Source organism: Vicia villosa, linkage group LG4, assembly GCF_029867415.1.
Source record: "Vicia villosa cultivar HV-30 ecotype Madison, WI linkage group LG4, Vvil1.0, whole genome shotgun sequence".
Classification (NCBI taxonomy): domain Eukaryota; kingdom Viridiplantae; phylum Streptophyta; class Magnoliopsida; order Fabales; family Fabaceae; genus Vicia; species Vicia villosa.
The window spans coordinates 190,081,051-190,153,139 of record NC_081183.1 but is presented as its reverse complement, the minus strand read 5'-3'; the positions used below and the strand labels follow the sequence as shown (position 1 = coordinate 190,153,139).

General features: G+C 33.8%; 6 protein-coding genes and 1 non-coding gene across 15 annotated transcripts; 5 read left to right on the top strand and 2 right to left on the bottom strand.

The window, feature by feature from the left end:
- The first annotated feature begins 20,546 nt into the window (after nucleotides 1-20,546).
- LOC131596472 (LIM domain-containing protein WLIM1) lies at nucleotides 20,547-22,169 on the top strand. The gene is made up of 5 exons (XM_058869127.1): nucleotides 20,547-20,796; nucleotides 20,966-21,062; nucleotides 21,156-21,199; nucleotides 21,291-21,380; nucleotides 21,602-22,169. The coding sequence occupies exons 1-5, from the start codon at nucleotides 20,662-20,664 to the stop codon at nucleotides 21,818-21,820; spliced, it is 585 nt and encodes a 194-aa protein (XP_058725110.1). The 5' UTR covers nucleotides 20,547-20,661; the 3' UTR covers nucleotides 21,821-22,169.
- A 791-nt stretch (nucleotides 22,170-22,960) lies between these two features.
- LOC131596471 (F-box protein At3g12350) lies at nucleotides 22,961-25,281 on the bottom strand. Its single transcript, XM_058869126.1, has 2 exons — nucleotides 24,200-25,281; nucleotides 22,961-23,774 (listed from the first exon to the last, which is right to left on the bottom strand). The coding sequence occupies exons 1-2, from the start codon at nucleotides 25,088-25,090 to the stop codon at nucleotides 23,259-23,261; spliced, it is 1,407 nt and encodes a 468-aa protein (XP_058725109.1). The 5' UTR covers nucleotides 25,091-25,281; the 3' UTR covers nucleotides 22,961-23,258.
- Nucleotides 25,282-28,485: 3,204 nt separating this feature from the next.
- Nucleotides 28,486-28,557, top strand: TRNAC-GCA (transfer RNA cysteine (anticodon GCA)). The gene has a single exon. It is a non-coding gene; the product is annotated as a tRNA-Cys (tRNA).
- Nucleotides 28,558-35,543: 6,986 nt separating this feature from the next.
- LOC131598573 (uncharacterized) lies at nucleotides 35,544-36,233 on the top strand. Its single transcript, XM_058871159.1, has one exon. The coding sequence runs from the start codon at nucleotides 35,544-35,546 to the stop codon at nucleotides 36,231-36,233; it is 690 nt and encodes a 229-aa protein (XP_058727142.1).
- Nucleotides 36,234-38,845: 2,612 nt separating this feature from the next.
- Nucleotides 38,846-40,784, top strand: LOC131594127 (uncharacterized). Its single transcript, XM_058866224.1, has one exon. The coding sequence runs from the start codon at nucleotides 39,416-39,418 to the stop codon at nucleotides 40,541-40,543; it is 1,128 nt and encodes a 375-aa protein (XP_058722207.1). The 5' UTR covers nucleotides 38,846-39,415; the 3' UTR covers nucleotides 40,544-40,784.
- Nucleotides 40,785-46,249: 5,465 nt separating this feature from the next.
- LOC131594126 (uncharacterized) lies at nucleotides 46,250-48,214 on the bottom strand. Of its 9 annotated transcripts, none has more exons than XM_058866221.1 (7): nucleotides 47,806-48,214; nucleotides 47,650-47,711; nucleotides 47,478-47,530; nucleotides 47,288-47,378; nucleotides 47,047-47,136; nucleotides 46,885-46,949; nucleotides 46,250-46,693 (listed from the first exon to the last, which is right to left on the bottom strand). In XM_058866221.1, exons 2-6 carry the CDS (start codon nucleotides 47,693-47,695, stop codon nucleotides 46,903-46,905), a joined length of 327 nt encoding a protein of 108 aa, XP_058722204.1. In that variant the 5' UTR covers nucleotides 47,696-47,711; nucleotides 47,806-48,214; the 3' UTR covers nucleotides 46,250-46,693; nucleotides 46,885-46,902. The 9 variants fall into 9 exon arrangements, 4 of the variants coding, with proteins under 4 accessions (XP_058722204.1, XP_058722205.1, XP_058722203.1 ...); XM_058866222.1 differs by having other exon boundaries at nucleotides 46,250-46,685; XM_058866220.1 differs by having other exon boundaries at nucleotides 46,250-46,949.
- A 2,877-nt stretch (nucleotides 48,215-51,091) lies between these two features.
- Nucleotides 51,092-54,113, top strand: LOC131594125 (exocyst complex component EXO70I). The gene is made up of 2 exons (XM_058866219.1): nucleotides 51,092-52,115; nucleotides 52,573-54,113. Exons 1-2 carry the CDS (start codon nucleotides 51,177-51,179, stop codon nucleotides 53,866-53,868), a joined length of 2,235 nt encoding a protein of 744 aa, XP_058722202.1. The 5' UTR covers nucleotides 51,092-51,176; the 3' UTR covers nucleotides 53,869-54,113.
- Nucleotides 54,114-72,089: the final 17,976 nt, after the last annotated feature.

Below are 72,089 nucleotides of genomic sequence, written 5' to 3'. Positions count from 1 at the left end.
CATTCGATTTTATCGGAGTAGTGCGTTGAATTAACGCATTACAACAAGAGCTCACCGTTACTACCTCCTGATCCAAGAATCTTCTCTTCTTAGTGATGATGTCTTTGATGAATTTTGCATACATCGGCATTTGCTCTAATGCTTCGGAAAAAGGAACATTAATTTGCAACTTGCTAAAAATATCCAAGAACCGAGCATAGTGCTTTGCATCTTCTTTCTTTGACGGACCGGGAGGGTAAGGTAATTTCTTCACTTGTATAGAATCATCCACCTTCTTCTTTCCCTTTTCACTCACACTCAATTTTTTTCTCTCTTTTTCTACAACTTTCTCAAGAGTTTCTTTTTCCACTAATTCTTTCTCTTTCTCATTTTCAACTAAATCACCCTCAACATTTTTTTCTACTTCAATCACCCTATCTTTTTCACTCTCAACAATTTCCTCCTCAACTATTTCTCCTACACCCATATCAATATTTCTACCGCTACGAGTTAGAATTGACTTACAATGCTCACGAGGATTTTCTTGTGTAGTAGCCGGAAAAGGACCTTTGTTTTGATCGGCAAGTTGCTTTGACAATTGCCCGACTTGAGTTTCAAGGTTCTTAATTGCGGCATCCGTACTCTTTTGGCTTGCAATTTGCAATTGCATGAATTGGCTAAGAGTGTCCTCGATAGAAAGCTTTGTTTGTTGAGGTTGTTGATTGTAACCGCCTTGGTAAGGATTTTGACGATTCGATGGGCCCGCTTCCGGCCTCCATCCTTGTTGATAACCTTGATTACCTCTTTGTTGGTAACCTTGGTTATTGTTGTAAGGTTGTTGTTGTTGTCTTCCACCATATCCTTGATTAGGATTAGACACATAATTCACCTCTTCACCCGGTGGAGGACAAAAACCTGTTTGATGGTCACCCCTACACAATTCACAACACATCACATGTTGATTTTTAGAAGGGCTCCCATTTATCTCTTTGATTTGTTGAGGGAGTTTTGACATTTGTTGAGTGAGCAATTCTACTTGTTGTGTCAATAACTTGTTTTGAGCAAGTATTGCATCACTAGTATTCAATTCAAGAACTCCCGGTTTTCTTTGCAATGCACTACGGTTGTGTTGCCCTTGATGATCATTCAAAGCCATTCTATCAATGATAGCAATCGCTTCTGCAGCAGTTTTTGACATCAACGAACCACCCACGGTAGCATCTAAAAGAGTTTTTGGTTGAGGTTGGAGTCCATTTCTAAAGATATGGATTTGAGACAACTCATCAAACCCATGACCTTTGCACTTTCTAACCATGGACTTGAACCTCTCCCATGCTTCATTGAGAGATTCATTCGACCCTTGAGAGAACACCGCAATAGAAGTTTTCGCTTCCATGAACCTATTGTGAGGAAAGAACCGATCCAAGAACTTCTCTTCTAACTCGTTCCAATTTGTCATGACATTATTAGGTTGATCAAGGTACCATTCCTTAGCTTTTCCAATTAAGGAATGAGGAAAAAGTCTCCTGAACACCTGTTCTTCTTGGTCTTCCGGAGCACCAATTGTTCCGGCGATCTCGTAGAACTTTGTTAGATGAGTAAATGGATCCTCGTGATCTGCCCCTGTGAAAGGATTCTGATAAAGTAATTGAAGTAACCCCGTTTTCATCTCGGAATTTCTTCCATTGGCTTGATCACGAGCAAATTGTGCATTGAGTCGAGGGCTATTAACACAAGGCCCTCGAGCTGGAACATTAGGAATCTCTCCTGCCATTTCTCCCTCAACTAAGTTTTCAACCGGAGTTGAAGAAGAAGATGCCTCTTGTTGTTGTCTTCTTTCCCTAGCTAGTTGTCTCCTCCTACGAGTTTTGCTATTCTCTCTACGAGCAGTCCTCTCAATCTCAGGATCAAAAAGGAGTTGATCTGCAGGTACACGTCCTCGCATAAACTGTAATCTGAAAAACTAACCAAGCAAATTAACAAACACAAGGAAAATAAATTTAGAAACAAGATATTAATTATAAGACTCAATACAAAACAAACTATTGCAATGCTTGCAATATCTAAACAACAATCCCCGGCAACGGCGCCATTTTGTTGAAAGAGTATTGTGGTGTACTTTTCGTTATTATCGTATCCACAGGGATTATTGCGATATCACCGCCGTTCTATAGCCTATTTTGTCTTGAGTTAATGTTACTTTAAATTTGGGTTTGCAAAAGGTCATTCAATTCTTTTAGTAGCAAAGAGTAAATTAATGAAAGTTCTAAGTTAAAGAAAATGTATCAAGATTCGATTTCATCGACCTAAATTTGTATGTCTCCTTATAAATATACGTATATGAACATGGTAACGATCAACATAATTACGTATCGACGCCTATATCGTCCGTGTCCGCAACGATATAGTTAGATTTACCGTATTGTTTAACCGACGATTTCTCCACCGTTTAAACAATACAAATAACGTTTTAAAACCGATACTAAGTAAACATCAAACGCTAAATCCATGTCTGCAATTTATAGTTTGATAGATGATAAAGTTAGATCTAGATACAAATATTGATGTCTCAAACACTTATACCAAAGAAAAGGCTTTAATAAACAAACTAAACCATCTATATTGATCATCACTTGTTCATACACATATATTCACAAGAAAAACCTACAAAAGGCTAGGAAGATTACATCTTATCTTGATACAAAAGAGATTTAGCTCTCCATGAAAATGGTAGCTTGCTCAAGAAGTAAAGGATGAAGATCAACAAGCATCAAAGGCGATTAATCGACGATCAAAGCTTCCAATCTTCGATTCTTTGTTTGCTACAGTGCACAAGTGTTCTTTAGCTCTCAAAATCAACCAACCAACATAAAATATCTGAAAACTCCTTTATATAGTATTTCTGAAATCTGTCCAGGGCGCGTCGCGCCCTCCAGCGCGCTTCGCGCCAATACACTTAAAATTATAAACCGCCCATGCGCGTGACGCGCGCAACTCTCTGTCTGGAAGCTCCAAAATATCTTGCCCAGGGCGCGACGCGCCCACATCCCAGCGCGACGCGCGCATACTTCTGCCAGGCACTCTCTTGCAAAGCTCAAAACAAGCTCCAAACTTCCCCAAAATTGGCTAAAACCTACAAAATCATAACTAAAACACATATTAACATAAAATGAAAGCTTAATATTATAAACCATAAATAATTATCTAAAACTTCAGGGAATTGTACGAATATCCGATAAAAACGGTCGAAAGGTGCCATTAATTAAACTAAATATAAACACAATTTGGCACCTAACAGTGCCTATTACTTGATGATCTCCCGGATGAGGGACTAAGTCCCAAACATCATTCCGTTTAAATTGGTTTAATTCTTCTTGCATGGCCATTAGCCAATGCTCATCAAGTAATGCATCCTTAGCGTTTTTCGGCTCAACTTGTGAAACAAAAGCAAAATGATGACAGAAGTTACTTATCTTTGAGCGTGTTGTAACGCCCCTTGAGATGTCTTCTATTATATTGTCAATTGGATGGTCTTTCACATTTGTCCAGGCCTTGGGAAGTTCTTCATTGTTTGAGATGCTTTCTTTTTCATTTTCATTGTGAGACTCATCTTTCTCTCTCTCAGCATCTTTCTTTACAATACTTTCATTCTCGTCTTCCTTATTCTTGACAATGTCTTCAGTGGACGGACCTGCACCATTAAATGAAAGACCTTTCTCGACATATTTTGCATAAGATTCATCAAAAGACACGTGTACTGACTCTTCTACTATAAGTAATCTCTTATTATATATCCGATATGCTTTGCTAGATTGTGAGTAACCAAGGAATATGCCCTCATCAGCTTTAGCATGTAGATGTTGTTTACTCTTAAGCCCTTAAACATAATGTCTCTTTTCTTAGTATGTTCTATTGTGCAGCCAGAATTTGTAAACATTACTTTAAAATCTTTGTCACACAATTAACTTATACTTAAAAGATTATGTTTAAGACCTTCTACTAGCAGCACATCAGTTATAGTAGTGGTAGAAGGGTTACCTACACTTCCTTTACCAAGTATGGCTCCCCGATTGTTATCTCCATAGGTGACATACCCCTTTTTCTTTGCTTGAAACTCAACGAAAAGAGATAGGTCTCCAGTCATGTGTCTTGAACATCCGCTATCAAGGAACCACAACCTTTCGGCAATGTCAAGACACTTTTCCTGCAAGATTAATTTAAAGAGGGAGGTCCCCAATTTTCATTGGGTCCTTGGTAGTGAGTACACAATTTGTTGCACTTAGGCAACCATTGAAATACTCCTTTAGGAACTAAAATTCTCCTAAATTTGCATTTTTCAATGGTATGTCCCTTTTTGCAACAATAATGACAGGTAATATGATGAGAATATGGAGTTTTGCTAGTTGATACTTTTGGTACAAAAGTGTATTTACTATATAAAGGAGTATACGATCTTTTGCCTTTGTCGGAATGTTTTGCTCCATTTTTCTTTAGATATTTGTTGTATCTTCGCACAAACAGTCCCATTTCCTCATCATCGGAGTCTTCGTCATCACTTGTGTCACTATCCTTTGGCTCTCGTTTTGAGGTCTTGGAGCTCGAAGCTTTTAGAGCTATTGACTTCTTCTCTACCTCTTTCTCCATGTTCTTTTCTTTCTTTGTCCTTTTCTCATGCATGTCAAGGCATTTAAGGTGTTGTTCATGTTCCTCTAGTTTACCAATTAGAGTTGTGATGTCTAAAGTGTTTAGATCATTTGCTTCCTTTATTGCTGTAACTTTGGGTTGCCATTCCCTGTTCAAACATCTTAAGATTCTGTTAGTAGCAACTGCATTGGAAACAGGTCTATCAAGAAAATTTAAACGATTTTTCAAGTGAACGAATCTCTTCTGCATGTTTTTGATGGATTCACCATCTTCCATGTGGAAGAGTTCGAATTCTTGAGTTAGCGTATTGATTCTAGCTAGTTTGACATCATCCGTTCCCTCGTGGGCAACTTGCAATGTGTCCCACATAGCTTTAGCGGATCTACAATGGGAAACGCGATAGTATTCATCAACTCCTAGAGCTGAGATTAGAATGTTTCTCGCTTTCCAATCGTATGCATATCTCTTTTCATCTTCAGCATCCCAAGTATTTTCTGGTTTTGGAACAACTGCACCAGCTGCATTTGTCATGGTGATCTGAAAGGGACCATTGACATTAGCTGTCCAGAAGTTCCTATCAATTGCATTGATGTGGACACACATACAATCCTTCCAATAGCCATAGTTTTCACCGTTGAAAACTGGAGCTCTATTATGAGCCCCTTTAGGTCCGGAAGCCATCTTTCCAATAAGTGTTTCACGTAGCACGGAATAAACCAGAGCTCTTGATGCCACTTGTTAGACGCTGGCCTTAGGATCTAGAGGGGGGGTGAATAGATCGTTCACAGTTTTACGGATTTAAACGACTTTTCAGCGGAAGTAATTCTGAATCGACTCGCGTCTATTCCGAACCACTATCGAAACGATTATATATGTGTTTAATACACCAGTCAAAGACTTGAAGTAAATGATAAGAGTATATGTTGCAGAATCAAAGCGTTTCTCTTATGAAAATCAGATTAACTTTTTGTATGATGGACAATGTTTGCAATGCAGTAAGAGTGATAGAAACAAATATACAAACACTTGGTGATAATGATCAAATTGAAGGTAATTCAATGTGTGATGGATTGTGATGTTTATGAACGAACTTAATTCACAATCTTAACACTCGAATCGTTGATCAATTTGCTATTATGACCAAATATGAACAGAATGTAAATGAAAAGGTAAAAGCGACAAGAACACGATATTTGTTTAGGCAGTTCGTCGATCGTCCTCGCTACGACTACGTCTGCCCCCAATTCCAAATTGAAATTGGGTAATCTTTCATTAATGTTGAAAGTAGTATATACAAAGAAGATAACAAAGCGATAAACGATAAACCAATTATGTCGATCCTTTGAATCTTCTTCCCCCTTAATCTTGACCAAGATCAAGGTTATCCAAGAGCTTCACTTTGATTCCCTTCTGCAGTGTCTTGATTCCTTGAACTCCCCGTTCCTCAATCGTTACACTCAGCCGAATCCTCAATGAACGCCTCTTGATAAAAACCCCCAAGAACCACCCGTCGTGGAGGACAAAACCCGCAGATTTTATTCACCAACAAACCCCACAAACCTTCACCCACTAGGAATCTTCAATTCCGTTCCATGGACGTTATCGAACTCATCACTAACCCGCAACGCAAGAATGATTATGTGTAATTGTGTTGGAGATGATGAAGAACGAAGATGAGAAGCATTTGTGTATCTTTCAGTCGTTGATGTTACTTGAATAATTAACATGGAATGATATATATAGTTGCTGGTATGTTGGAGCAGATAAAACACATAATTTGGGAAGTTTTCAGCAATTAGGTTGACCTACTTTAGTGCTTAGGTCGACCTAACAGAAGCAGAGTTGAAATTGTCCCAGTTAGGTTGACCTGTTAGGTTGGCCTAAAATCTGTTAGGTTGACCTGCTGAAGGTTTAGGTCGACCTAAAGCCAGTTAGGTTGACCTGTTGAAGGTTTAGGTCGACCTAAATGCAGTTGTTTCCAGTTAGGTCGACCTGTTGAAGGTTTAGGTCGACCTAAAGTCAGTTGAAATGCATTTTTGTGACTTTTCTTCAGTTTAGGTCGACCTAGGAGTGTGGGTAGGTCGACCTAACAGTGATATCTGTAAATCCCTTCAGTTTAGGTCGACCTAGGAGTGTGGGTAGGTCGACCTAACAGTGACCTTGTCAGTTTTGCTGAGTTTGCTCTAGTTTTGAGTCGACCTAGGGCTTTGCTTGGTCGACCTAACAGATGCAATACCATTTTCTGAGTGATTTGAGCTTCATAATCTTCCATTGTCTTGAGTCATTCATTTATGCTTTTGTATTTGGTTGCTTGTGATGTTTGCCATGAATCAAAAACTCATTTGTGAGTGTATGCTTGTTCTTACAGATTGTCCATTGGTTTTTACAGGTGGCAACATGAGATATGTTGTAAAGGTTGGAATAAATTGTTGTTTATGATAAGATAAATATATCCTTTTTGATGGGTAAATTTTAAAATAGGGAAGGGTATTTTAGGGAGTATGGTGGACTTTTCTAATAATGGCTAGATAGTTGAAGCACAAAGGTTAAAATGGTCTATTCATAATCAATCTATTTTTTTAACCTTCCCATCATTTCTCATGTTGCCACATGTAATAAACCAATGGACAATCCAATAATTCTCACAACATATATTTTCTTTTCACTAAAACCATAATACATCATTCTCCCATTTCAAACCACTTCCAATTCACTTCTAAATAGCGTTTATCTCTCTCTTCACTAAAATCACTTCATTAAAACCATTGTGGTTTGAATTTCACAATGAAAAAAAATTTCAAACATTAAAATTTCCTTTTTTTTCTTTCTTTATCTTACGAATTCTTTATTTTTATATAAGATTATTCAATACAACTGAATTTAAATCATTATTATTATTATTTATTTTACAATTAAATAATTTATTTTAAATTTATTTTTATATTTAAATAAATTTTACACTATATAAAATCATCTCTATTTATTTAATATTATTAAAAACATCAATTAATAAATTATTAAAATTTACACGAAATTTTTATTTTAAAATATTAAAATTTCTCTTTTCTCATGAACCATTATCAGTTGAATTTCTCTTTTTCTCACACCTATTTTATTTTAATTAACATTTGTCTTTATTTAAGATACAAAATTTATATTTTCAAATGTCAAATTATTTTCTTTTTTCCACGGGCCACTATCAACAAAATACATATTTTACAAAATTCTTATTATTAGAGATACAAAATTTTTATTTGTAATTTGCTGCTAAATATACATAAACACAACTCTCAATTTAAAGTATAATTTTACACTACTAAATAATTTTTACCCGTGCGGACGCACGAGTATATTACTAGTTTGTCTATAATACCAGCCACATGCAGCTCGACTCTGACCCACTAGGGGACATGGGTGACTTATTCCTCCAATATAAGAGACGTAGTTAGTCAACTCAGTGAGACAAGACTATTCGGTTATAATAGGCATATCCTTGTTGATTTTTGAGAATGTGATTGATGAGCTATTTCCTATAATATAAGGGGCTTGGCGAACTCGCCCTAACATCTAATATATATTCAACCTCGTCTAATCTCTTTTTAACTCGGGCTATAATGTTCAAATCAAACTTATGAAATATGAGAGGTGGATCTTGGTTTGAATGTAGTGGATTAGAACTTGACAAATATGCTAAGCTTGAATGTAGTAGAGTATAAGTTGTGAGAAAAAATTAAAAATTGTTGGAATAAAAGTAGACTCACAAGTTATGTTTTCAGTTTTCACATATTAACTTTGCTAAGATGAATGGAAATAAGAGGGAAAAACAAAGCGCGGATACTTAAATGAATGCATTTGGATTTCAACCTCTGTAAGGTTCATCCAGATTTTAAAGTTTATACTTTTTTTAAAACTTTGTTTTCCCTTTGTTCTGAGATGGTTTGGTGGTGGTGTGTCAGGATGCATCTGAATTCCAAAATTCAAACTTTTTTCAACCTAGCTAAGACTTGTTTCAGAGAGAACTTGTTGTGCATTTGGGGCATTCTAAGATTGAAATAATAATTCTAAAAATATTTTTAGAATTTTTCTGAGGGAGAGTAAGACATGAGGTGTAATAAGTAATACCCTAAAACAAAAAATTATTAGTTAACAGAAAATTTACCTTGTACCCCATCAGTTATCCCTCTACCCCTACAAATTATAAGTTAAGACCAAAATACCCTCGTATAAATACTTAGATTATAATTTTGTAATCACTTTTTCCCATTTCATTTTCTTGCACCGCTAGAGTAAAAAACCGGAGAACACAACAACTATTATTCTGAATCATCCAAATCTCAAACTGGAGAACAAGGAGAGGGGGCATCCGGTTAATAATTCACTCAAACCGAATAACTTATAAGTGAGTTATTCGGTTTTAAATTGTTCATTTTTACCAACTGGATAGCACAACAACATGTTTTCAGGTTTAAAAATACTCAAACTGGATGACTTATGGTGTTTTGTGGTTCTTTGTACGTGATGTCCATAATCAACACAATAGGAAACATATTCAACAACTTCACTGATTCTGGATGAGCCTAGAAAATATTTCTCACAACTTCGACTCATCATTTTTCTTCCTCCAGTAAACCTAATCTGAATCCTCTACCAGCTTAAACAAATGTTGCATTTCCGTTCTAGGACCCTTATGTCTTTCTATAACTAACTCTTATGTTTATATATTTGCATGATCCGAGTGACATTCTCTGAATCTCGCTCTTGCAGTGACAGTAGAATGTGTCTTGATGGAACATGGTGTTTTGTCAAATCAACAATATGCTATATTTCATCTGCATTTAGTCGACATACAACTACGTGATCTTCAAATCTATCAAGGAAACCATGGTTGCGAAGTCCATATTTTACATCAATCTTCCATCCAGAACCATCTTTTGATGGTGTTTGTAACACCCTCTAAACCTCACGACAAATATATTTGTCTTATCAGAATAAAATAGCATGCATATCAAATAGGACGTCACATGTATTTGAAATAACAACAAAACAAACATTTAATTATATTCATAACACACATTTAAATTCATGTTCCATATGCACATCACAACGGAATAATTTAAACATTTCAAAACGATACCAATCATATAGTCTCATAATATAAGGTTATGCATATAAACAAAGGCCAAATATCACATAATCTCGAATACACCAAAATATAAAGAGAGTATATCAAACATATCTAAAAACAACATGAATCAAACGTTCTCCATTGTTACATAACCAAAGCATGACTCACTACCTAGAAATGCGATAAACAAAGAAATAACTCCACGACTAAATCTGTGCAAGCAAGCACCTATACTCTTTGGTACCTAAGCGATGTCGTACAAACATCATTTCAACATAACGGCGAGAATTTATATCATTATAGAAATATATAATAATAAGCAATGCATAACAACATACATACATAGAATTCATCACACTTCATACATTCAAGTATTCAACACTTTTTCACATAATTGTCATGTTTACATATACAACATAGCTCATCGATTCAATATAACAAAGTTATCAAATCACAATTATCACATAAAAACACCAAATCACATTTCACATCGACACATGTGACTCCAATGCGACTCAATGCAATATGCATGTGGTACCAATTGTTATCCTTAGTGGTATCACCGCGTCCATCCTTCAGACAGATAACCACCAAAAAGCCCGTCCTCTAAGCTTTCAAACCAATCCTCTAGATTTGGGACAAGTCACTAGTTTCCACGAAACTAACAAACATCGCCTCTTTCCCATAGAATGGATACATGTACAAGTACCAATAATCATATGCAATTAAGACCATCTCCAAATCTTAATTATACAAGCATAAATCATACCATTCATCACATATGAATCACCTCACATTTGTACAAACATACATATATCATGTTATCAATCACAAATAAAACACATTCATAGCACTAATCAATTCAACACATCACAATTAACATGTAGCAAACAAAGCTCAACAAGTTAATCTCAACCAATTGCAATTCACAACATACATATTCTCAAAATTCAAGTATTATGTTCACACAAAGAATTGCCCCAAAAGCCACCCAAACATTTTCAGAAAATTCACCACAATTCATGATAAATCAATAGCATACATGATCTAGTTCAGTTTATAAAAATATAAAATTATGCATTGCAGACGATGCTAAGCGCCCCTGAATGCGTTAAGCCCCCCTGACTGCGCTAAGCCCGCTCACGAAAAACCAAAAAAAATCTGCTTCAGATAGTTATGTTCTCTCACGATTTTCACCCCAAAATCCATCCAAATAGTCAAAATTCATGAAATAGAGCATTCTAACATGTATTCATCATATAGCATCAATTACTAACATTAAAACACATTTCAATCATCAATTTCATGGATTTCAAGTCAAAACCTAGAAATGAAATTCCCAAATTCTACACATGTTACTACCCATTACTCATACATTATATAACCCATAATAAGATGAAACTCACCCTTACCTTAGATGAAACTTTAACATAGGGTTGCCTCTTCTCTTCTCTTCTCTTCTCTTCTCCCTTTCTCTTATTTCTCTTTTTTCCCCTCTTTTCTTCACTTCTCTCTCTAACTTTCTATTTTCTCTTGTTTTAGTTAAACTCTTACTACATAATTTTCTTGCTAATGGGCTTACTAACTCACACCCCACCTTTAATTTCCCTAACACACTATTAGGCCCAATTACTTAATTTTATCATTTCACAACCAATGACCCAAAACACATATATATCATATATATTTACAAAACACACAATTAATTAATTATTATATCACAAAATAATTAATAAAAACAAATGATTAATAAAATAAGCAATAAATAAAAATCGGGGTGTTACATTGTTGACCTAATTTTAAAAGGACAACCACATTTCTTACTAGCACTTTGTGTTTCATTATCTCCTTTGTATTTTCCACCTCTATCATAACCAAATATTACTTTGTCACTTCTTCCTCTCTTGCATGTTTTGGCATTTGAACGAATTATTATAAATGTCACTTTATACCTGATTCCAACCTTCCCGACTCACCTCGTCGCCTCTTCACGTGTAGCAAATCTCTATGTCATTGAAAATATTTCAGTGTTATCTACGTATGTGGTTTTTATCGCATATCATCGAAGAAATATCCTTATTTGTTAGATAGAAATAAAAAAATTAATAAATAAAGAAATTGCATACCGGAAAACTTGTATGAAATATTTTTCAGTTTATAGTATAACGAACCAAAAAAACATAAATACAAGTTATCCGGTTATAAGTTGTGAACCGAAATTCTTGAAGGCAACTTATCCGGTTGGTGCAATATGTGAATCAGAGTTAATTTATTAAAGTTATCCGATTTAGACACTTAACATACCCGATTTTGACTGTTTAAATGATTCAGATGTCAATTTTGGATGACTCAGATGAATAGTAAAAAAATAAAGATTCAATTGAAATTAAAAAAAGATAAATTTATAATATTTTGTAATTTGTAGAGGTAGGGAGATAAATGATGGGGAAGATAAAATTTTCTAGTTAATATGTTATTGGGCCAGATAAATTGGTACTAAAAAAAAAAAGACAATTCCTTTATAGACCCCATGTCTTCTTAGAAACCTGTGGTGAAAATTCTAAAATATTTTTATATTTCGGAAGTGCATCTCCAAAGGTATTTTTTTTGGGAAAAAAAGAGTTATTTCGAATGTGCATATTCGAAGACACTTTTTTTTTTTATAAAAAATGTGACTTTTGAAGTCATCTTTTTTTTGGGAAAGGGGGTGTCTTCAGAGATGCATATCCGAAATATTCCAATTTTTGATCTTGGAATTTTTCGGATATACATATCCGAAAGAACTCAATACTTATTAAAAAATTAAAATTAAGGTGAATTAATATAATTAATAATATTAATTAAAATATAATATTAAATGTATATCATTATAATCAAGATATAATAATAATATTAGCCTAATAAATATTTAAATCAACACCATATTTTTATATATAAAATTAATAATAATAATTAAAATAATTATTTACTATTTATTTATTATTTTTTATGAAACATGAAAAATCATTTCATAAACTGATTTTCAAAAACAATTTTATAGTTAAAAAAATTCATTTTATAAATAAAATTTCTAAAACAATTTTAAAGTTAAAAATTATTTACTAACTTATATAAATGAAAAATATTCTTATTATATTTCATAAATAAATTTTGAATTATATAAAATTAAATATATAATTTATTCACTAAATAAAATGAAGACAAAATTTTCTTGTAAAATTTTTAAACTAATTGAAAAATGATTTTTTTTTTTTATCATAATTAGTTATTAAAATAATTTTTATATTTGTAATTTTTATTTGTTATTTTGAAAAACTATGTAATTCAAAATTTATATTAAAATATGATTAAAGTAGTAAATAATTTTATTCTTACTTGATCTCTTTTATTTTAAATTTTTGTTGAATAATTATTAATGTATTTATTTTTATATAATCATAATTGTTGTATATTAGTTATAATTTTAGTAATTATTAATACGAAATTTATCAAAAAATAATAAATTTTTTTATGAATTTTATTTTTTAATTTATAATTAGAATTAGAATAAAAATATGAACAATATAATAATTATTATTATTATTCATAACTTATAAATTATATAAATTTTAAGATATCCGAATTAATCAATATCTTAAATTTTTTAAGTTTTTAAATTTTTTTGAATATGTATATCCGAAAAAAATCTCTAATTTTTTGAGTTTCAGCAAAAAAACAGTAGTCAATGGTGAATATATTAGCTGAACACGTTATTTAAATTATGAATGAAAAGGTCAACGTATTTAGAACACGCCGTGTCTATTAAATTATCAAGTCAAAAACAAGTTGAAAATGAAAACAATTGTCTTTCAAAAACTAAACGAAAAAATATTAGAAATGGGGCATTCGGAGACTTGAACTCTCACACCCAAAGTGAAAATCATACCACTAGACCAAATGCCCAGCGATGCCAAATTCATCTACGGAAAATTAATGTACAAATAGAAGTTCTTATAGTGGGACAGAAATAGATTAATACGATCTGTCATCATAACTGAATGGTTGGGTCTAGGCAACATGGCTCACCTTTTAAGACTTAATTCAATTTTGTAGTAAAATCAAATTACAATATGTTCTATTTTCATCCAACACTCTCATATGCTGACTTCAATTCAATGATGATGGATGAAGAATCTAGATCCGACAATAAACCATACCATACGTAAAAATTACACCCCACCCAACTCATCATCATTGCATCATGTTTCTGTCACCTTTACTTTCCTCTCAACTTTATTTAATCATCTCAAGCTCATTCTCCTTGTGTTCATACTTACAATGTAGTTATACTATGTAGTACTTAGGTTGTTAAGAAAATAATTATAAACATATTAGTATTTTGGAAAACTACTAATATTTTAACTTTTCAAGAAATTAAATGTACTACAATTTTAAATAATACTTTCATATTTTGATCCTTTAACCTTTGATATATTAGAACATGGGTTAGTCGTTGCGGTAAATAAATAACTTCTTCCTCTTAATACATTAAAGAAATATACTATAGTAGTAGTATGTTCAATGAGGAATATTTTAGTAAATCAAATGTGCTAGATATTATGCATTCAAGATTGTTAAAGTTTTAAGTTAGTCATTTTCAAAAAACTGAATTCCCTACCGCCAAGGATTTGCAGCATTCATACGGTCAATATATTATCAATTGTCTGATTTTGATCGCACAATTTAGAAAAACATATTTTATTTTTCTTAAATTACCTATTTTAAATCATACATGTTTGATATAGATCAAAAGACTCGATTTTCTTGAATGCGTGATTGGAGGAATTTTTATTTGCAAGAAATTGAATCCCATTTTTAATACAAAAAATTTATTATTTTTTCTTTCATAAAATATATTGATTAATTAATAAAATTAAAAAAGTGAAGTTTTATTCTAACAAAAGTCAAATAGAATATTAAACGAAATTTCATCTTATCAACATTATCAACCAAGTCTTGTACCACTAAATATGGTCGGTTACATGATTAAATTTTTCGTCATAATATTTTAATCTGAATCATGTTTTTATGTAAATCATTAATCTCAATATCTTTTAAATAATTTTGTTACGTCTTCTTTTACTTCTACCTGTTTAACTTCTCTCTATCTGATCTACGGTACTTCCATAGAATTTTTAGGTCTTTTCTCTAAATGCTCAAATCACTTAAGTCTATTTTTCACCATCTTTTTCATTACATGTGCTACTCAACACTACCTAATTTTTTAATTTCTAATTCTATCATTTTGATTCTTAAACGCCTAATATTTCTTCTCGTACATCATTGCAGGTCTGACCACAGTATGATAAAATTTTCTCTTCATCTTGAGTGAACCTTTGTTTCACATAGAATCCTTGAAATACTCCTCTATTTCAACCATCCACTTGAATTTGTTGGTTAACATCCTTGTCTATTTCTTTATCATTTTGTAATACCTACCCGAAATATTTAAACCAAATTATGGGATGATATGGTCTTCAACTTTTACCTCTAGGTTAGAAACACTTCTTCTTTTGGTCTCCAAATTATGGGATGATATGGTCTCCAAGTATCACTATATCTGTAACACCCCATACATATATTGCCTAGGATATACGTATATGGCATTATAATGGTACTCGAAAATCATAAAACACAAGCAGCGGAATAGATAATGTATAAGTAAAAGTACAAAAGCCCGAACTGTCAATAGTTGGTGTTTCTTGGCGATGCGTTCTTTTGTAGTTTATGATCTTTCGTACGTTTCGTATCAGAGCTCTGATACCAACCATTATAATGCCATATACGTATATCCTAGGCAATATATGTATGGGGTGTTACAATATCATCTGCAAAAAGCATGTATCTTGGTGCTGTTAAATATGCTTGGATCTTAACCCCGAAGGCTAGCTCAAGAGGTGAGGTTGCCCTCACATGTTTATACACCCAACAGTCCGAGAATCTTAGCAATGTGGGACTTCAAACAAACTCTAACAAACACAAATACCAACTTCAACACCCACCCCCACGCCTAGTGTGTAGACCTGGGTCAAATGCCCACATTGCAGTCCTTAACCCCACTCTGATACCATGTTAAATATGCTTGGATCTCAACCCCAAAAGCTAGCTCAAGAGGTGAGGTTGCCCTCACATATTTATACACCCAACAGTCCGAGAACCTTAGCAATGTGGGACTTCAAACATACTCCAACAAACACAAATACCAACTTCAACAGGTGCTACTCTTGGATGTGTTCTTTGAGTACATCTAAAATTAAAATAAAAAAGTAGGGGCTTATGGTTGAACTTTTATGCAAATCTATTGTAATGGAAAAATCTTTTGTATCATCACCTTATGCCCTCACACTAGTCGATACCCCTTCACACATATCTTAAATAGCTTGAATATATGTAATTCTAACCCATGTATTAAATAGAAGAAAATTATATATATATATATATATATATATATATATATATATATATATATATATATAAATATATATATATATATAGAGAGAGAGAGAGAGGAGGGTTATATTTACTCCAAGAGTAAGTTATTATAACTTACTCCACATCTTGACCATTTATTATTTTCAATCTAATGGTTAAAAATAATAAGTAATTAAATGTGGAGAGAGAAAACTAGTCCTTATTATTTTTAACCATTAGATTGAAAATAATAAATGGTCAAGATGTGGAGTAAATATAACCCTCCTCATATATATATATATATATATATATATATATATATATATATATATATATATATATATATATATATATATATATATATATATATATATATATATATATATATATATATATATATATATATATATATATATATATATATATATATATATATATATATATATATATATATATATATATATATATATATATATATATATATATATATATGGGGACGACTCAAGTGAGAACACTTGGTTATTATGAGAAATGAGAACAATGAATCACGACCATTAAATTTTGATTTTGTTGATTTTAATGGACATGATTGGTTTCTCTTTCTATGATCCTTAATATTTAATTTAATTAAAACATAGAAAGAGAAACCAATCCAGTCCATTAAAATCAACAAAATCAAAATTTAATGGTCGTGATTCATTGTTCTCATTTCTCATAATAACCAAGTGTTCTCACTTGAGTCGTCCCCTATATATATATATATATATATATATATATATATATATATATATATATATATATATATATATATATATATATATATATATATATATATATATATATATAATGAGAGATATTCTTACTCTAAGAGTACGTTATCATTATAACTTCATATCTGAACTATTAATTCTTTTCAATTTAATAGCTAAAAATAATAAGTATTAGTAGTTTTCTCTCTCCATATCTTTATCATTAATTCTTTTAAATCTAATGAATTAAAAATAAATTATAATTCATTTTTTAATAAGTCAGTAATAAATTTAGAAGAAAATCAAATAAAACAAATTAGCCTCATAACCATAGTGCAAAATAGAAAATCAAATGAAGGAAAAATATGAGTTACAAATAAAGCCAACATACAATTTTTTTTTTTCTTTCAAATTATAGTTGTGTTTGAATGAAGAGTCAAATTGTATCAGATTTGCACAAATCAAAAGGGAATCATTGAGTTGTAACCTTTCTTTGAGAGTGGTAGCATTTTCATTCTGTCGAGTTCGCACTTTACAGTTTGCAGTTTACATTTTGTTTTTTGTTGTTGAACAAAACTCTCGCTTTTGCAGTTTACATTTTGTTTATTGTATTTCTACACTTTATTAACGTGTATGTGCGGTTTGGCCGTTTTGGTGACAACGATTTAAGTGTTAAAAGGGAAGAAAAAAATAGACATTCAGTTATTATTATTGTTTTGGAAAAACAACAATAAAAATTATTATTCATGTTCAGCCATGAAAATAAACACGTGGAAACTAAAATTTAGCATTGGTAGTTTTTAGTTTTTAACAATGTTAGGAGCCCTTAAAATGTATAAGAGGTCTTTATATTTACTTATAGATAAAACTTTGTTATCTGCAAAATTTAGTTGCAGAATTAAACTTGTTCTAACATATCTCATTGTTCTTATAGATTAGAACTAAAGTGTTTCTTTTTCATTCATCTGACATTTATTTTATCTCATAATTTCTTTAAAGAGTTTGGTGAGCCACTCGACACCTTTATTTTCAAGAATTTTCAACACTTCTATAGGTACGTTGTCTAGCCCAACTCTTTAATTGTTACTTATCATTTACAACGCTTCTTTTCCCTCTTATTTTTTTAATCTGATAGTAGTAATTATAGTTTTTGATCATTTTCTCTAATGTTGAGTTTGCTAGATTTCAGTGTGATATCATATTCTTCATTAAATAAATTGTAGAAATATGTCTTCCGCCTATCCTTTATATCTTTTTTCCTGAACCAAGACTTTGTCTTCATCATCTTTAACATATTCAATTGATCCAAATCTTTTTTTCCTAAAGATTGATATAATCTGTCAAAAGTTTGAGTTATTGTTTCACTCACCACCTTATTGGCTCTATTATGAAACTCGATCGTTTCGACCGTTATCTCGACACGGAACAGCAAAATCATGAAAACTGCATCAGATTGTGTCGTTCCGTCACATATGGATGACTTGCGTGGAACGAACACAATAACGAAAATTGAATTCAGAACGACGTCGCGTCAAAGTGGCCACTCCGGCCGCGTCAGTCGGAAATGATATTACCCTTAAATTTATAAGGATGACAAGGTTATTTTATTGAATTTTATTGGTGATTGAAAATGTGTTTTGCTCAAGACTTCTGATTTTTATTTCTAAATATGAATACTTCATGAATTTTGATTAATTTATTTTAGTTTTTTATAATTATGTGTTTATTAATATTAACTATATTAGTATCCGCGTCACTTAAATATTGGTCGTTCTGCTTTTTGCTCTCGTTCTGTTCTGTTCCATTTTCAGAGATGGTCGTGCCATGCCGCTATCCGAGATTGATAACATAGCTTTTTGGTCTCGTTCTTCACTTTCTTATACTTTTCTCAATTTTTGAAATTTTTACACCGACCATTCTTTAACCCAGTCATTTTTTACTCTAACTTTCCTATAAACACTTTCATTCCACCACAATGATTCTTTACCCTTAGATCCAAAATATCTTGATTCTCCCAACATCTCTTTATTGATTTTTATTATCTCTTGAGCTATCTTATTCCACTTATCACTAGAATTTCCTTGTGGTCGTCCAAACCCTTCATCTAATATCTTCTTTTGAAAACTTCCTTGTTTTTCACAGCTTAAATGCTACCACTTGACTTGTGATGCTCCCATGTGATTTCTTCTCTTTGCTCTCCACTTGATTCTTACATCCATAGTCAATATTCTATGTTGGATAGTCAATCTCTCTCCCGAAATAACTTTACATTTCAAGAAAATCTTTCTATTTGCTTTCCTTGTAAGAAAAAAAACTATCTAAGAATATATTACTCAACTCTTATATGTGATAAGATGCTCGTCTCTTTTCCTAAACTAGATATTAGTTATTTATAGTAAGATCAAAAGTTTGCGAAAATTCCAAGATAAATTTACCTTCTGTATTTATCTCTTCGAGATCATACCCACCATGCACGCCTTCAAAACCTCTTGATACACTCCCTACATGTCCATTTAGATCCCTTCCTAGATAAAACTTTTCTCTTTGTAGCATATCATAAAGTAAGCCTTCTAAATCCTCCTAAAATTTTACCTTAAGGTGTTATGCGAATCCAACCTGAGGTGCGTAAGCACTTATAATATTAAAGGTGTCTTGTTCCACTACAAATTTCAAGACTATGATTTTATCTCATATTTTTTTTCACATTCACAATATGCTTCTTCCATTTATTGTCCACACTAATTTCCACTCCATTTCTTGATCTAACTTTTTCAGTGTACCAAAGCTTATATTCTGAGTTGTCTAAATCTTTCCTCTTTTTCACCTGTCTACTTGGTTTCTTGTAGACATATAAAATTGATCTTCCTCCTAACCATAGTGCCCACTATTTTCATAAATTTTCCAGAGAACGTGCCTATATCTCATGATCCAAAATGAACCTTACTCTCATGAACTAACTTCTTTACCCACACCTGTTCATAAAAATGTGAAAACCTATGTTTATTTTTTACACCATCCAACAGACGATGCAGCAATCCTTGCTCTTTTGACACTACTCACGCCATACATCACTTTGCTTATGGATAACGATCTAACATTCACATTATTTCGTAGTGATCCATGTTATATATGTTTCGGAAAAAAGTTATTTAGATTGACTCGACTATCGACTGCCTAACACATTCATCTCCTTTTCTTTGGACTTGAGATCTCATCTAAGACCTAAAAGAAAAAGAATATCACAACTTCATAAGGTTGTCAAGCTTACAAAAGATCTTTTAGTTTGGTTTGTAAGTAACATGCATGCCAATACTTGTAATTCAAGAAATAAGTGAGAGAATGTATTCATTTCATTTCTGTTTGAAAAATGAGATCCAAGAATGAAAGGTAGCCAGCTAGATGTTGAATGATAAGCTGCTGTCTGGTTGGCAGTTGTGATTTTCAATCCATCCTACCCCACATTTAACAAAGTAGCTTTCCATTAAACATCCAATTTATTTAACCAAAATATCCAATTCTTTAATGACCTAATAAATTACACTTATTATAATTTAAAAAAAGTAAAGTATGGTTAGGTGCTTAACATTTCATCAAAAAAAATGATTGTAATGACAATATAATTGCTTTATTGTCCAAATTTCTCCTTCACTTTTTTTTTCCTTCTCTCATCTTCATAGACTTGTTCCAAGTTGGTGAGGTAAGAAAAAAAGAAGAATGGCATTTGCAGGAACAACTCAGAAATGTATGGCTTGTACCAAAACAGTTTATCTTGTTGATAAATTGACTGCTGATAATAGAATCTTTCACAAAGCTTGTTTCAGATGTCATCACTGCAAAGGAACCCTCAAGGTTATCTTATCTTATATCTCTCTTACAATTCTCTTTTGGTTTATAGACTTTTACTATTGGATCTGGATAGCGGTGCAGCTTGTTGCCCGTTTGCCTCTTATAATTTGGATTATATATAGGGAGAACTAGAATTATGAAGATTTTTGCTGATGAATTAATGTATATACAGTTGAGCAACTACAATTCTTTTGAGGGAGTTCTTTACTGCAAGCCACACTTTGATCAACTGTTCAAGAGAACTGGAAGTCTTGAGAAAAGCTTTGAAGGTATAACAAAAGGATGAACAATTGAAGTGTTGATTGGATTTTGTTACTGTACTTTTTGTTGTTAGTGTCTCAAATGTTCTTTTGTTTTGATAGGGACACCAAAAATTGCAAAACCAGAAAGAAGTAGTGATAATGAGGTAATGAATTATAAATCTAGGTGATTGCAATGAACATTAGTGAAATTTTGTTTTTTTGGTTTTTATATGATTTTTGAGTTGTTTTTATCAGAAACCTGCGGCGGTTAAAGCCTCGAGTATGTTTGGTGGAACAAGAGACAAATGTTCTGGTTGTCAGAAAACAGTTTATCCAACTGAGAAGGTAAATAATGCATGTTCAAAATCCCGGCGACAAGGATTTTGTTGTGTGCGTACACTGAGATTTTGCCAAATTCACTACAAATTCAAACATGGTTGTGTTTGAATTATTGATAAATTTGACAGAATCTCAGTGCGCAGCGGTGATTTTGACAAAAGCTATATCTGTGATGAGTATAGAACTTATTTTTGTGCTAATGGAATCAATGTTTTGCATTGATGTAGGTTACTGTGAATGGAACTCCTTACCATAAGAGTTGTTTCAAATGCTCCCATGGAGGGTGTGTTATTAGTCCTTCCAACTACATAGCACATGAGGGAAAACTTTACTGCAAACATCACCATGTTCAACTGATCAAGGAAAAGGGAAATTTAAGCCAGCTTGAAGGTGATCATGACAAAAATGCAAAAATCAACGGCGAGCAAGTTGTGGCAGAAACATGATGAAAGAGTCTTTATGAACAAGTTGTGGCTAAAACATGACGAACAAGTTGTCTCAGAAATTTTCCAGTTCTCATGTTTCGTTTTATGAACTACATGTTTCTGCTATCTCTCATGCTTTTGATATTATGATGGTATTCAGTCTTTGTTTGCAAGTGTGTGGATCTATGAGACATAAGTGATCTGCTTGTTAGTTTTTTGTTTTGTTTTCTATGTTTTAATTTGATTTTGAAGGAAACTGAATGTAAAACTCCAACCTGGTTTATGGAGTTTGATACTTGGTTTTTTTGAGTCTGATACATATTATTGGAAGTTAATAAGAACTTCTCATGGCAGAAGAGTGTTTAAGAAATTGGAAAACTTTGGTTTTCACTTGTTTATAATATTTATTTCAATATCCAACCAATTTTATCACACAAATCATATCCATATACCTTTGTTTGATGGCCAAAATCAAACAATAGCTGTTTTTAGTTGTAAGCTTGAACTCTAGTCTAGGAACACCTTCTATGCCATCACTTTCACCATTATTTTTAAAACTTTTCTCTGTAGAGTTGAATTGTAGTGTTAACCAGATATGTATTACAAAACAGATACAGTGATCAATGTGTTTAATTTAACTCCGTTAAAAAATACTCATGTCACAACTCAAACAAAAACAGTAATGCATCTGTAAGTGTCGTTTTTCGACCTAACAGATCACATTGCCAACTGATTTCGGCCATTCGCATAACAACTCAATTCGCATAACAACTCAAAGACAATGTTAGATGGGGAAATGAAGTTCAGAGTGCCTTTGAGTAGCTTAAGGTTTCCATGGCCACTTTACATGTGCTAGTAATCCCAAAAATTTGACAAACCTTTACTGTGGCTTCTACCATGGAAGTTGAGGCAGTACTAAAGCAAGAAGGGTAATCTTTTGCTTACGTGAGTCAAAGATTGCCAAACAAAGTTCAAAATAAATCTGTCTATGAGAGGGGATTAATGGCAATGCTGCATAAATAAATCTGCACTGTTGAATCAAATTTCATTTAAAATATCAGATCTTTTTTATCTACTAATCTCAATCTGCATCAATTCAATCAAATTTCAATTATTGCACCAGTCCTGTAAGCAGTAACAGAAGTGAATAATCAAAGCCAATTAAAGAAATTTTAATACATTAAGGGACTAATGTCACAATTTACAATGGATGAAATGTAAAAGAATGGACTGACAAGATGTCAATTCCCATTATTTTGCTTACATAAAATATGAAAAAAGGAATTCCAGATTCCAAACCAAAGGAAGTCACATATAAAAGGTGACTTGCAGGTGAGGATTGTGCATGTTCCTTGAAACGGATTGTCTAGGTTACCATCTAAGGAAACTATCATAATTTCACAGCTAAAGATACAATATGTCACAATGTACAGGTGACATCCATCAATGAAGAAGGAAATTAACCGGCAGAAGGGTTTACTGCATCAATGATACAACCATCACAGACAATATTTTTCATGTCTATGACAAAATTGTCGCGAACAAATCCAAATCCAAAAGTGCCATCCTGGTACTGCCAAATCCTTCCCTCGGCACTCCTTGGATTTATTGTTTCAGCAACAAGGTCAGGAATAACTAAATCATAACTTGCATTTATGAGAAGAATTCGATTCACCACTTCATTGTCGGACAAATGGACCTGCTGAATGTGATTTTCCCCTTCAATGTCCGACATAGGGAACTGCTCGTGATTTTCATTGTGTGGTTGAACCGGTTGTAGATGAATGCGGCTGCCATACAGAGATTCTTCCTCTAGAGGAAAGGGAGATTCCATAAATGTAGCATTAGACGTCCAGAAAACTGGAGCATAAGTTGAGAAACGTTGAGGAGGATCTCCAAGCCGACGGCAAGCAATGCCACCAATGTCATCATAAGCCACAAGGTAAAATGCTAAACTCATGTCAGCGCAAATTCCCTGCATCATTGACAATTTCAATAAGCCAAAGCTCCACTATCATTCACCTTCAAAATCATCAAGATTAAAAAAAATATATAGAAATATGCAGTATACCAATGGTTTACTCAAAATGCATCAACATTGCTTCAATCAAAGGTGTGCATCAGCATCACCATAAACCCCAACATGATCTAACTATGAGACCATAAAATGGAAATCAATGATCATGATTCTTTGGCTCTTTTGTTTTTCTTTTACTAACATTTTGCAGATTGATTACTATGAATCAAACAACAAAATGTAATAGCAGCTCAATGATAATAATATCAAACATCAATCATTCAATGACAGATACCACAGCACCATGTTACTATGCTATACTTATCATCAATACTCAAAACATAATTGAGCATAAATAACAGCAAAGAACAGTTAAGAAACACCTTCCAAAGGCCTTGCAAAGGCCGCAACGCTGTCGGCGAGCAATTCACAATCTTGACAAAATGCTCAGGCTCCCATTTCCTCCTAGCCATCCTTCCCTTCTCCTTCCTCCTCTGCCTCCTCGATCTGTCACTTCCAGGACTAGTCCGGTTCGCCAAATGCTGATAAATCTCCAACATCAACAGATCCGGCGGAGATCCACTCCCAACCCCAATCCCATCCTCTCCAAAAAAACCACAATCCTCACCGGTAACATGTACCGGACTCGAATTTTTCCCAAACACATTCTCCTCCAAAACAAAATGAGTTTTCCCCATAAAACAAACATTCACAGGAATCAACTCATTCAATTCATTCCCATCCCCAAAATTCAAATTCAAATTCAAGTCAGCTCTACCATCAGGATCCAAAAGATTCACACTTTGCCCCTCTTCAGAAATACCCATCTTCAAAAACGGTACCTTTTTAACCTGATAACCACAAATCTCAGATTGCGATTCAACAGGCGAAACCCTAAAACCCGAAATGAACGAATTCCCCCACTCAAAGAAAACCAACGAAGGCGACGAAATCACAGCGCTTCCGGGACCGCTTCTCCGCCAGAAACCAATGAGATTATCCCATTCATGAAGAGTATTGTAAAGAACTTTATACGGAATTTTCCCTTCACCCCATTTTGCGATTTGGGTTTTCGAACCCCACCTTCGATCGCAAAGCGTGAACCATAGCTTAGCGTCGTTGGAGCAGAGTGAACCGAATTGCTTCGAGGTGCATGCGAACGAAGCGATCTCGGTGGGGCCGAGAAACGAGAGGATGCAAAGCTGAACATCTTCGGGGAAATCGCTGAATGAAAATGAACAGGAAGATGAAGAGTCGTTGAGATTGTTCGCCATTGAAATGGATTGGATTGGATTGGATGATTGGAGAATTGGGATTAATAGATAGATTTGATTCGGAAGATTCTTGGATGCTATGGAATCATTCTGTTTTGGGAATTTCAGTGAAATGAGAGTTGCTTTGAAACAAGACAGTGAATGCAAAACGCGGGATGTTTCATTGTACCTGCTTGCGTTTCGTTGTTGTTGTTGAATCGTGTAACTGTAAACGATGGATAGAACTGAGGCCCATTGGGTATTCCTTTTATTTGGTCCAAGAATGTAAGCTAGGCCCGTTTATCTAAAGATTTTTTTAAAAAAAAAGTTCTTTACACTCTTATGGAGTGCATCCAACACTTTTGGAAAAACTAAAAATGTTTTTTCTTTGTTCGGAGCTTTTCCGGATGCACCGCACCTAAAATTGTACAAAGCCTCGTAATTCTGTTATATACTCCAATTTTAACAAAACTCTGGTCTGGAGATGCATCTCCGTAATTTTTGGTGTATCCGAAAATACATCTCCGAGCAACCCTCTAAAATTATTTTAAAAGTAGTGAGAGCGTATTTATTGCATGTACTGGATATTTCGGAGATGCATCTCCGAAAATCCTCCTGAAAGGTTTCAAGGCAGCAACACTGACCCAACATTGTAATTTTTTAGGTCAAATTATGTTAAAGTAAAATGTCACACATTAATTAAAGCAAAATTAAAATGTATCGACCATACATAACTTGTTCTGAAAATACAAAAAACAATACAATCAAATATAACCTACTGAGTATGTCTAATCCCCCTGCTTCTCCGTTTGTATTGTAAGGCATTTTCGTACCTCGACAATAATGTTTTCTATGTGGTCCAGTTGGGAACTGCCTTCCTTTAAAAGTCCTGCCTATATGCTCGATTTCACCATATCCACAATACGCCGCTAGACGCTTCTTACGACTTGGGCGTGGTCATCCCTAGCCTTAAGTACCTTTTGATCAGATGGCCTAGGTGATCTTCCAAGAGTAACTAGTGTTAGCACCCTGAGATACTCCTATTGTATCAAATGACTCACAAAATCCTCAAGTATCACATCAAGATTTGTGTAGAGGACGATGGGACGAACGAACTCTGAAGGGTGTCTCAGAATAATCTACAAATAACCAAAGTAGTGCATCACCCGCTCGAGCAGATATAGATACATAAAAACTTGACTCACATGCCGACCATTCAGAGTATAATGAAATGAGATCCAGCTAACGCGTCAGGAGGTGACTGGCGTATGAGAAGAAAGTAATGTCATCTACTACATGACGGTAAAGATACACTCGAAATGGCTAGATCGCATGATTCTAAATGAGTGGGAAAAAGGTGGCAGGACGTGGCTAATCCTCAATGTAGTTAGGATCAGAATTTCACCTGGTGATGTGAGGAAAGTGGTAGATAAATCATCCCTGAAAATGGTTCATATAAAATATTAATACCAAGTGTAACAAAAGAGTTGTGAAAATATTAGTAATAGTAAATTACCGTAAGGAGCGTGTAACTTCCTGTCATCTGCTTTGTCTTCCAAAGATAACCCTCGCCCTATTTTGAGTACATGTAGACCAAACATGCTTCCTCCCATTTATACTCGTGAATCATTGTCAAGTCGATGAAGTATTTAAGGTAGACGACATCAACGTATAGGTTACAACTTTGTCCACAAACATGGACATGTCAACCAAGAGAGATAACACCTCAATGCACACTGTCGATGGTAGTCACCATGCATATCATCACCTTCTGCATCTAGAGCCATCTGCACGTGGTCTTTATAAAGTACTTCCAAAAATTTAAATCTAGTAAGAACATCTATGGTGTCAGCTACCTCATTTGCGGCCTCAGTTGGGTCTGTCTCCAAATATGTAACCAACATCTCGCTGGCTTCCTCTCAAACGAGTCTTCCGTGGTCCATTAATTTTCCCCTGATGGGAAGATGTCAGAGGCATGAGACATCATTTAGGATGATAGTCATCTTGCCATTCTTAATTTATGTCAACTTATTTTTCTTAAAACATAGAAAAAAAACTTTGAATAAAGCAAAGAATTCACAATCATGTAATATTTCACAAATGATTAGGCATCAATTATAAATGAAGCATACGAAAAGAGAAAAAAAATTCATTTAATTTGATCTTTGACTTTTTGTAATCAACCAGTTGTTGGTGGTTCCATGCAATTTTTCCAAATCATTGTCTGAATCATCTACATACAAGCTTCTTTTACGAGTAATTTTTTCAAAAAAAAAAAATTTAAAATATTTCAGAAAAATTGACACTTAATCATAAAAATAATTTAAAGCAAACAAGTATAAGCAAAACATTTATATGTCTTAGGGCAATAAAATAATTTAGTGTCACCAAAGATGTCCTTACCCAGCCCCAAGTCCCACGCCTAGCCTACATGTATAACCAAGTCGCGCTAAGCGCGATATGTGGCGCTTAGCCCGCCTCTGCAAAAAATTGTGTTGGGTGTGACCTCTATGACAGGAGTTAAGATCCTCTCCATTTCTTTTGAGAAATGGAGAGTTCCATTACTAAAGTTTTGGTGCACAATGCATTTATATTTTTGAAAAGTGTGACATGTGTTTGTATAATTTAACTTTTATATCATGAAAACTTTAGTAATGGAGTTCTCCATTTCTTTTGAGAAATGGAGAGGATCATGACTCCTATGACAGAAGCATTACCTATTATTTATAGTGTCTTTTTTTATCATGCACCTAAGTCCAATGTGTATAGTGAAAGTAAATAAAGCTATTGCATGTTCAAAATAAGCAAAAATTATTCAATAACCAAATGACAGTAACTAATAAAGGAATAAAACGTCACACTGATGTCGTTTGCCTTGTCAAACAATCTTCCTCATTAGCGGTTTCTTCATCCTCTCTTCTTTCTCGTTCTTCTCCGTCTTTTGCTTGAGCATCTAATGTTCCCCTTCCACCAGCATGATTCTCATCTTACTCATAATGAAATGACATATTAGTATTCCTTTTCAAATAGCTACTAAATTCTTCTTGAGTGAGAATTGGATCAAACTGAAATTGTGGTTCTTGAGCCCACAATCGTAACATGTTTACATAATTATCAAAAAACTTGGAAATGATTTATGAATATTATCATCAAAACTTGGAGTAAACATGCATTTAGATATAATATGAAATTTGATGTTTTGATGGATAACATTTATGAATCTTTTAATGCCATAATTTAAATTGCTAAGGATAAGTATAAGCGGATTAGAAATTATTTTGTGACTAAGATGGACAATTATGTGAGAAAACTTGAGAAATCGAAACATAATGCTATGTAGTATTATATGCTTTGGAAACTCAATAAAGATGTATTTTTTGAGTAGTTACTAATGATTGAATAAAAATGTCACCATTGGGTCCATAGCTCAGTGGTAGAGCATTTGACTGCAGATCAAGAGGTCACCGGTTCGAACCCGGTTAGGCCCTTTTTAAAATAACTAATTTTTATTAACCAAATAGTAACTACTTAAGTGGAAAAAAGGTCTGCTCTAGTCTATCTCTAGTTGGAATTTTGAATATCTAAGTAGAAAAAATGTCTATGGTGCTGCTCTAGTCTATCTCTAGTTGGAATTTTGAATATCTATGTGAAATATATAAAACATGTGCGAGATAATTTTTTGTGTTTTACTGTGTTTGATGGTCGATGCACTAGACAATTTTTTTTCTATTTTGTTTGATATGTCTATGCACCTAACAAAATAATATAAAATTTATTATAATATTATTTATTAATATTTAAAATATTAAATTTATGAATCAAAATATTAAATAATGAGAAGGAGGGAAAAAAATGAAAAAATATATTTTTTTACTCAGTTTGATATGTTTATGCCTCATACAAAATAATATAACATTTACTATAATATCTTTTATTGTTATATAAAATATTAATATTTATCAATCAAATTATTAAATATTAAAAATGAGTAAAAAAAATGAAGAGAGATATTTTTTTGGACCAAATACCCTTTTTGTTCAAAAAGGTACACGTTGATCATTTCTGTCAAATAAGGTGAAACAGACGTTAGATTTTCCTAAGTGGCAAGTTATGTGGATTTTTTTATATGTTCTTCTCCTTTGGTTCCATTTGCTCTCAGTTTCATCTTTGTGCCAAAATACCCAAATATTAGGGTTCATAGTTTCAAAGTTAAATCAAGGGTCAGAGTTCAATCAAGGTTGATATTGATCGTGGAAAATGAAGTCATCACCGTCAACAAATTTTGGGCAGTGTACATACGAATCTAATCTGAAGAACGGTGGTCGATTGGATGGGAATTTGCAATGGAAACGTAAGTGTGGCTGTGGAGACGTGACTACTCTTCGAAGAGCTTCAACTGTCACAAACTATGGGAGACAATTTTGGGTCTGTCATCATTATAAGGTAAAAATGAATTTAATATGTTTGTTGAATTGTTTTGTTCTGATTGGGATACAATGCAAATAACACAAGGTGCAACACAAGCCGATTATGGATATTTTCAATGGTTAATGCTCACGTATAAAAAATTAAGTAAAAAGGGGATCGAGACTTGATTAGTTTCATACAATGTATGAATATTTATACACTCACTTTACATATCATATCCACTTCAGAAGACAGATAGCCTCACATATTATGCTTTTACCAACTAGAGCTTCTCATATCAAGCCTAGCTGACAAGATCGGAGACGATACGACCAACCACCTTTTCCTAGATTACCCTCTTGATTACAAAAGACAATTCTAGTATGCCTTGGGAGTCTTAATATTCATCACACTCTTATATTTGATTTCTTTCAAAATCGATATTCACGATACTTACCATCTCGCGGTATGACTATGTATCCAATAACTCATTTCTAGTTTTCTCCCAGACCATCCTAAGGATACCCACATCATTGATTATTTTTACTTAGTCATTAAGCATGCACTACATAATTCAACAAGATTCTTTGTTTAATTAATGCTACTACTTATCTTAAGTGAGCTATACACTGCTTCAATTCTTTTAACAACAAAATGTAGCATAAAATCATGGCAAGAAAGGAATAATTCAAATTCACCAACTTGGGTTTAAAGGGACAAAGAAATAAAGAGCTTATGGTTGATTATGGCCTATCCGTAATGGGAAATATGACTCGTAATCACACATAAGGAGCCCTCCCCATACAAAATTTCCTAGACTATTAAGGCCATCCCGTAATGGGCATTACTGGCCGTAATGGATCCAAGTATGTGAGTTCTTGAATTTTTCACTTGTAATAGCCATACCAACCTATCTAATACTCATCATGCTCAGTCCAAAATGCATACATGTTTCAAACACATAATCATATAATAAAATCAAGTAACACCCATCAAACATGAATTAAACCCCAATCCTAAACATGCAACAACCTAATGAGCTAAGCCAAATTGAAATCCTAAAGGAACCCCAACTCTTCAGAGAAGTAGACTGAGATGAAGGTTATGATTCATGATGATCCAAACACTCTAACATTGCTTCTTCTTAGTTGATCAAGATTCCTCAACATGCAAGCATTTATTCACACTTGATCAAGTTTCCTACTCTTCTCACCCTATCATCCCTTGCTCGATTTCTTTCTCACTTCCAAGCTATTTTTTCTTTCTAATTTGGGTACAAGTAAGAAATTAGAAAAGTGGTGAAAAATTTCATGTAATAGGTTGAAATACTTGCCCATGGAAATGAACAAAAACACTTACCTGTTAAGTTCAATTTACTAACCATACCATTTTATGAGATTAGGGTTAAATTTTAATTTCTTAATTTGTAATTATCTCATAATCTCTACTTACAATAATAAGGAAACATAAGGGATGTTACACCAACTCACGAGATGGAATTGTGAAGGAGACGACCAACAAATGATTTAAGACGCTGATCTCAAATCATTATAGAGTAGTCGATAACCTATTAAGGACAATGGACATTCATGAAAGGTGTCATACCCCAAAATTTGCCCACACTTTTAAAAAATTCAAAACTATTTCAAAAATTGGATTTTTATAAAATATCGGGTTCATTTACATTTGACATTCTGAATTTTATAAATATTCGGTTTAAAGTCTATTTTAAAAATATAATAGTTTACCCTTAAATTGTTATAATTTAATAAATAGCAAAATGCTGACCGATGCTTCATAAACTTTCAATTGGCTTTTTATTTCGAATAAATAATATAGCACAATTGGTAAAGAGGTAAGGTTTACAAGTACAAGGTCATAGGTTCGAATCTTACAGCTAACATTTTTCTTTTTTTTTTTGTTTTTAACCTTAGTTCTAACATTTCACTTTTTATTCAAAAAAATCACAAAAAAAAAAGTTTATTATTTAAATGTCATTTTTGTATTTCTTTATTCACTATTAAAAAAAAAATGTTTTTCCCCCCACTTTTTATTCACAAAAATAACCAAAAATTGTTATAAAATAAAAAAAAATCAAACAATATTTTTTTTTTGTCACTTTTTCCTTAGTTTTTATTACTAATAGTAGATTTTTTTTTTTTTTTTTTTTTTTATTAGTAAATTTCAAAAACTTTCCAAAACATGTAGAGACAAAATCTCCAAGCATTCCAAAATTTCCAAGACAAAATATCAACAAAATTGAAGAAAAGATTAAAGTGGTGGACAAAGGTCATAATGCTAATAATTTGGTTGTTCTATACCATTTGTGACTTGATTTTGAGACTATAAAAAGAGGTACAAGAGCCATATTTCAAAAACTAACAATTGACCCTTTCAAATCCTCACACCACAAGTTTATAGATCCCACAATAACAACAATCCTTCTCTAAAAAAACCATTCCATTACCATAAGCAAAACTTTCACACAAAACCAATATTCATTATCCTCACCGAAAAATCTATATCGTCAAATCAAACTTCATCAATTCAACCTCTAACAAAACCAACACCTTCAGATCCATTCACACTAACAAACCTTTTACTACAAAACCAACAAAGTCAGCCACATAATCGACACCAAAAATCACTTGCAATTTTCTATTTGTTTTTGTTTTTCAGGACCTGAAGAAGAGAGGAAGCATGAAATAGAAGAAAACCAAAAATCTGAAAAAAATGCTTTTTATTATCTCACGCCTGATGCATATATTGGTTATATTTATTTTGTTTTGTATTCTAAATAATAGCCATGGTTTGTGGTATAATTGAAAAGTCAAGGAAAGCATTTTTAAATCCTTTGTTTTTCGAATCGTGGAAGCTACAGGAGAAAGAATTGGTCCTTGTTTCATCTACTTTTTTTTCCCTCATTTTTTGTTTTAACATTTCTATTATTTATTTCAATTAATAATTTAATTCATTTAATGTGTTTTATTGTAACATTAGTTCTTGCATATCTATTATTCAAAATGTAAAACTTTTTTCCTTTAAATTATTTAGTAGTCATGTAATTAGATACTTTAATTTTCTCTTTATTTCTTTTTAACATTTTTTAGAGTCTTATGGATTAATTTCAACTTTCTCTTAATTAAATTTTTTTTCTTATCAATATTTGTCCGTGTTTTATTTTGTCATTTATTCATCTATTATTTTATGCATTGTCACTAATATTTTATTTTGATTATAAGGTACTACACTTGAGGCTTTCGGACTTTTACAGACATCTACAGTCTCCATTTCATTTTTTGAACATTTGTCTTTTCATTTTCATTTGGTTTTGTAATAATTGTAATAATTTTTATTCCCGTTTGGCAATTTGTAATCCCCCTCCCGAAGCCATGTAATAGTGTAGGAACTCTACTTTCCGTATTTTAATTTTTTGTACAAATATTAACTGTTAGATGTATGGTTAATAGGATTGCACGGAAAGACTAAAATTGAACATAGCTAACTAACTCAAGATAATAAATAATTGAATCTAACACACGTGATTGCCGCACACACTCACCTCTAGGGTACGCCCCTCTTTGTTGCCTTACAAATTAAACGGTCATGTCCCTCGAACATGAGGATACTCTTAGCAGGGTTACCTACGAATAAAAATCATCATAAAAGATCATAGACCCTTCGAGTTGCCTACGGTAAAAATGATCTTGTCCCTCGATGTTGCCTTTGATTAAATGATGATAGTCCCTTCGAAATGCTAAAGTATCCTCATAAGTTGCCTTCTATGACCACTTGATGACCCTTCGATGACCCGCACGTCCAATATAACAAGGATTTCCTACTTCTATATAGTATGGATGATCCTGGGAATCATAAAAAGTTTAGAAAAGGACCAAGTAGTTAGGGTAGTGCTCTTAACCTGCCTAGCTCAATAAAAGAACATCTCTTCACTACTATTTCAAAAAAAACTAAGGCTACGCATTTACGCTAAAGTCCTTATGTTCCTTTCAAAACAAACAAACAAACATGAGCTAAGCAAGTTAAGAGCCCGTAGATAACTACGGATGAAAAGGGTGCTTGCACCTTCCCTTTTCATAACTTACCCCCCGAGCCCGTTTTCTTTTCAAAAGGTATTTTTTTGTACTTTTTACCTTTCCTAACATTGGACAAAATAAAAGTCGGTGGCGACTCATGCTCACCGCAACATTGTTGCATACTAAAAATAAAAGTCAGTTCACCGAGTTACAAAAGGGGATAACACATCCACCATATGGATCGTAGACCTTTTGATATGGAGTAGGAGAAGGACACCTCAGTCCTCAAATGGACCTACATTCATCGGCGCCTTAGAAAAGGCATCGCCTAAGGAGAAAAAGGAGACAATGCTTAAGATGTCTGAACTTACCCAAACTCTAGAAATGTCTTTAACAACTTTCTTAGTTGATGCTAAAGATATGACCATTTTATAAAATAAAGACCAAAATGTACAAAGTGTTAGTGGGCGAATCAACTCTAAGATACATGGGAACCCCAAAAGCGACGAAGAGGAAAGATGAAAACTCAAAAGCCAATTCTCAAAAGTGTGAACAAGAAGTCAACACACACAAACCAAACTAGCAAAGGAAACTTTCTCAAATATATGATTATGTTACACGCTCATAATACTTAAGACTAAAGGAACAAGCGGAAAACGATTTTCACGAAAGTTGATATGCAGAATGGCAAAAGGAATGAAGTCCCTTTGAAAATCCATTAAGCTTCTCCAAAGCGAATCAAAGGCACACAATCCTACCCTAATACCAATAGTTGAGATCTCTTTACGATTGTTGAGGTGACATTATATTGCCTTAGGTAATCATGCAAAGATTAGGGTGGGGGCACGTTTCAATTATCACCCCTCAATTCGACATACTACGCAAGCGATTGCAAAGCCCTTCCGCTTTTGGGTAACAAAGGACAAGGGTTTGGGGGCAACTGTTATAGGCCGATTGTAAAGTCCCAATAGATGTCATTCTAGCTTTTGGATCCCAATATCCAAGGGAAGCCAAACACAATATATGTAGACCAACAGGTTATTCGTGACTCCTAGAGATGAAACGATCAGAGCCGTCAGATCCATCCCAATGACTGTCTATATTTCTCGAACTCCATTCACATTTCTGTTACGAACAAACTCCTTTATAAAAGGAAACAACACATGCCATTTTAAAGTAACCTTTTTTCATTTGAAATTCAACCATTTATTCAGTACATTAACTTAAGCGTTGAAATACTAAAATCAAAACTCCACTACAGCAGAACCCGATCATCTCATTTAGTCATCATCCTATTCTCATGCAGAACAATTACTTCTTTTCTATTTATATGTATGTTAACGTAAACAAAATTATTGAGAATATATATATATATATATATATATATATATATATATATTATGTGTTTCATTTATAAAAAGCATTTCTTTTTTAATTTTTTATTAATGCAAGTATTTTATTAATCTATTAAACTAATCTGATAATCCATTTTTAATGATTCTAGTAGCAGAAAAGATACAATAATTTTATTACAATACTCTTTCTATTTCAAAATAAATTTGGTTTAAAATCCTACGTTATGGACAAGTTTATAAAATAATACTCCCTCCATTATAAAATATATGTCACTTTAGATTATCAATTCGTGATTTTACATTTAATCTTTCAATTATACACTCTAAAAAATACTTTTAATTGATTATTTTTTTATTTAACATTAATGTTAATTTGAATACACTAATAATTAATTAGGATAATTTGGTAAAATCACTATTATCTATTTCATCTATTACTGTTTCTTAATATGTGTGAAATAGTCAATTGTAACGAAATTCGTTTTGAGAATTTTTTTTGTATCACATTATAACTCGTTTTGAAATATCAATGAATTGTTTCTTTTAATTATATTTTTAAGTATTTATTGTTATGACTCGCCTGATTTTCATAGAATTGTAAACACCTACTGGATACATCATGAAACTGGAAATCCTATGTACCATTTATGGATGAACTTGCATAGGTTACAATACCACATGAAAGGTCTGGCTTGGAGGACCACTGAAGGTGTTAGAAATCTGAATGAGAGTCGTTTACAACTTGATAAAGCCCATGCCATACTGAGATCTGACCCTCTCAACCCTGAGTTGTGCAATAGTGTCAAAACATGGACTGAAGAGGTGTTAAAGCAAAGTGATATGGAGGAACGGATATTACAGCAAAGAGCTAAAGAAGATTGCATCAAGCTTGGAGATGGTAATAACAAATTTTTCTATGCCAAACTCAAAGCTAAAAATGCTCAAACTCAGATTAAACAACTTCAAACTGCCACTGGGAGGTTTATTTCTGAGCCTGCAGAATTGGAAGAAGAGGTCTTGGACTTCTATTCAAATCTTATTGGACAAGCAGCACCTAGTAGAACCCATGTTGATATCTCAATCCTGAGGAAAGGTTCTCAGCTTACTCGCGACCATCAAAATATACTCACCAGGCCTGTTACTGAAGAGGAAATTCTTATTGCTGTTAAGAGCCTAGGAGACAACAAATCACCTGGTATTGGATACACTGGAAGATTCTTCAAAGCTAGCTGGAGTTTGATTAAATCTGATATTGTGAAAGCTGTACAGGATTTTTTCATCAACAATAGGATGCATAGAGCAGTTAATTGCGCTATTGTAACATTGATACCTAAGACCAAGGAGGCCAAGTCTATGAAGGAAATGTGACCTATTGCCTGCTGCACAACCATCTACAAAGTAATCTCAAAGATCCTCACAAAGAGACTGAGTTCAGTTATTAACTATGTGGTGGATGATAGCCAATCTGCTTTCTTGCCAGGAAAAACTATCCATGATAACATCTTGCTGGCATATGAAATCTTGAGGGGCTATAATAGGCAACATATCTCACCTAGATGCACTTTGCAAATTGATATTCAGAAGGCTTATGATACGGTTGAACGGGACGCTCTTGAGCAGATTCTAATTGAGTTAAACTTTCCATCTCAGTTCACAAAATGGGTAATGTTAGTTGTCAGAACCGTATCATATAGATACATGATCAATGGTAATATAAGTAGAACTCTTCAAGCCAAGCGAGGTTTAAGGCAGGGTGACCCTATATCACCCCTGCTATTTGTCTTAACTATGGAATGTTTACATAGAACTCTGGGAGAGTTGAAAGCTGATAAAGACTATAGGTTCCACCCTAAATGTGCCAAGTTAGGAATCACAAATTTGTGCTTTGCTGATGATCTGCTTTTATTTTCCAGGGGTGATGAGAATTCTGTCCAAGCCCTTATGAAGAGATTTGATCAGTTTGCTAGCTCTACTGGATTGAATGCTAACCCAACAAAAAGTAAAATCTACTTTGGTGGCTTATCTACCCAAAGTCAGCAGCATATAGCTCATGGGATCAGGTATGGTATTGGCACACTCCCCTTCAAATACTTGGGTGTCCCACTTACAGCTAGGAAACTTACCGTTAATCAATGCCAGCCTCTCATAGATAGAATGGTGGATAAAATTAACCATTGGTCCTCTAATCTTCTAAGCTATGCTGGTAGAAATCAATTGATTAGGAGCACCCTGATGGCCAAAACTGGATATTGGATGCAAATTTTCCCACTTCCCAAAAGTGTGATCAAAAGAATCGATAATATTTGTAGGAACTTTCTGTGGTCCGGGAAAACAATTGGCAGGAAATCATTAGTAGCTTGGGATGTTGTGTGTCAACCAAAAAATGTTGGAGGCCTAAACCTCATCTACCTAGCTGATTGGAATAAGGCTACCATCCTGAAAATGCTTTGGAATCTGCAGATGAAAACAGATAAACTCTGGATTCGCTGGTTTAGTACATACTATCTGAAGGGCGAAGACATTATGCAATGGCAAGTGAAAGATACTCACTCTTGGATGATCAAGAGTATTATCAAACTTAGGGAGATTGCTAATGCTAGTGACTACTGGATAAAGAGTATTCAGGGAAAAATGTTCAAAACAAATGCTATGTATACTGAGATCCATGGTAGCAACACTGATATGAGATGGAAAGCAATGTTTTACAAGAATTATGCCCGACCTCGCGCGTGTTTTATCACTTGGCTGGCTCTTTGGGAACGACTATCTACTAAGGACAGATTAGCAAAGATTAATATCATCACTGATGGTGTTTGTGTGTTTTGTGGTGAGCAGGAGACTATGATACATTTGTTCTTTCAATGTAGATACACGGCACAAATATGGTGCTGCATCCTGAACTGGTTAGGTTATCGAAGGCAAGCTGGGAATTGGAGTCAGGAAAGTGCTTGGCTTAGTATGGAAACAAAAAAGAAGGGATGGAAAAGAGTTTTGCTGCGCATGGCTGCTACTGAAACAATTTATCATATATGGAAAGCAAGGAATGCGCTTTGTTTTGAACAAATCTCATCTAGTCCGGACCTTGTTCCCCAAATTCAGTCTGCTGTGGCCATACGGGCACAGGCTGTCAAATGCGTGAAAAGCCATGTTCAATTAGGATCGTTTGAACTTAGCTAATTGCCTGGTTTATTAGGTGTTTTTTGATGTTTGTAGATGCCTGGATCGATTGATCGGTTTGTACTCGAACTGTTTTGGTAATAAAATTAATATTTTACTCCAAAAAAAAAAAGTATTTATTGTTATTTCTTTTTTAATTATGTTAATTTATTTTTTTATAAAGACAATTATATAAAAAAAATTATAATTTTTTTTAACAATTATTATATATTTTTTAATATATATAAAAAGTTTAAAACATTTTAGAATTAAAAAACTGAGGAAGTATTGAATATTATACATTGTCATTATAGTATAGTGAAGACAAATAATAACTACGGTAAGTTAAGGTGTTATATTTAATTAATGTTACATAAAAAAAAAACTAAAATAACACTTATTTTACAAAATTCTTTCGCAAAAACTCTTATTTTTAGGATGGAATGACTATATTTTTAATGTGTTTTTTAAATTAACTTAAAATGCAAAAAATAAAATAAAAAAGAGAGTAGCATTACTCCCTAGTTCTACTAGTAGTGTAGTGATGAAGAGATGATATCGACTGATGATGGCTCGGCGCCGAATAGTCAGTAAGCATCCAATGAAATTGCATGTAATGGAAAAGCATGGTTGCGACATCTGGAAAATACAACAAATGTAACCGACTCAAAACATTACAGTTTTCAAGATACCAATTGTATTACTAATAGGTGTTTTCATGCATGCCAATTACCTCCACTACACACGTTACTTCTCATGACACGCCCCCTTTTTCCTTCTCTCTACATTTAACAACAATTCATCCATCAATCCTCACTCTCCATAGAATCAATTTTACCGTTTACCGTCCATTTGTGAACAGAAGAATTAGAGTTTAGGATAAACTTCACTCAACAGAGATGATCTAAACAATTTTGAGAGGAACACATTTTCATATGACTTTAGTCTCTGCCAACATTAAATCAAGGGTCATAAAATCATTATCCACCACCCTAGACACATTTAAGTCATGCATGCTACCCAAAATCCCCAAACTACCACTATACATAGTACTACTATGTTCTTATCCAATAACATCACTATGTGTAACCATGCATGACCCCACTTTTTGGACCCAATCTCCACATCTCATCACTCATCACTCCAACCAACACGTACCCACCCTACATTTCCAAGTGTCCCTTTCCCCTTCTTTCTCCCTTCATGTTGCCTCTTTCTCATAGGTCACTTTTCATAACCTCTTCATCAACACTATACTCTCACCTTAACCTCTCTTCCAATCTCCCCCCTCTTTATAACAACCTCTTTTCCATAACCCTTCACTACCTAGAATCATCCATTCCAACAAGTTTTTCCTTTGGAGATATTAAGGTAATAAACATAGTACAACAACCATGATCAAAACCTTAAGTCCTTACCCAAATCCGGCTAAAACAGCTGAGATTATGTCAAGATATAGACCTATTGCACCAAAGCCAGAAACATTATCAAGTAACAACTCAATGAGTGATGGATCCTCTTCATCAAACTCACTTTCTCAAAAATTCAAACAATCTCCTTATCTTAGGAATCTTTGGCCACAGTTACAAGCAAGACCAACAAGGACAAGAAAACGAGGTAGAGCTCCTCTTTCACTACCCTCTTCTTTGAAGAGACAAAAAACACATGTCTTAGGTTTTTGTCAACCTTTGCATGTAACATCTCCTATGAAAAACCTTTCTTTACAAGGTAATAATTTTGTTCCTCCAACTTCACTTCCTCAACTTCCTCATCCAAATCATGGAATTGGAGTTCTCAATTCCAATCATTTGGAGAAAAATGTGAATTTGGTTACTCTCCCTCTTCTTCCTTGTTCTCCTAATTCTCCTTCATCACCTCATCATGATAATGCATCAAAATTTGAATTAGAGGTGATAGATTTGAACAAAACCAAAGGTGAAATTCCACAAGAGATAGACCTCTTGCAACAGCTTCAAAAACCAGCTTCTATCTCCTCCAATAATGTCATCAATGTAATCGCGCCGCAACCGATTCGACCGATAGGTTCATGCATTAGTGTTGGTTGCATTAGCATTAATGAAGTTTCAAATATACCACCTTTGACACAACAAAAACCTAAGAAATCAGAGGAATTGGAACAGGAGTTTGAGTCAGAGGAATTGCCAGCTGTGATATCAGACTCAAACAACAGAGTCAGGATGGTGAATTCAGCATACAAACAAATGGTGGGTCAACCAGAATGTCCATGGCTAGAAGTTCAATGTGGTCCAACATCCTCATGCAAGAGGATTAGTGGTGAGGTAACATTGCAAATTTCGGATTCTTCAATTATACCAATTTCCTCAAATGGGTTCTCTTGTTGGGTGAGGATTGAATGGGAAAATGATGGAAAGAAGAAAAATTGTGTGAATGCTTTTTGTGATGTTGTGAGGTTGTCTTGTGATCAATCAAGGGACTATGTTTTCACTTGGAGGTTTCATACTCGTTCTAGGGAAGCTTCTCAATCTAGTTGTAATGCATGAAAATTGAAACTTTGCACATAGTTTGTTTGGAGTGTAATCTATAGTGTGAGTAATTAATTTCTTTGTTTGTTTGTTATCTAGTTTGTTGTTTGTTTGTTATCTAGTTTGTAGATACTATATATGTGTATATAGTATTAGGGACCATGTATAGCTTGTTTTAATTAAGTTTCTTTTTTTTTTACTTTGAAGTGTACAACAAGTCTTTGTGCTAAAATTATGTGAATGTATGAAGGAGAAGCTATTTAGCTGCTATATAATTAGTTTAAACTTATCCTAAAAAAATAGTTTTAACTTCTTACATTATTCAATTAACTTAGTTTCACATTGGATATTTAGGCCACTTGGAGCCACCAAATTTTATATTTTTAAGTAGTCTTTAAGCCACTTAGAGTTTTTGGGCCATTTGGAGCCATTGAACTGCCGAGTCACTTGGAGTTACTATACCACTTCTATACTGTCCATCTACTGTTGAGCTGCCGTCACTTGGAGTTACTATACCACTTCTATATTGTCTATCTACTGTAGGCCACTTGGAGCCACCAAATTTTAGATCAGCCATCTACTGTTCTACCCATCTACTGTTCTACTTGGAGTTACTATACCACTTCTTTACTGTTCATCTAATGTTCACTTCTACTGTTCATTTGAGCTTGGAGTTACTATACCACTTACTGTCCATCTTATGTTCACTGTTCATTTGAGTCATTTAGGCCACTTATTCACTTCTATTGTTCATTTGAGTCATTTAGGCCACTTGGAGCCACTAAATTAGCCACTAAATTTTAGATGAGCCATCTACTGTTCACTTGAGTCATTTAGGCCACTTGGAGCCACCGAATTTTAGATGAGCCATCAAATTTTAGATTTTTCAGTAGTGTCATTTAGGCCACTTGGAGCCACCAAATTTTAGATCAGCCATCCACTGTTCTACCCATCTACTGTTCTACTTGGAGTTACTATACCACTTCTTTACTGTTCATCTAATGTTCACTTCTACTGTTCATTTGAGCTTGGAGTTACTATACCACTTACTGCCCATCTTATGTTCACTGTTCATTTGAGTCATTTAGGCCACTTATTCACTTCTATTGTTCATTTGAGTCATTTAGGCCACTTGGAGCCACTAAATTTTAGATGAGCCATCTACTGTTCACTTGAGTCATTTAGGCCACTTGGAGCCACCGAATTTTAGATGAGCCATCAAATTTTAGATTTTTCAGTAGTGTCATTTAGGCCACTTGGAGCCACCAAATTTTAGATCAGCCATCCACTGTTCTACCCATCTACTGTTCTACTTGGAGTTACTATACCACTTCTTTACTGTTCATCTAATGTTCACTTCTACTGTTCATTTGAGCTTGGAGTTACTATACCACTTACTGTCCATCTTATGTTCACTGTTCATTTGAGTCATTTAGGCCACTTATTCACTTCTATTGTTCATTTGAGTCATTTAGGCCACTTGGAGCCACTAAATTTTAGATGAGCCATCTACTGTTCACTTGAGTCATTTAGGCCACTTGGAGCCACCGAATTTTAGATGAGCCATCAAATTTTAGATTTTTCAGTAGTGTCATTTAGGCCACTTGGAGCCACCAAATTTTAGATGAGCCATCAAATTTTTCAGTAGTGTCATTTAGGCCACTTGGAGCCACCAAATTTTAGATGAGTCATCAAATTTTAGATTTTTCAGTAGTGTCATTTAGGCCAGTTGGAGCCACCAAATTTTAGATTTTTCAGTAGTGTCATTTAGGCCACTTGGAGCTACCAAATTTTAGGATTTTCAGTAGTCTTTAGGCCACTTAGAGTTTTTGGGCCATTTCGAGCCATTGAATTGCCGAGTCACTTAGAGTTACTATTCCACTTTTCTACTGTCTATCTATTGTTCACTTGAGTCATTGTGTCCTCATCTATTGTTCACTTTTGTGCCTTAAATTTTAGATTTTTACTGCCCATCTATTGTTCACTTGAGTCACTGTGCTTTAAATTTTAGATTTTTCTGCAATCTTTAGGCTTCACTTGAGTCAATGTGTCTTAAATTTTAATTTTTCTGCAATCTTTAGGCCACATTCTATTGCCTATCTAGGCCTCACTTGAGTCACCGTGCCTTAATTTTTAATTTTTCTGCAATTTTTAGGCCACATTCTACTGCCCATCTACTGTTCACTTGAGTCACTGTGCCACTTTTCTACTGCCTTAAATTTTAAATTAAATTTTAGATTTTTCTACCATCTTTAGGTCACTTAGAGTTTGGGCATTTTACCTTAAATTTTAGATTTTTCTGCAATCTTTAGGTCACTTAGAGTTTAGGCCACTTGGAGTCATTGTGCCATTTTTTTAGTCACTGTGCCATTTTTCAAGTGCCCGTCTAGTGTCCATTTATACGACTTGGAGCCACTTTTCTACTACCTTTAGACCACTTGGAACCATTGAACCATCATAAATTGAATTTTCCTCGCCTTTAGACTACTAAATCATTTTTTCCCCTTTTTTGACCACTTGAAGCCATTGAGCCACCTTGATATCATATTTTTCCCTGCCTTTGGACCATTTGAAGCCATTGAGTCATCTGCCTTTGGGTCATTTGAAGCCTTTGAGTCACCTTTCATCTCTGGGTCACTTGAAGTCAGGGGCAGATCCAGACATAATATAATGGTGTGACTAAACAATAAAAGGAGCTATGAACAAAATTATACTGAAAAATAAAAAATATTATTATTTAATACAATACATTAATCGTATCAAATATATTACATTTATATGTTTCTACAAATTTTACACAATGATTAAAAATCCTTTTTTATCTTGGCAAACATTTCTAACATAATTCTAAGGTTGAATTAATTATTAAATTAGATTAAGATTTTAATTAAAATTAAAATCAATCTCAATTATTTACAAATTCAAATCACCTTTATTTATATCAATAAACCCACAATTCACAATTCTCTTTTTTTTCCTAATATTTTTGGTTAGATTCTAAATTTTCTGTAATTTAATTTAATCACTACACAAATTTTATGTTAAATATTCTGGATTTGTAAATAACTGAGGCTGGTTTCAGTTTTTAATTAAATTTTTAATTCATTATTATAATCAACCCAATAGTTATTAATGTACTGTAATTAAGTTTTCAGGAAAACTAGCTGTCCAGAATCCATATTGGGTGGGTGGTATATACATTCATAGTGCATTAAGTAATATCATTATCAAGTTGGTATATAAAATTAAATATTCTAGTGTGGCTATAGCCACACCAATGCTCTACATAGATCCGCCTATGCTTGAAGCCGCCTTTGGGCCATTTGAAGCCATTAAGTCATCCTTCATCTTTGGGTTATTTGAAGCCATCGAGTCATTTTATATCAAATTTTCTCTTATCTTTGAGTCACTTGAAGCCATTGAGCCACTTTGATATCGGATCTCCCCCGTCTTTAGACCACTTGAAGCTATTGAGCCACATTGATATCATATCTTTCTCCTGCTTTTGAGCCACTTGAAACCATTAAGCCATCTGATATAAGATTTTCCTCCGTTTTTAGGCCACTTAAAGCCATTTAATCGTCTTTAGACCACATAAAACCATTGAACCATAGATTATTCTTCAAAGCTATTTTTCCGGTTCCAGTCAATTGGAGCCATTAAGTCACCTGGTATCGTATATATGTTTTTAGTTTGTTGCATATATGGTCTAGCTTCCCTTATGACACAATCAAAAGGTCACAAATTTGGGAGGGTAGGATACTAAACATTAACACTATTTTGGCTCTTAAACATTTTAAGTTGTGTATTCATATTAGATATGGTTAAGATATAATGAAAAGGGTGCAAGTGATTGTGATTGATGATAGTAAGATCAAATATGGACGCAACTTGCCTATATTAATTTTTCTAGCGGTGTTCGGTGTTCATTTAACAAATTTTGGAAGAAATGAATGAAAAATGATGAAAAGGTGAGTGATGAGAGTATGTGTCATATTTTCATGATTCCCTTTCCCAAAGCGGCGAGAGAGTAATAAAGTTTTCTGTTTTGTTTATAAAACTAGTAACAAACCCGTGCATTCGCACGGGTTCTGGTACGGAACGCGCATTTGTTTCAGATGTATATTTTTTAATAGAAAAATATTTGGTTACCCGTGAAAAAATAATAATTGAATGTATAATTAATAAAAATTAGTTTGATTAATAATTAATATTTTGATGAATAACTTCATGTTCTTGTGTATAAATATTATTTTGATTAATAACTTCATGTTCCCGTATCTTAAAAAATATTTTGGTTAGTAACTTCATGTCCCGTTAATAATTATTATTTTGATCAATAATTTCATGTTTCCATGTACAAAAAATTTAGTAAAATATAATCTTATTTTTGCATCACATTTTATACACTAAAATGCCTCTTCTTCCACAAGGTCATTTGTTGATTAACAAAGATTTATGAACAATATAAATCAGCTGGATAATTCTTACTACTTTCATTAGATTCTAAGCAATATGTTAAGATTGAATCTAGTTTCTACTTCTTGACATGAAATACACACTAATGAAACTGAAAAGAAAGAAAATTAATATTTACTAATGAAAAGGGTTTATTATTTTTAAAACAAATAATTAGCCCGTGGCTATAATTTATTCCATATATAAAAATATTTAAATCGATATAAGTTTTAAAATATAAATTTATTATTTTTAAAACAAATAATTAGCCCGTGGCTATAATTTATTCCATATATAAAAATATTTAAATCGACATAAGTTTTAAAATATAAATTAATAATAAACTTGTTTCCGTACATAAGTTTTAATTTAATATTCTTTTTTTCTTTCTTTGTAGATCTAGTCAAATCTATTTATTTTTTGGGGTGAGTTCTGACATCAAGTGGTTTCATCTCACTCCCGATCAAGTGGACCAACTAACGATTGGTTAGTCAAATCTATTTTAAAAGATATTCAAACACATTAAAATCAATTATACACCTTTAAAATTACTTTTGATTTTTTAAAATAGAAATAAAAGATACAATTATAACACTTTTGAAATATACATATTTTTATTCATTTGTTTATTTCTAATTTATTATAAAAAAATTAAAATTATAAATCATTAAGTTTAGGTGTATATTTATTTTTTTGTTTTAGTATATTTATAAATTAGAAATATTAGAATCAATAGTAAACGCGTTCCCGTATATAAATTTTAATTAAGTTGTTTTGGAGATCCAGTCAAATCTATTTTAAAAAATAACCAAATTGATTTTTTTAAATACAAATTAAAGATATATTTACCAAATTTTTAAAGCATACAAATTTCTTTTGGTATAGAGTATAAATAATATTAATCATTTATTAATTTATAATTTATTATAAAACAGTTTATATATATATATATATATATATATATATATATATATATATATATATATATATATATATATATATATATATATATATATATATATATATATATATATATATATGTATATGAGTTTTTTTTTTTGTTTATTTCCAATAAACTTATAGATAAACTTCAAAGTAACCTCTTTTATAATGAGCTTTTTTACATTAATGTGATAGGCACTTGTTGAAAACATCATGAAAACTTAATAGGAAGTGTTTGCTTTCGCTCAATCAAACTTGTTCATATCAGTTTAGAATATAGATTCAATTCACTTTGAACATGTATCAACCTATTGCAATAGACAATACACAAGATACCTGATAATATATTAAAGTGACTATTCACTCTACCGTTCATTCCAACAAAGCTTGAGCAGAATTATTACAATTCCAATACCAAAATCACAAAAACAAAAAGGAAAAGGGTGTGTAAGAAATTTGTACACCAAGCAAAAAGTGATAAGGATGATAATAAATCCTAGCACCGACATTCCAGCTGAGAGTCTGCTTGCCTTATTCAATGAATCAGGAATTGAAACAGAAAATTTCTTACATCAAAATAAATTCGAGATTGAAGAGCACTTCGATTTCCTTCAGATTTAACTTGAGTCCCTCCAAAAAATAAAGTGTCTCATTCAGTCTGATACCACTAATATTGCTCCATGACCGCCTGAAATTCTTTGAGCGTAGTTGTTCCTGAGTTGTATGCATCAGTCTTTTTAAATATTGCTACAATATCTTCCTGAAATTCTGAAATTCAGTTTAACAATCATCGGGAAGACTTTGATACAGTTTCCTAGATATTAAATAGAAATATCTTTAATACATTCAGCTAGCTTAGAAATGCAGTATACACAGGTGCGGAAAAAGTTGCAATTACAAGATGTGCACAGTGTATATTTTTTAACATCAAACAACAAAAAAGAAACTCAATTGTTCACCTCTTACATATTTCACCATCAGCAACCTATTTTAAACAGAATACCCAGTCTGCCATGAAATTCACCTTCAATAATGATTCAGTAATTCCATCAGACAAAACAGGGGGTTCTGAATACTCCTTCCATTCAACAAAAAACATAGTTCTCAGAATAAAAGCATACCAAAATCTGAATAACTAATACAATTAATAGGAAACGCGAGTGTCATTCTACGAAACCGAAACGCTGCTGGTGAGACGACCCAAGCTAATACTGATGGTAAAATGATATATTGAAATGTTATATCGGTTAGTTTAACAAAACCAAATGCAAAAAAAGGGCGGAAACTAATGAAATATTGGATAAGTTGATTGTAAAATCTTTCTTTGATTGGACATAAATGAAAATTTTCAAACTCCAAAACCTTTAGTGTCACGGGAATTGAAACATCTTTGGGTAGCCGAATCACCTAGCCTGAAAAGTGGAAGAGTATTTAATGATGATTGTGACTCAACCTGCATAATTAATATTCAACTCTTGGAGATTGAAATAATAGACCCAAAAAGAGAAAACTTTCTTGTAACCCAGACATAAAATAAAGATTGAAATCATACCTTTCCTATCTTTTCTGCAGCTAACTTCTGGAACCTAGAAAGAATTCTCCCAACTTCATTTACAAGTAGATAATATTTTTTTTAATTAATAAAACAATCACAGAAAAATCCTAATCTAATAATCTGCAAAAACAAAACAATCAAAGAAAAATTTAAACTTTGAGATAAATACATTTCATGAGTTTCAACAAATCAACCCCACTTGATATTGTTTCCATCGTGTGCCTTGTCAACCTGCGTAAGACCATGTTAGTGATTGAAACAACAACAACATCAAGGAGAAGAATAGCATAAGAGTAAGAAACTGAGAAATGCATAGTTTACGTACTTTTGTCGGAAACCACCTTATTGCATCCCACCGCCGGTAGATTCTGATTCCATCTCTTTCCATTTTTTTTTGTTTTCAACTTGTTTTTGGTGTTTATCTTTTGTTTCTCTTAGTTGTGAAAGTAACATAGATGCATTTAAAAAAATAGATGAGGATGTATTTGTCTTTAGAAGATAAGAAGAAGAGGAATGTGGTACAAAATGTGTGAAGAAGAAGAAGAACGGAGGAAGAGAGAGAGAGACAGGAAGAAACGTTTGTGGAGAAAGAGAAAGGGTTATGAAATGTGAAGAGATGAAATAGAAAGAGAAAAAGAGAGAGATTTAGAAACGTCAAGAGGAACAACGGAAGAGAGGAGAAAAATTGTGGAGGAAGAAAGAGAAAATGGCTAGAAAAATTCAAAAAATGATGTGAAGAGACATCGGTATAAGTGAAAAAGCAGAAAAATTTGTTTGGATTGGTTAGTTTGGAACCAAAGAGAATAAAATGACATCAGCATTTTGTTCGATCATGAAAATCAAAGACATAATTTACTAACCATATAGTTATAATGAAATTGAGTGACATCTTTGGTTGCATAAAGTAATTTTTGGACACAAAATACCCCCATTTTGATGAGGTGGAGGGCAAAGAAAAAAGGTTAAATTGGTGTTTTCCAGAGTCATTAATTTTCTTATATTATAGATTAGTAATAAAGTGTTCAATGAAACAAATGAAAAATATTTACTCTTTTTATAATGTTGTTGAGAAAAACACATTTAAAGTAAGATTCTCATGTGACCAAGGAGCAGAAATGAAAAAGATTTATAGCACATGCATTTTTTCATTTTTATTAATTGTGTAGAAATATTTGATCGTAGATGTACAAATTTAAATATACTTATTTATTCTTAAAGGGTGGATATTTGATTGTAGAAATATGGATTTAAATCTATTTATTTATTTTAATGCATGAAATTTTATTAATCTTTAAGGAAGCAAAATTTTGACTATTAAATAAAAAATAAATCTAAACAATCATAACAAAAGTTTCTAATATAGTTAATATATTTACTTTGCGTGAATACAATTAAATTGTTTTTTTTTAAATATACGTATATTATTGATATTTTAATAAAAATAATTTATTGAATAAAAAAACAAAAAGATGAATGAGGTAATATAAAATCCAACTCATTAAAAAGTTAGTAAATGATAATTAGACCTGTCCAAGTGTCATAATCAACAATTTTTTCCTACATTGGTTAATCTGTCTATACACATTTTTATTTTAAAAAATGTGAGATATCTTGAATTTAAAGGGGGTATGTAGTATGTAATATATTATTCCATTTAATTAAAAGATGTTAAGGCAATGTTTAAATTTGAAAATACATAAATGACCAACATTGAGTCAGTTTCAACTAAAAAAATGACTAGAAAGCATATATGCAATGTGCCTTAGGGTCTGTTTGGTTCAAATGAGGGGGAGGGGAGGGGAGGGATTTTAATGGAGGGGAGGGAAGGGGAGGGGAGGGGAGGAGATTTTTTTAATTAGATAGGTGTTTGGTTCAAACGAGGGGAGGGGAGGGGAAGGGAGGGATTTTAATTAAAAATATGTTTGGTTCAGGAGGGGAGGGGAGGGGTTTTATTAATAATTTACATTTTTATCCTTATTATCTTATATAAGTGATACAATATGATATTTAAATGTGAAAAATGTATACATATTTTTTTGTTAGTAAAAATTCTAATATTGAGTGACTAAAAAGTTATAATTTACTACATAATGTTAAAAAATTAATTTCACTTAATTCGAATAAAATATTCAAAAACAAATTAAATTATATGTTTATAACAACTTTTAAATCTTAATGAATTATTCAACACATTATATACATAAAATAATTTATTATTAAATATAAATGGTTTAAATGTTTTAGTAAAATAAATTAAAAAATTAAAAAAAAACATTTAAAATTTGATATAAAAGAAAATATGATATGATACATAACAAAATTAGAAAAAAAATAAACATAAAAGAGTTATAAAAAAATAAAAAAAAGTACAATGATTATGATTTATATTAAGAACAAATTTTTTTAAATAATTTGAAGGTGGAGAATAATTATAATAAGTTGATAGAAGCAATCGGAAAAAATCACAGAAGAGAGCAGTAATATAAAAGAAAATAAATAATTTTGAAATATTAAAATAAAACTGAGGATATTATAGTAATTATAATAAGTTTTAAAATATCAATGTTCAGATTACCTCCCCTCCCCTCCAAATCCCCCCGATTTGGGGGGACGCAAAAAGTGTGTTTTGGAGGGATTTTGCTCCCCTCCCCTCCCCTCCCCTTCCCTCATAAAATTTGAACCAAACACGTTTAATTAGAAATATTCCCTCCCCTCCCCTCCCCTCCCCTCCACTCCATCTACCTCGAACCAAACACACCCTAAATTCAGAAATACCTCCACTATAAAACTTACATGTAGTTGAATGATGTGTTTATTCAAATTTTAACCATATTCTTAAAGAAGATGGTTAATGACTTGCAGAAAATATGGTTAAGAATGATTGCCACATTTCTTTGGTAGCTTTGCAAGATATCATAATGTTCATTTGCAAAATTAATCTTTGTAATTGATAGTTTATTATTCATGTTTGATTTATTTTGATATATATTTAGCTCTTTTTACTTTTTGGCCAATTGAAATTGCTTACCTTTTATGAAAATATTCTTGTTAGGTATCCCCTAGGCTTATGAATAACACCTTAAAATTGTATTGTTCATTAATTGTTTTGTTCAACCGAATTATAAAAATAAATTCAAAAATATTAGTAGTCTTTGAGTTCGACACTTAATAATTCTATCGTTTTTATTACTCGCATGACTTAGTACACTTATTAAAATCGCAATCAAACTTGTTGGAAAAAAATCACCAAAGATACTTTTTTATCTAAAAAAGATAATGACCGATTTAAAACTAATGCTAAAAGACCTCTGTTGTAATTTTATCTTAATACTATTTCTCTTGAAATTAGTCTCTATAAATGTACATACAAAATTAATTTTGTTTTAAAGAAAAATTTATCGTCTATTGTAGTTCTTCCAACTCGAAAATTAATCTTTACATTGCGCGTAGTGTAGCCGATTTAAAAAAAAAAATAGTATTGTGTGAGAATGAAATAGATAGTAAACTTACTGCCAGAAAATAGACCAAAAATTGAAACAAACTAAGGATATAATAGAACAAGATCATTGTCACTCATAATATATATTATAATTAAAATGATTATCTTATGATCGTGTGTACCAATGAGGAATAAGGACACCGGCTTTACATATTCTAAGCAAACATAGTTGTCGTTTGTTTTCATCCCACAACTCCATGCCATTTGTATCCTTAATCTCATCGACCTATGTCTTCTTCTGTCTCTCCCAAACAAAAACACATCTCTTCATATTTATATATACTTCAACATTAACATGTTCAACAAAAAAACCAATGGCATTGGTGATGATGCTTCCTCAAACAAATGATTCACAAGATACAACAATTATCAAACTCGAATCAGCATATTCTGATTTAGAATCACTTCTTCAATCCTCAAAACAAATGGAACAAAACATCGAAACAATGGAAACAAGGTTTGATCTTTTACAAGGATCAATCACAACAGCCTCAAGAAGAATCAACCCTTTACAATCTTTGTCCATGTCAAGAAAAGCACTTGACACAAGAATCAACAGAGCTATTTCACCAGCTCTTGCTCTTCTCGAAACATTCAAGCTCACGGAATCGCTTCAAAACAATCTCCTTAACCTCTCTTCAAAGCTATCATCAGAAAACTCACATCAGAAGAGGCTTGAGAAGCTTTTAGATTACATGGATTGTGTTGATCAGTTGAATTTAGCTATAAACTCTATATGTGAAGTTGTTGAGCCGGTTATTATGAGGCTTCAAGAAGTGGTTGAGTTTATAAGTAGAACAAAAGCTGCTGATCAATATAGAACACAGAGGTTGAGAGAAGCACTTATTACTCTTAAAGCACTTTATGAAACTGAGGTTGATGAAATGAGATTTGAAGGGTTGTTGGATCAGGCTTTGCTTCATATGCAAGATGAGTTTGAGGCTCTTTTGCTTAAGTTAAAGCATAGGAAGTTGGGTGATTTTTCACTCATGCAACATGTTGGTGATGAGAGTGATGATGATTTCAAGGGTAGCTTTGAGCTTGGATCTGAGCTGGAAATTGAAGTTTTGAGAAGAATTTCAAACATTCTTGCTGCTAATGATTGCTTGGATATTTGCATTGACATCTATGTTAAGGTAAACCCATTGTGAATATCTATAATCTTGTTGACTATACTTATCACCGTCTCAAGTTTTTGCAAGTCCTGTATAGGTTAAATAGAGGTCTTATTTAACTATGATTTAATCGTGACACATATTTTATGAAGTCTTATTTAACCTCGGTTCACTGTAGTAAGTTTTGGGTTCTTCGCCATCAAGACAGTGATCTGATTAGTGTCATTTTGACAAAAACAACGGAAAACAAATATGAGTTGAGTTGCGAGACGCTCATACTTGTTTTCTCTTATTTTTACCAAATTGACACGTATCAGATCACTAATCGTCGTTACAATAGCCAAGAATGTAACATCAATCGTCTATGAAATTTCGAACGATTTTCAAAACTTGCCTTGGATGTATATGTTAGATGTCTCAAACTTGTGATTATTTATTTAGACCAAACATTAATTTTATTGTGATGATTATTCAACAGGTAAGATATAAAAGGGCTGCAAAAGCATTGATGAAGTTAAACCCTGAATACCTAAAAACATACACCCCAGAAGGAATTGATGAAATGGAATGGGAAAACTTGGAAACATCAATAACTCTTTGGACACAACACTTTGAAGTTGCAACAAAGAAAGTCCTTTTATCAGAAAAGAAACTTTGCGAAAGCGTTCTAGGCGAAATCATCGACGGACTAATCCATCCAGAATGTTTTGTGAAAATATCAGACAAGATCATGGCCGTGTTCTTTCGATTTGGAGAAGGTGTGGCGCGAAGCAACAAAGAGCCACAAAAACTGTTCAAACTACTAGACATGTTTGAGTCATTGGAGAAACTCAAACCACATGTACTTGAAATATTTGATGGAGAATCCGGTGAGGATATCTGCGCGCGGTTTCGCGAGCTCGAGAAGCTAATCATCGATGCATCAAGCAAAGTTTTTTGGGAATTCGGGTTACAAATAGAAGGAAACGTCGATGGTTTTCTTCCGCCTCCACAAGACGGTTCCGTTCCAAAAATAGTAAGATATGCTGTTAACTATCTTAAGTACTTATCCACAGAGAACTACAGAACAACAATGGCTAAGATTTTAAGAACCGAACAAACATGGAAAACCGAGTTGATGTTATCATCGAATCACGAAACAGATGAAGATTTATTGAAGTATGCTATTGGCAATGTAATGGAAGCACTTCAAAGAAACATAGAATCCAAACGTTTGAGTTCGAAAGACAAGATTTTGATGAATATTTTCATGATGAACACATATTGGTACATGTATATGAGAACAAAGAACACAGAACTTGGTGATTTGTTGGGAGAGAAATATATAAAAGAAAATTACAAAGCAGTGGCAGAAGAATCAGCTTACTTGTATCAGAAGCAAGCTTGGTTGGTTTTGGTGAAGATTTTGGATCATGATATTGATTTGAAGGAGCAACAACAAGGGAAGGAAAAGAGAATTGGAAGGTTGGTGAATGAAAAGATTGAGACATTTTTCAAGTGTTTGAGTGAGATTTATGAGAGGCATAGAAGTTTTTATAGTATACCTGATGTTGATTTGAGGGAACAAATGAGGGATGCAACAGTGAAACTTGTTGTGCCAATTTATGCTGAGTTTTTGGAGTCTTATTCAGGATTTTTGCAAAGGAAAGCTTATCCTAGTCCTCAAAGGATGCAAGGATTGCTTGGAAAGGCTTTTGGTTCGAATAATGATTGGAATTTGAATGGTGGTCGTAACTCTGGTTCGTTGGAAACTGATATCAGACGGTCTAGATGAGATCGTGAAGTGCATGTTTGGGAACGCGGTAAGTTTGATCAAATTTAGTGTCTTTCCAAACAAGTGTAGGTTCATGCATCTTCAGATGCAATTAGTTTTATTTTTATTAATGTATGTATGTACTTACTATTATGTTTTTTTTTTTTGAAGTAAAATGTACTAAAGTTGATACAATTGTTAAACTCAGAAGCTCACAAAAAAATACCACTAAGATATAAAAAGATTTGTGCATCATATAATACCAAGTTTGTTGGACAAATTTGTATTTTCTTAGTTAGCAAGGTTTCTTACTAGACAAATACTTTTTCTACTTAAGGTTTGATAATAGATATGCTGGTCTTAAATCCTAAAAAAGATACAAGTAGTATTGTATTTTCTTTAATTTCAAGGAAACGGTTTCGTTTTTTATTTCTCAGAATTTTTTTACAACTTTTTGAGCATTTAAATGAACTATCAACTAGAATACATAAGTAAAGAAATCAAAATTGTTGATATATTTGTTTTATTTTACTCTATTTACATCATACAACATCTTAACTATATAACAATAGCCATGATAAATAAACGGGAATAAGTTGGCCAAACACATTTACACATCCATCAAAAAATTTGGAAATATAAACAATGAGACTTTGTCGCGGCGGAAAAAATATCCGAGTATACCGCACGCTCGAAACATAGACAGAGTCGCCATTGAAATTTATTTATCCTAAAAAAAAGGGAAAATATCAATAAAATCTAAGGAAAAGAGATAAGGGTACGGAAGTCGGTTATGTAAGGGAAATATATTAACACCTCTCACATCTATTTGTATAATAATAACAATTTTGGTTAGTTGTGTGCTAAGATGTTGTAAAAGGGCTATTAGTTTATTGATCGAAAATAAGTTTTTAATTAGTGTGCTCGCCTCGTTGTTTAAACCTCGTGTCTACGTATCCCTGTAGTGCAATAGAGAAGTAAGAGTTTCGTAGTTCGTCTAAATATTGTTTTTTGTTTGTTTGTGTTTTTTAAGGAACAATGTTATAATCATATCCTATAAGTGTTTAGACGTGAGTTGTTTGATCCTAGTTCGGATGCTCAAAGCTATTAGTCATACTACTAAGAAACAGATTATATCAGTTCTTTGTGAAAATAGTTTGTTTCGATATTATTAAGAAAAAAGAGTTTGATTTGTTGTTGAAGATTGTTAGGATGACAAACATTCGGATAGTCATAATTTTTTTCATCCATTAATTTATGAAAATGTTTGTGACACAAATGAACTAAAATCTATGAATGAAAGTGGTCATATAGTTAGTCTTCTCATATGGGGAGTACCATAATAAAGGGGTATGCACCCACAATCCCTTTACCATTAACTTAAGACTCGTAGCGACGTCCATTTTGCATCGTAATTATTAATGTTTTTGATTTGATTAAGAAAAATGTTTTTGTTTTATTTTGAGGTGTAAAAAGAAAAGAAGGGAAACAAGGGAGCTAAGGGAGCTACAAGAGTAGAATTTTTTTTTTGAATATCCACTTTTTTTAAAAAAAAATCAAAAATAACCATTTTTTCAAAAAAATTACGAAAATGTCTTTTTTTTTTAATTATAACACGTTGTCGCCAGGGGGGGTGGCGACAACGTTTTGGCCCATAGTGTCGTCGCCAGGCCCAATGGCGCCTACATTCTACCTTTAGGTGTTGTCGCCACCCCCCCGGCGACAACACCCCCCTTATTTTTTTTCTTCATTTTTTTATGTTATTTTTTTTCTTTTCTATTTTTTCTCCATAATTTTTTTATATCCTTTTTTTCAACTATTTTTTCAACATTAGTTTTTTATATAATTTTTTTGTTAACTTATTTTCCATTATTAATTTTTTAACTATTTTAATTCCATTTTATTGAAAAAATAAATTACAAATATCATTGCACCTAAATACTATGTTGTGGAGCTAGATCCACGATTGGGACATTTGTTCCTATTATGTCCTACCTCACGATATATACTACACTTCCTCGGCATTTTTTCAGTGGCATCCATCTCGGTTCTAATACGCCTGCTGTTTGGTCGACCGCTTTTATTCCGACGCATTAAATCGCTATGCCAAACTGTTTCCCCCCTCGTACACAGGCCAATATGCCTCCATTGCTACCACCGGAAAGTAATTGTCGTATACGTTGAGCAACGTTGATACCTTGTAAATTTCTGATACCAAAGATAATGCATCAAAGTGAGTATGTGAACATGCTGCAAGGACATGGAAGCAAGGCATGCGATATGCTTGAAATTGGCCACAGTCGCACCAACGACCTGGGATATTGACGCGATACTCTTGTCGTGGAAGCCCTGGTTGTGGTCAATTGTTTCTTTTACACTGAAGGTGTGGCCATGACGGTCGAACTCGGTCACTCGATGAGTGTTACCCTTGGCAGATTCTTGTTGTATATATTTCATGCAGACGTCGCTGTATACCTGTTGTGTTTGTAACACTGAATTCCACCGCTTACCTCTTGTGGCGAACAAAGTTGCCATCCGAAAATACGTAGCACTAACCAAGGCAGTTACAGGTAGGTTTCGAATACCTTTGAAAACCCCGTTCATTGATTCCACAAGATTTGTAGTCATGTGGCCCCACCTAGCCCCATCGTCGTATGACCTAGTCCATCTCGCTCTGTCAATGCTGTCAATCCACCTCCCTGCATCTGGATTTGTCAACGCTATTTCTCGGCGGTAGTATTGAAATCCAGGTTGGTTTAAGGCATACCCCGCGTTCACCAAGTGGTTCTTCAAAAATTTATCTTTGATCTCTCTCATAAAATCTTGTGCTATATGCCTAATACAGTAGACATGCTTAGACGGGGGGTTGTGCCAACCATTTGCCGGATTGTTGTATGCGCTGTCAATAGAAGCGTGCCTGTCCGAAATCAAACAAAGATTAGGTTGTGGAGCAACTCTAGCTCGGAGATTCTTCAGAAAGAAACTCCAAGCAGCAGCCGTTTCTCCTTCTACCAGAGCAAAGGCTATTGGAAAAATGTTGCTGTTTCCATCCTGCGCGACCGCCATCAGCAAAGTTCCCTTGTATTTCCCATACAGCCAGGTTCCATCAATTTGAATAATCGGCTTGAAAAAACCAAAACCGATGATGCATGGTCGAAACGCCCAGAACAGTCTATGGAAGATTCCATTACCTTCGAGAGGGGTTCCGTCCTGGGACTGTGCCGGCAGTGTCTCCAATATAGTAACAGTCCTAGGTGAATATAATTGCAGTGCAGCCAGGTAGCGAGGAAGTTGTTGGTATGATTCCTCCCAGTTGCCGTAGACTTTTTCAATTGCTTTCTGCTTAGCTAACCAAGCCTTTCTGTACGAAGGTCTGTATTTGAACACATAAACGCAATGAAAAATAATTGTCTTCACCTTCAGTGATGGGTCAGTTTCGACAAGAGGAATGATGGTATGATATATCATGTCATGACTGAGTTTTCGATGATCTTACGCCATATTAGTGGTGACGCAGGTGTGGCCTTGAGATATCGAACGTATCACCCAGGCACTAAATTTCTTTCTGAATGATGCCTTCAGCATGTATCCGCAATCCGGGTTTTTGCACACAATAGTGACTCTCTCTGGATTTGAGCGATCAGCTTTAAAATCAACACAATTTGCTAAGTGCCAATTTTTTATAGCCAACATACAATCATCCTTCGAACGAAACGTGTCACCCTCTTTTAACTCCTCGTCTGACCTCATATATGGATTGTAGAACATATCGGACGATGGCTCGTCCCCTCCCAAATTAAGTGTTGTGAAATGTGTTGGAGGTGAATATGCACGTGTATCTGGTACTGGATCCGGTACTGGAACTTGTTCGTCATCTTCGGAATCACGATTCACCAACTTATCAAAAACATCTTCTATTTCAGTTTCTTCGTCAATGACATGTTCGGGCTGTTGTTCGTCATCAACAACAGGATCAATAACCTGTGACTGAATATTTTGTGAAGGAACAATTTGTTCGACCACTATGTACAGTTCCAGATAATCATAACCAAAATACTTATGGGTAAGGAACATGTTTTGAACCTCTATGTCAGTTGTTATCTATGATTGATAAAACTTGACCGATTTGTTAGGTTCAACCAGGGGTTGTTGGTAAAATATTTGAGAAACTGGTTCTCTTATTTTGGATTCGATTTTCCTTTTTAGATAAGAGAAGTCCGCTTGTCTATTTAGAGCAAAACGTGTTGAGTTGGTGTTTCTAAAAAGAAAACCGTTTGTGTCACAGTGGTAAGTCTCACCGTTCATATGAACATGAACTTTGTATTGCGAGGTGGATGCCATAATTTTGATATGTGTTTGTGAGAAATATCTGGGATGAATGTTTGTGAAGTTTATGTGTGAAAGAAGAAATGTCTGGGAGAATTGTGTTGTAAATCTGTGAAGTAGTTCATATAATACATGCACCACCTCTTATACAAGACTAATGCATGCAAGAATACATGCAATAATTCTGCACAAGAATCAAACATGACAAGACTAATGCATGCCACAATGGAATCTCGTCCCCACATCTTACACAAGCATGCATGCAAGAATACATGCAATAATTCTGCACAACAATCAAACATGACAAGACTAATGCATGCCACAATGGAATCTCGTCCCCACATCTTACACAAGCATGCATGCAAGAATACATGCAATACTTCTGCACAACAATCAAACATGACAAGACTAATGCATGCCACAATGGAATCTCGTCCCCACGTCTTACACAAGCATGCATGCAAGAATACATGCAATACAAAGTCTGAAACATTTAAATGTGACAAGACTAATGCATGCAGGCTAGGGATTCTCTTACACACCTATGCAATTATGGCAGTCGCCAACGGGGGTGGCGACAACATTGATTTTTAAGAGTTGTCGCCAGAGGGGGTGGAGACAACATTGATTTTTTAGAGTTGTCGCCAACGGGGGTGGCGACAACATTGATTTTTAAGAGTTGTCGCCAACGGGGGTGGCGACAACATTGATTTTATCATACAAGTTAGGCGTTCTTGTAAACAGTACGCAACAATACTTTTTTTCTACCCACTACTATTATAAATTAGGGGCTCCTATGGTTGAGTTTACACACAGATTCACAAACTCCAAATACCAAACAATTACACAAACACAACAATGTCTCGCATTAGGCCAGATGGATGTCACCGGACAACAGAGCCGCCGCCCCGGAGATCAACATTGCGTGCTGAACCTGAACCGGAGTATCGCAGAAGGAACGGACATGTCATATTCTCACCCGTCAAACCTCCCATGCCGGTTATGTTTTGGAATATCTCTAACGTCGAGCAACTCAAGAGGACTCTCATGTCTTTTTAGAGGGGGAATACGAATCCGGCGAACAGATAAGAAGCATCAAGAGGCTTAAAACAAGGGCCGATGCTGTGACTGGAGCAACGATAAGTTTCTGGGATAACGTGGAATACGACATTGATGTCATTCAAATGATGCATGGACCCAATGACATTGTTTTAACCGTAGTAATTTCTTAGATGTTTTATTTTTTTTGTTGGTTATTTTCAATGTACCTTTTAATTAATGAATGAATTAATGTTTTCCATGAATTAATGTTTTCCATCTGCGCTATTTTAATATATATATATATTTTAAATATGTTAAAATAAAAACAATTAAGATAACTCAGTGGCTGATTCAAATTCAAAAGGAGATTGCAAAAAAAGTTAAGATAACTCAGTGCCTGATTCAAATTCAAAAGGAGATTGCAATTTTCTCAAACTCAGTGCTAAGAAACGTTAAGAATGCATGTAAGAATACACGCAATACAAAGTCTGAAGAGCAAATAAACATGACAAGACTAATGCATGCCACAATGGAATCTCTTACACACCTCCTACACAAGCATGCATGCAAGAATACACGCAATACAAAGTCTGAAACAAATAAATGTGACAAGACTAATGCATGCAGGCTAGGGAATCTCTTACACACCTATGCAATTATGGTCGTCCCCACCTCCTACACAAGCATGCATGCAAGAATACACGCAATACAAAGTCTGAAACAAATAAATGTGACAAGACTAATGCATGCAGGCTAGGGAATCTCTTACACACCTATGCAATTATGGTCGTCCCCACCTCCTACACAAGCATGCATGCAAGAATACGCGCAATACAAAGTCTGAAAAAATAAATGTGACAAGACTAATGCATGCAGGCAGTCGCCAGAGGGGGTGGCGACAACATTGATTTTTTAGAGTTGTCGCCCAAAGGGGTGGCGACAACATTGATTTTTTATAGTTGTCGCCAAAGGGGGTGGCGGCAACATTGATTTTTAAAAGTTGTCGTCACCGGGGGTGGCGACTTGCTTCGTGTTAAGTGTTCAACCATTGCATGCACTTGTCTTGTCACAATTAATTGTGGCAGACTTTTATTGCACCAAACACATTTAATTGTGTTTTGTTTTGGCTATAAATAGGTTCCCAAACTTGTTCATTTTCTTCATCACCAAAGAACTATCATCAGAGCAACTTTCATCAGAACAACTAGTTTTCATCATCAACAAAAATGTCTCTCCTAACAATGGGTGAAGAGCATCGAGGAGCCATTGCAAACATCGCCGATTATGTAAGTTTGAGTAAATTCAATTTATTTATGTTCTAAACACTTAAAGTTTCTAATAATATTTACTAATTTCAAACATTCAAATACTTATGGTTCATCGTTTTTTTTATAGGATATCACGAGATTTAGGACCCGTGCGGGACCGATAAGTCCTCCGGACCCTTGGATTGTGCCTTATCTTGAGCGTGCGGGGTTTGGGATGGTAATTAACTTAATAAGTACCTCAATCGATATGAAGTTTATATTAGCATTGTGTGAGCGTTGGAGGCCTGAGACCCATACTTTTCACCTTCCAATGGGTGAATGTACCGTCACTCTAGAGGACGTGTACATGTTATTGGGTCTCAACACAAATGGAAAGGCTGTGTTTGGCAATGTCCAATAACCAAACGCTCTATGCGTCGAATTGTTGGGTGTTGATTTAATAGAGGGTGAGGGGCGACAAAGAGGTAGGGGCCAAGGTATAAAGCTTTCTGGCCTTCAACTAGCTTATCAAGGCCTTGAGTTGAATGAAGGCTCTAGCAAAGAAAGTATACTACAAATAACTAGAATGTATATTATGATGTTATTTGGTAGGTTTCTATTTCCCGAAGGCACGGGGAATAGTGTTAATTTTATGTACTTGTGTCTACTTGACGACATTGATGCAATTAAGACGTATAGTTGGGGTTCGGCGGTGTTGGCATACCTCCATAGCTCTTTGTGCAAATGTGCAAAAAGGGATAGTTGTAAATTTAGTGGATGTGCATTCTTGCTACAAACATTGGGATGGTGGAGAATGCCGGTATTAGCCCCAGCAAATCCGCACATTTACGTCTTCCCTTATGCGTCAAGGTAACTTAATGATCTTATTTTAATTAGTGCATTTTTTTCCATTATTAATTGTAACTATATTGATTTTAATTTTTGAATGTGTTTAGGTTTAATGCAACCGGGATGGACTACACCAATACGTCAGTAAACAAAATCATTTTTTACCGCCAACTATTGGATCGATTAAGACCCCAAGATGTAACACCACTAAACATTTACATCTTCTAAATATATTTGTAAAATTAACTATCTTATATAATTTGAAATTAATATTTTTTTATTGCAGTTTCTTTGGAGACCTTACTTGGGTTTGGACCACGTACCCGACCGTAAAGAGGCGGCTGTTTGGACGGCAAAAACACCCATCATACGGTTCACCACTGTGGAGATGCACCCAAGTGACCGTGTGAAGCTCCAATTCGGCATGCATCAAGGTATCCCTGACCCCCCTGAGCCTGACTCTTTGGGACGTTGGCATCTGGCGAAGGTTAGCGAACAGTGGTACATAGAAAATTGGCAGACTTTTGCTAGAGATCAGCGTAAAATATGGGCTAAACGTTCCACCACTGTTTTACAATTTCCTGTGGCGCCGGAAGAAATGAAACCAACGCCTGAATATGTCAACTGGTACAGATCGGTCACAAATCCCGAAATGATTGTGTCTGCCCCTTTCTATTTGGCTGACACGCGAGAACAACAACCATATTTTGGAGGACAACAACAACAACCATCCATTTTCCAACAACAACAACAACAACAAAATTTTCATCGAGAACAACCACCACCGTATTTCCAACATCATCAACCACCACCAAATTACCAACAACAACATTACCCACCACAACAACAACCACAACAACAACAACAAAATTACCACCACCAACCAATCCACCAACAAACACCTTTTTACCAACAACAACAACAACAATCCCAACAATACCATGTCGGTAGCTCTTCCAGATCACACTTCCAAGACCTCCGTGTGGGGAGTTCTTCCACATCACCACCACTAACCCTCGACATAGGCATACAAGAAGAATACCCGCCTTACAACACATTCGACCAACCAACATCACAATACCCCAGCCAACCATCTAACTTCAATACACCACCACAACCAATCTATTTTAACCAAACCGAATCCACCACCAACTTCCAAAATCCAAACTTCCAGGCCGCACCCACTAGGAGAAATTTTAACCCACATGGACAAAGCTTTGACGGCCATGCGGGCACCCGCCTTTCCTATAGCGGGAATACTAGAGGTCAAGGGCGGCTCACAGATTTTGTAGACCCGGAATGCATTGAGGGGCCGTCGACTCAAACACAAGAGGAACCAAATAGAGGGGGCGTCGCAGGAATAGGGGAGCACTACCAACTCGTGACCCTTCTTCGCGACCTATTAGACAACCTGATTGCGGATCGTACCATGGTCTACGTGGCGCTCAGTAGGAATTTTATTTGTATCGTTAATGTATTTTGTGTTGTTTTTAATTTTAATGTACCTTTTTAATTATGATTAATGGCTAGTATTTGGTAATTTTTAATTTGTTGCTATTATTTTTCCAACCTAAAAAAAATAAAAAAACAGCTAAAAAAATAATATAAAAAAAATTGGGGAAAAAAAAAGAAAAAAAAAACAGCAAAAAAAAATAACATAAAAAAATGAAAAAAAAAATAAGGGGGGGGTGTAGTCGCCAGGGGGGGTGGCGAAAACACCTAAATCTTTGAACATGTTCGCCAGTGGGCCTGGCGCCTCCATTATGGGCTGAGTGTTGTCGCCACCCCCCTGGCGACATTATAGGGGTGATCGCGGTGCGGTTTGGGCGGTTTTGACGAAAAAAATCATCTGAACCGCAAGAGAAAAAATCGTGCGGTTTGGTTTGGTTCGGTTGGGTTTTAAAAAAAATCCGAACCAAACCAAACCAACCTAATGCGGTTTGGTTCGGTGCGGTTGGTTCGGTTTTTTAGAAATATTTTATTGAACCATTCATATACATATAGATGATAACATAACTTTGTATTTAGACATTCATACACTATCAAATAACAACAAAACCCGTCATATTTTGAAAATAACTTTCTATTTAATATGTAAAAATTAAATTAGACAAAAGTGAAATAATAAACATAAAATAATAGTATAAAATAATATAAAAATTATTAGAATGAAACAAAAAATAGAAGATACGAGAGATTAGTGAATGTGAAAAAGAAAAAACAAAAGAGTTGAGAGATTAGAGAAGAAGATGTGCGATAAAAACGAAACTGAAATAGGGAACATTTGCATAAAAATGAGAAGGTGAAAAAGAAAGAATATAAGAGAGTAAAGATTATAGAAAAAGAGGGAAGATGTATGTGGCAAAGAAGAAGCGATAATGCTATTAGAGATTTGAGAAGATCGGGACTAAAATCATGTGTAAGGATGAGAAAATTGTTCGTAATCATAAGGTTAAGGTATTATAGATTTAAGTTTGGGTTGGATGTGAGTTAAGTAAAAGTTAGGTTGTAACATAATGCGGTTTGATTCGGTTTGGTTCGGTTTATAAAATACAAACCGCAAACCAAACCGAACCATGCGGTTTTGTTAAAAGATGACCCAAACTAATTCGAACCAAATGCGGTTTTTTGCGGTTTCGATTTGGTTTGGTTTGGTTTGCGGTTTTCTATTGGGTTGGTTTGGTTTTGATCACCCCTAGGCGACAACGTGTAATTTAAAAAAAAAAAGACATTTTGGGAATTTTTTTGAAAATATGGTTATTTTTGAAATTTTTTTAAAAAAAAGTGGATATTAAAAAAAAAAAAATCTTTACATGTCAAATATCATGGATTAATATCAAGAGCAAATCAAGATAAAAGTCAAACATTTCAAAGAAAAAGAAATAACAAAGCAAGTTTAAAAATTAAGATTAAATCTAATTTCTTAGTTTAAATATACAAATAATTCTAAGTAAAAAGAATGAATTAAATAATTAATCTAAAATATTGTAAAGCTAATTCTAATTAACCTAAAGTTATTTTAATACTATTTAATTAACTAATGTTAACTAAACTAGTCCTAATTAAATATAAGATATATCCTAAAATAATCTAATCAACTAAATTTCAATCCTAAAATATATAATTCTAAGTCTAAGAGAAAGTCAATTAAAGAAACAAAACTCTAATTGATTAAAAAAAAAAAAATACTATTATATGAATAACGCTAAAAAAGAATTTAAACTATGAGTAAATTCAAAAAAAAAACTAACTCTAGTTCTAAAATAGATTCTAATTTAAAACTAAACTTAAATTCTATATTAATTATAATATCTAAGCTAAAGTTTTATTTCCAAAACTTAGTTTAAAGGAATTTCTATTCTAACTAATTCTATTTTTAAAAGAAATTGAGATTTTAATTTTAACTCTAATATTTTAATTCTATTCTAAAATTATTTCTAGAAAGAAATTAAAAGTTATTCTAAAAAAACTAAAATTAAATGTATGTAATGTGTTTGTTTTATATGAGTGCAAAATAAATAGAAGGGTGTGAAAAGAAAAATGATAGAAGGGTGCGAAAAGAAAAATGATCCTTTAAGAGGTAATCTTTTTGATAATCCTTCAAAGCTTGAATTAATTTGATGATAATAGAAGATAATTGTTGAAATATAATGAACACAGGAAATAGAAACTTGAATAATTGTTGAAACTTGACAAATCTTGAATATTGTTGGAAATTGATGAACACTTGAATATGTTTGAATATGGAACTCTTGAATGTTGAAATTTTGTTGTGGAAAATTGTTGAATATGATGAACCTTAATTCTACTTGAATGATGAAACTTGATGAAATTTTGGATGATGATTATTGTTGAACTTTGCTTGATGTTGAATGATGAATGTTTATGAAGTTGTTGATTCTTTGTTGAACTTTGGATGAAGGTTTAGTTCCACCAATCTTGAATCTCAATTTAAAATTTTAGATGGTGATGGTGATGAAATTTAGTAATGGTTAAGGATGAAGATAATAGTGCGCGCGCGCGTGTGTGTGTGTGTGTGTGAGAGAGAGAGAGAGAGAGAGAGAGAGAGAGAGAGAGAGAGAGAGAGAGAGAGAGAGAGAGAGAGAGAGACTTAGTTGCGGGTGAAAAATGGAGGATTTATATAATTTTTTGCGGGTGATTGTAAGCCTTTAGATTATAATCCAAGTAACTCTCTTATCAATGGTTGAAAGTCAATTAGAGACTTAGTTGTGTATCGCTAACCATAGCCGTTGGATGAAAAGTTAAGGACGATTAAGATTGAATGAAAATTGGTGGGAAATTGGTTTGATTTTGTGTTAGTTTGGAAACTTTAAGGAAGTTAAAGTTAGTTAGGGAAGTTAAGGGTAAATGCATGAGTTTGGGAATAAATAGGTAGTTAAGGAAAGTCAGAGGTAAGGCATGTTGGAGTTTAGCATAAGTACCAAGTCTCAATGTAAGACTAATGGTATACACCTGTAACTTGAAAATGCTTTGAATTTGCCTTTGAATTCTCTACTTTTTGCCTTGAACTTTTGTGGATTAAACCATGCCTTTTAGGTGCTTTTGAGAAGCATTTTCATGTTGAAAATAAGAACTTTTAGATGGTGTAAACCATGATGATCAAATTATGAAGTTTGCATACATAAAATTGCCTTGAAAGTGGAGGAAATCATATCTTGAGTTTAATGCATAAATGCAGAATTTTTCTAAGTGTGAATGCAAAAAATTTCTTTGACTTTTGAGCAACTTTTGGAGGAATTCGATTCATGATATTTGCCGATTATTTGATGTGTCTTTTTCCTTGCAGCAAAGTGAACATCACAGTGGAAGAATGAGCTCGAACCGATGCGGAAACTGGAGATAGAGGCATGAAAAAAAGGCTTGATGAAAATTGAATTTTTGTTGGAGATCCACATGTATCATAATCATGACATAATTTATTATTCCATGAATGATGATGAATCTTTTGTTAAATCATTGTGGAGTAGGTCTAGGAAAAATCAGGGATAGAAATAGAGTCGGTGGTGGAAAGTTGAGCGAAAAGTCAACCATACCACAAAATTGTAGTTTTTTTTTATGCTTTTTCCTTGTAATCCACTTTTATGACTTGTATCTCAAGCGATTCATAATGTAACTTGAATTTCCAACAAATGAAATATTTTTATTTTATGCCAACTTTGCCCTTTTCTTCAAGTTCAAGCAATCTTTCGGATTGAGTAATAACTCTAACAACCATGAATCTCAAATAAAGAGATGATCCGCACCCCGAGTAAATATGAGAAATAAACCTGAATAACATCTGCCTTATAAATTCACTTTAACCGATTAAAACCAAAATCACTGAACCTTGACCTAATGATTGTCCCATGCAAAATGCGAAATTGGGGTATGACAAACTCCAAGCAAACTATAAAATAACTTATATTCTCATTCTCTTGCCTAACGTAAGGCTGAGTCAATTCTCATATTGAAGTATTTAATCTGACTCTGATACCATGATAATTGAATTTAGATCTCATCCAAAAAGTTAGTAGTGAGCAGAGGAAGAGTAACATTGGGACTAGGTGGGCCACGATGATCCCAACTTTTTTATATAGATGAAATTACTAAAATACTTCACTTATATTAGTGATTAGAATAGTGGTTGGAAATTTAGTTAAGGATAAAGAGTTAGTTTTGTTTGTTATATGTGAATAACTAAATCCCAAGGTAGTTACACCATCATGTATATAAGTGAGTGCATAAGCATCACTAGAGAGTGATGAAAATCACAATTGAATAGCAAGAAGATCTTGCTGCAACTTCATGAATGCACCATATCTCTTTTTGATACATTTATCTTCATCAAACATGGTATTATACGCCAAAAGGGCCGTGTTTTCTCGCTGCATCGTTAACTTCATTATCTTCTTCAACGAGAAGTTTTAGCTTCATAGAAGTTGAGTATTTCACTGTATCCTCCATTGTTGTTGCAGATTCAAGCTTCATAGAAGCTTATTCAAGAGAAAAGTGTGAGATCCTCGTCAAAGTTCAGAGAACAATCATGGCGGATCCCGATTCTTCTTCTCAAGGAGTGCACCGTGAGGTGCAAGGCTAACAAATCATGATAAATCTCATGCATTTTCAGGTTCTTTCACACACCTTTGCTATGAAACTATCAATTAAGCTTTGAGAAAACACTTTTATATTATGGAATCAACAATTCAAAGGCATAATTCTTTCACACAAACTCCACAAAGTGGTTTTTAACCCTTAAATGCCAACAATGTTCAAACTTGAAAGTAATCATATAACTAACATAACTTCTGAAGGATATGAGTCTTGGATAGTGAAAGTTCAAGCATTGTTCACATGGTTGTTATCCATAATTTCGAAAGCAATATTACTGTGTGCACTCTCATGCAAGCATGCATACGGGGTTTGGGATAAGGTGCATAAACATTTCAATTTACAATTGAAGGGTTGTGCTCCTCAGTTCAAGGAAAAACTGAAGATGAGTAAGAAATGAAACAAAACAATATCTGAGTATGTGCTTAGGGTTCGAGCAATTGTTGTTGCTGATTCACTCATGGACATTGTAACACTCCAATTTTACCCAATAATTTATTCATAAATGAGAGTATAAAAATTCCAAACATACGCATGGGATATCTTATTTAGTCATTTAAATCATTTACGGCATACACGCCTTCAACATCGATACATAGCACATTTAATCAAACGGATAAATCTATAAAAATTAATTTAGTTTTCAAAAGTCACTTCCTCAAATAAAATTTTACCACGCAGCGGATTCACAAAACTTCCCAAAAATTAAGTTAACATCATAGCATCTTCGCAAAATAACCTTAAGTTACAAACCAATAGCAAAACATCACTAAAAATTCAGCAAGGCAAACATAAACTAAAACATGTGTTTGTCCCCCCGAATGCTACGTATCAGAGCGATAACCGACTCGACTCACGACGGTTATTCTTCACTCACTGCCATCGCCTGCACGTTACCAGTATAAAAGGCAACGACGAAACAAATAAAGGGTGAGATATCAAACAAAGTCGCCCGCCGTCATAACAATTCAAATGAATGAGACATGACAAATGCAAATGCATGTGGTACCCAGGGCTTCAGCCCCCATCGCCAATTTCCAATTAATAGAGGCATTCCAACAGGCATAAGCCTTCGTCACTGTTCGCCAAATTCAGGTCGTCACCAAAAATATGCAATTCATGCGACACAGATGAAATGCAACATTCACACACATCACAAAATATCGTCACAAGGCACTCGCCTATATCACCATAAAAGTATCACAATCATTGATACCACATCTTCGCTTTAGTTCTTGCAATTCACAATAATTTGCAATATTCATAGTAACTTACCTTATCACCACATCGCCAAAACTTCACAAACACAAGGTTAACGGATATCGAATCATTCTCGGACACTGTCATACCCCAAAATTTGCCTTCCATATTCCATTTACAATGATTCAAAGTTCAAGATTCAATCCCAAAGCTTTGCTCAAACAATCCCAAGATCCACAGTCAACTGATCCAATCCCAAAGGCCAACTACAATCAAAGCATGATTCAAACCTATAATCATTGGTCAAACATCAAGTATAGAGGTACATAACCATCATTTGATCAAAGACTGATCATGATTCTATTAATAGAAACTCAGAGATGAACAAATACAAAAAGGTTCAAATTAGGGTTTCTTAGGAGAAAGTCAACTCAACTTTGACTGGGCATAACTTTCACATGGAACATCAAAAATGCCCCACTCAAAGCCTATTTTGAAGGAAATTGGATTCCCTACAACTTTGTTTCTCACAAGCCAGGGCTAGAAATGATTCATTTGAGAGATACAGTGCAAAAGATTACAGGTCATTTTCAGGCATCCTTCAAAAGCAGTTTTTTGTCAGAGAGGATATGATCAAGATAAAAGCTCCAAATGAAAAATATGTTCCAAAGTGGCTTGTAGAGGACACTTTGAGGTTTCCAAAAAGTATTAGAACTCCCTCATAGCTTAAAAATTGAGTGAGATATGTTTGATCAAAGTTGGGTGATTTTGGAGGACCAAATGTGAAAAAAAGAAGGTTCAAATTGAGAAATTTTGCAAATGGGCCTATGGTTTTATGATACAAACTTGGTCCACAAGCCATTAGCATGCCCAAAATCATTTGCCACGAAAATTAGCATTATATTTGATTTAATATGATTTTTATTTCATTTTAATGATTTAATTAAGATTAAAAATCAAATATTTTGTTAGGAAATATATTTTGTTGATTTCCAATCACAATTATGATAAAAATACAATATATTTTCGTGGTATATTGATTGGGAAAGGATTAATAGAAGATTGGGCAAATATGGAAAGATTTCATTCAAACTTTAAGTCAAATTTCCAAAAGATGCAAGATTGGATTCAAGAGTGTTTTGGTTGGTTTTTGGTGACCTAATTCATTCCCTATAAGTAGTTTATGCAAGGCAAAGGACTAGGGGACGAAACTCTGGCCAAAGAAGAACTTGCAAGAACCAAAATTTTTCACAAAAAAAAAAAACAAATTCGGTTTCAAGGATTAAGGGCATTCCCAAGAAGTTTGAGCATTGCTACACATTCATGGGAGTATTCTGAACCTATCTGGATCATCGCACGGCTTCAGTACCACCAGAATATCCTCCAATTTTTCAAGGTAAGTGGCTCTGAAACTTGGACCGATTGGAATAATATATGCACCCTCACATGTTTTCAATGGCATATTCTGGTTATTTGTGATGCTATGACTGTTTCTGGTTTGTTTATTTAGAGTTTATACGCTTAGAACACGCTTTGCCATTAGAGGCCGATTGAAGCTCTTAGGGTTTGAATTTGGGGGTTTTTACTAGGAACAAAATTAGATCAAATAAATCACATGGTTGGGTTCGCACGCTTCAAACGAGTAGGATAGGGGTGTCGCGAAATATTTCTGGGCAAGCGTGTTCAATTCGTTATTTTCCAGGTACATTAGCTACGAACCAATCCGTAGCTATTTCGTAGCTAAACACGCAGGTGTATTACCAGTTTGGTTGAAGAAGATGATGATGTGTCATTACATGATACGCGCGTTTGAATTTCGCGCTTGTTTGACTATAGGTTCTTTTGACTACGCATATAGTATTTTGACTGTAACGCTTAAACAACTAACCAACGTAGTGGGAGTGGCAAGACTGCACGCGCGTGTACCAAGGGACGAGGGTTCGATCCCTCGCTCCCTATTATTTTTATGAAAAACATTGCTCCTTGATCATATGCTGCGCCAGTCCTTGAGTTTACCATATGCCCTCTAGATCTGGCCATCCAATCCCCACTAACCTTAGATCCAACGCCCAGAATCTAGTCCATATACCATAGTCCTTCCAGCCTGTCATATGGAATCCAAATCCCAATTAACTTAAATAATTTTAATTATTTATTTTGTTTTAATTAAAATATCTTTTAATATATATTAATTGTATAATAATTATTTTTTATAAATAAATTATTATATGATATTTATATTAAAATCTCAATTTGTTGTTCGTTCCGATTAAATCGATTAATCATTACGGGCAATAATAATTTTAATTAAAATATTATTTAATTAAAATGCAATTAATTTCTATTTTGGTTAAATGGTTTCGACTATCTTATTAGTCGCGACGATTAATCTTTCTATTTTGGAAAAAAATCCAAATAACCATGTTTAATAATTTATTTACACCAAAAACCACCTTTTCGGAAAAATTACCTGTATGACCAGGTTTCAGAGGTGGTCTCCACATAGGAGCCACCTCTGGTGGCGCCAAAGACAAATTTTCTATAACCCATGCGCCACCCCAGGTGGCATCAATGTCCATTTTCTTCTTTCAAGCCACCCAAGGTGGCGCCTATGTACATATATATATTTTTTTTATTTTTTTTTGTTTTTTTTTATTGTTTATATACTATTTTTTTTTTAATTTTTTTTATTTATTAATAAAATTGTTTTTAACATAAATAAATAATGAAACACCACATGTCATTCATTCCAAACATTACAAATACAAGAAATGCAGAAACAACATTACAAATACAGTCATACAGTTCAAACATTACAAATACGGTAAAAAAAAGAAAATTTATAAAACATGGATATTATGCTATTCACGACCCCTCCGACCATGACCCCTCCGACCCGGCGCCGGACCATGACCCCTCTCACCGCCAGTTCCGCAATCTGGAACTGTTCGAATCCGGTTGGAAGGATCTCGACGACCCACTTCTCCACGCCCCCCCTATTCCTTGGTTGTTCTTGCTGTGTCTGGGTAGGTGGGCCTCGTATTAGCCCCTCCATGCGCTCGTTGGACATGTATTCTTGTATGTTGCTGTCAAATAGTCGGGTCCCCATGCCCTCAAAGATTTGTCTTGGCGGTGGAGTTGCGTCACATGGTCGATAAAACCCAGTGCTTGATTGACCTTGAAAAAATGGCATTGTTTGTTGGGGTGTGGTGTACCCATATTGTTGGTGTTGTGGAAATTGGGATGTGGGGTATCCATGTTGTTGGTACTGTGACGATTGAGTGGTCATTTGCTCGTTTGGGTCGTAATTGTCATCTAGACCCATGTCGGGGCTGGGTTGCCTATTGTAGCTGGAGGGGCCCGCGTCGCCGTGTTGTTGGGTGAAGGCCCATGATTGTTGCTGGATGGGTTGCCTAGTGGAGGAGGAGGGGCCGGCGTCGTAGTGTTGTTGGGTGAAGCCCCACGATTGTT

What these genes read in the sequence shown, in the direction of transcription:
- LOC131596472 (XM_058869127.1), top strand. Translation starts at nt 20,662, where the DNA reads ATGGCATTTGCAGGAACAACTCAGAAATGTATGGCTTGTACCAAAACA. An exon ending in ACTGCAAAGGAACCCTCAAG is followed by an intron (nt 20,797 to 20,965) that starts GTTATCTTATCT and finishes ATGTATATACAG; the next exon opens with TTGAGCAACTACAATTCTTT. An exon ending in AAAGAAGTAGTGATAATGAG is followed by an intron (nt 21,200 to 21,290) that starts GTAATGAATTAT and finishes TGTTTTTATCAG; the next exon opens with AAACCTGCGGCGGTTAAAGC.
- LOC131596471 (XM_058869126.1), bottom strand. Translation starts at nt 25,090, where the DNA reads ATGGCGAACAATCTCAACGACTCTTCATCTTCCTGTTCATTTTCATTC. An exon ending in CTTTGCAAGGCCTTTGGAAG is followed by an intron (nt 23,775 to 24,199) that starts GTGTTTCTTAAC and finishes TCAATGATGCAG; the next exon opens with GGAATTTGCGCTGACATGAG.
- LOC131598573 (XM_058871159.1), top strand. Translation starts at nt 35,544, where the DNA reads ATGAAAGGTCTGGCTTGGAGGACCACTGAAGGTGTTAGAAATCTGAAT.
- LOC131594127 (XM_058866224.1), top strand. Translation starts at nt 39,416, where the DNA reads ATGATCAAAACCTTAAGTCCTTACCCAAATCCGGCTAAAACAGCTGAG.
- LOC131594126 (XM_058866220.1), bottom strand. Translation starts at nt 47,695, where the DNA reads ATGGAAACAATATCAAGTGGGGTTGATTTGTTGAAACTCATGAAAT. An exon ending in CTGCAGAAAAGATAGGAAAG is followed by an intron (nt 47,379 to 47,477) that starts GTATGATTTCAA and finishes TTAATTATGCAG; the next exon opens with GTTGAGTCACAATCATCATT. An exon ending in CAATTCCCGTGACACTAAAG is followed by an intron (nt 47,137 to 47,287) that starts GTTTTGGAGTTT and finishes TTTTACCATCAG; the next exon opens with TATTAGCTTGGGTCGTCTCA.
- LOC131594125 (XM_058866219.1), top strand. Translation starts at nt 51,177, where the DNA reads ATGCCATTTGTATCCTTAATCTCATCGACCTATGTCTTCTTCTGTCTC. An exon ending in GCATTGACATCTATGTTAAG is followed by an intron (nt 52,116 to 52,572) that starts GTAAACCCATTG and finishes ATTATTCAACAG; the next exon opens with GTAAGATATAAAAGGGCTGC.